Genomic DNA, 69372 nt, shown 5'->3' with positions numbered 1-69372 from the left:
TCATGTTTTCTCTCTCTGCCAACTCACGCCACATCATCTGCTACACCACCTCATCACCTTCTCCAGCAGAGGTCGCCAGATGGCAAAATCCCGGCCGGCGACCTTCAAACTAAAAAAAAAAAATTTCTTTTTTTTTCTCTCTTCCTCTCTCTCTCTATAAAATTACTCCGGCGAAGGTCTCCCTCCGCCGGAGTGGTCTGTTCTTTAATGAACAGACCAAGGTCTGTTCTTCACTGAACAGACCGGGTCTGTTCTTCAAGAACAGACGGAGATCTGTTCTTCACGGACAGACCCGGTCTGTTAAGTGAAGAACATACCGATATCTGTTCTTCACGGACAGACCCGGTCGGAAATTTGGCCGGCCGGCGACCTCTGCAAGAGAAGGTGATGAGGTGGCGTAACAGATGATGTGGCGTGAGTTGGCAGAGAGAGAAAACATGATGGAGGAGAGCGAATGACGGTGTTATAATTGAATGGGGTCATATGGGTATTTCTCGTAAAGTAGGGGGCCAAGCGAGAAGCTGGTCACAAAATTGGGGGCCATTAGGAAAATAACCCTTTTTTTTATTAGTATTAGTTTCCTTTAACTTTTTCTTCAATCCAATGTTGCACTAAAATCTTAGAGATTCATGTCCTAACACGGAGAAGGGCAATCCTAAGGGGCCAGTCCTTTTACTCTTAACCCATCCCTTCTTCTGTCTTCGTAGGCTTCGAAAAAGATCGAATTGGCCTCAGTCCGTATTTTTGAAGCCCAACGCGAATCAAGCCTAGTCCGAATTTCTTGGACTGGGCCAATCCGTGAGGCGCAAAAAATGAGGGAGGTCTAAAAGTAAAAAAAAAATGAAGGGCACATATAAATGCACTCGACAGGAAAAACACAAGTTCTTACCTATGTGGAGGAAAAGAAATAAGGTTATTTTTTGTTCTTTTATCTTTTCTTGACGAGGGTTGACCCGTAGAATCATTTTCTTTAAAAAAGGTAAAAAAAAGAAAATCAAAATATCAACTATGCGAGTGGACTAACAAAAAAAACCATTCTTAAATTAGGAAAATTAGGAAAAAGATCCTGAGCCATGATAGCTTAAATCCGAATTAGGGGAGAATATGTAGATATAGACTAAATCCGAATTATGATAGTTAGAAATTTCCTTTTAGAAATTTGTACTTAAAAATAATTTATTATAATCCTTGAATTATGGTACGTCACCCAAGTCGCGTATGGGTTTAGATCCGTTGTTGCCGGGTAGGCGTTGAGGATCGTTTGATACCCTTTAAACCGTTGACAGACGTGTAATTTAATGATTATATATAAATATTTTTAAGAATATAATTTTAAAGGAAATTACTAAAAATCATAATCTGCTATTTATGCTATGTCTATATGATTTCCTCTAATTTAATTCAATGAATCAATTGGATTCTCGAGACTTAACTGAAAGTTCTATAAAGAACTCCGTAATTGAAGAGTTTGACCAAACTAAACAATTAAATCAATGGACCATACCCGCAATAAAATCAAATAAAATCTATAAAAAAGGATTTTTTGATTTCATTAGTCAAAATAATATCAAGACTCTTGAACAGTCAATCGGACTTGACCAAGAAGTCAAAACCCTTAGACTTTTGAGTCTTAAAGATATTGAAAAGTATTTAAAATCTAAATACAACTACCTGCACGTTGGATGCATTCAAATAGCATTCAAACCTTTGACTTTGGCCGGATTAAATGCCAGTATCTTATCCTATTTGCGAGATGCTAGGTGTTTGGATTTCTTACCATCTTTAATGGGAATAATCCAAACTAGTCTATGCCATGGACCGGTTTATTTTAATGTTTACCCGAATTTGACCTTATCTTTGACAGATAGAAATCTGTTTGAGGCAGTGTCCCTGCATATTCAAACACAGGGATATAATTATCTCCCTGGATCTGAGACAATATCAGTAATATATAGGATTCATTATAAGGTAATGAATACCTTGACTCCTAACGCAATACTGCGTAGTGAACCAGGCAAGACTATAGTAATAGATAGTAATTGCTTGACTACTAATATTGCAATTCCGAAGTTAATTAAATGGGAAGAAATTGACTTTCCACATGAATGGGTTGTACAGGATGCTGTACCACCTGTCAATATTATGAACAGGAATTTAAATCAAATAACCCAAACACCTGAGGGAGATGTTGAAATAACATTTGCCCCTAATAAAATCAGTAAACTAAGCTTAACTAGAAGCTCTTCAGCCAAAAGGATAGAAGACTATAAAGTCTCATATCCTAGTAGTTTATCTAGATACTCTGTATCAAATGATGAACTTAAAGAGCAGATCATCCGAGGATTAAAGATTTCTGATCAACAAATTCCACATGGAGTATATGTTGAACAGACAACTGAACAGGAGAAAGAACAAAGGACTTCTCCGACTCAATCTGAAATGAGTTTCCATTTATAAAATTTTATGGATTATAGTCCAGGATCAATACCCAGACAGTGGCTTAATCAGGAGCTCATGATGACAAAACATGAAGCTTTCCGAAATTGGTTTTTTGCAGCCTTTAATAGTAGGACTCTTGAAAATATTAAAAATATTTATTATCAAGAGTTAGAAAGGGATCAAAAAATGACAACCTTTACTATTTGGTTTCATAATTGGTACCCTAATCAGAAAACTATCCATGTTATAGAAGATTATACAAAAATATGGACTAAGAGTGATGGAACTAAGATTAATTCTATTCATCCTCCACCTGAAGCCTTGACTCTTAAAAATGACAATGAAAGTAAAGCACTAGAAGCAGTTCCATATGCTATACCTAGTGAATCAGTAACTACCGTCATAAAACAGCACAATCATACCAATCTAAGTCTTCAGACTATTGGTAGTCAATTAATCAGAATTGAAAATACTATTCATAATCAATTGAGTAGTATTGAAGAAAAACTTAAGGATACACCTAAAGTTTTATCTACCAAGGTTGAATCCACTTCAAAAAATAAAGACAAAGAAATTGTTGAAGTAGATGTTAAACCTAGTCCAGAAATCAAAGACTTTAAACTGTCTGATAAACAGGATATAGACTTTGCTAATTTAATCATTGAAAGAATGAAAAATTTAAAGATTAATATTATTAGCCAAGATTCTAGTACTGAAAACTCTGATCTTGAGTCTGGACCAGATATCAGTAAAGTTCAAACCATGTTATATAAACTTGGTAATGAACCTAATACAGGTTTTAAGACCTATTATAAAAGACCTACTCCTCAAGATCTCCTCTTTGAGGAAGACTTTTATCAAAATCAGAATTCTTATAATGGTCGTTCCATTTATGAATGGAATATTGATGGTCTTTCAGAATATCAAATTTATGAAGTTGTTCATAAAATGTTAATGTATGCCAGCATTTGCAAAGCTAGTGGTAATGATGATTCGGCTGTGGCTAAATTCATTGTTACTGGTTTTGTTGGTGCCTTAAAAGGATGGTGGGATAATGTTCTCACTGTTGCCCAGCAGACTGAAATTTTCACAGCTACAAAACCTGAACCAAATACTGCACAAGTTAAACCTGATGCAGTTTATACTTTACTTCAGACTATTCTTTTGCATTTTGTGGGGAGTCATCCTCAAAGGCAAGAGAAAAGTCGAGAACTTTTACAGAACCTTAGATGTCCATCTTTAACCCATTTTAGATGGTATAAAGATGTCTTTATCTGTAAAGTTATGCAACGCAATGATGCTAATTCTGAATATTGGAAGGCTAAGTTCATTGATGGACTTCCTCCTCTTTTTGCTGAAAAAGTTAGACAAAGACTAAGAGATCAAAATAATGAAAACATCATCTCTTATAGTTATCTAACTTATGGACATATAATTACTACTTGTGTTCAAACTGGATTAGAAATTTGTAATGATATGAAATTACAATACCAATTGAAAAAACAGAATTTGCATGGGAAAAAAGAAATTGGTGAATTCTGTAGTCAATTTGCATATGATATGAAAATTGATTATCCAAAATCTCATAAAAGGAATTCTAGAGATTCGAAAGAGTATTCTCGAAAATCTTATTATAAGAAAAGAAGAAAATACAAACAGAATAAAGAAATTTATTATCAGAAGCCTCGACATAAGAAAAGATTTAAAGGAAATTATATTCCTAATAAATCTGAAACAAAATCAGGACAAAAAACAAGTAATAAAACTTGTTTTAAATGCGGAAAAATAGGGCATTATGCTAATAAATGTTCTACAAAAAGAAAACTGAATGAATTAAAAATTGATGACAATCTAAAAGCTGAATTAAGCAAAGTTTTCCTGACCTCTAATACTGAAGAAGAATCTTCATCTTCTAGTGACTCTGAGGATGTTAATGAAATTGACTTTCTATCTTCTAGCCAATCAGAAGATATATCTGAAAAGGAACCTTGTGCAGGACAATGTTCTAAAAACCAAGACTATTGGAAAGCCATTGTAGAAATGAATGGCTTGAGTATTAATGCTTTAACGGATACTCAATCAGAAATAATATCTATGATAGATAAAGTAACAGACCCTCTACTAAAAAGTAAAATATTACAATTTTGCTTAGAACAGACAAAAAACTCTCCTAGTTCCTTTGAGAAACCGAATATTACTAAACATTACAGTATGAAAGAAGTACTTCAAAGACTTGAAGGAAAACCAGAAACTTCTTTAAAACCTTCTACTTCTCAAGATTTAAGAAGTGAGGTAAATATAATTAAATCTGAAATAAAACTCATCAGAGAAGAGTTAGATAACCAGAATATCAGACTTATTCAATTAGAAAGTCTAGCTGAAAAACATCAATCAAAAGATAAATCGATTGCTATTCTAAACACAGAACCATCTAGTATTTTAGATAATAATCTTATCTTTTTAAATACTATGCAGAAAATTACCTATCAGAAATGGTATATAAGTATTAATATTGTTATCAACAAAGAATATACCATTACTAATGCAGTAGCATTGGTGGATAGCGGGGCTGACATGAACTGTATTAGAGAAGGTTTAGTTCCGACTAAATACTTCGAAAAAACCGTACAATCTCTACATTCTGCAAGTGGAGATAGAATGCCAATTAATTATAAGCTACCTGAAGCTTATATTTGTAATAAAGGAATCTGTATTCCACAAACCTTTATTTTAATCAGAAATTTATCTCAAGAAGTTATTCTGGGAACTCCATTTATTAATTTATTTTTCCCTTATGACAAGATAGATGAAACAGGATTATATGCTAGTTTTCAGAATCATAAAATACATTTTGAATTTATTACTAGCCCTGAAACCAGAACTTTAAATGAGTTAGAATATTTAATTAATTCTAAAACTGCTCATTTAAACTTCTTACAAGAAGAAATACATAATTTGAATATTTCCGAGAAATTGAACTCCCCAGAAATAAAACTAAAAATCAAAGAAATTGAAAATCAATTTCTAACCGAAGTTTGTAGCAATATTCCCAATGCTTTTTGGGAAAGGAAAAAATATATTGTATCTTTACCTTATAAACCTGAATTTGATGAAAAAACTCAGATTCCGACTAAGGCTCGTCCTAGTCAAATGAATGCTGAATATCTTGAACTTTGTAAGAAAGAAATTCAAGATTTATTAGAAAAGAAGCTTATCAGAAAAAGTTATTCACCATGGAGTTGTACCGCTTTCTATGTGAATAAAGCAGCTGAAAAGGAAAGAGGTGTTCCAAGGCTTGTAGTAAATTACAAACCTTTGAATGATGCTCTGAAATGGATTAGATATCCTATTCCAAACAAAAAAGATCTTTTAGATAGATTGCATTCTGCAAAAATATTTTCTAAATTTGATCTTAAATCTGGATACTATCAGATTCAACTAACTGAAGAAGATAGATATAAAACTGCATTTACTGTACCCTTTGGGCATTATGAATGGAATGTTATGCCATTCGGTTTAAAAAATGCCCCTTCAGAATTTCAAAATATTATGAACGATATTTTTATTCCGTATTCAAATTTTACTATTGTCTATATAGATGATATATTAGTATTTTCATCTAATATAGATCAACATTTTAGACATCTTAGAATTACAAAAGATGTTATCAGAAAAAATGGTTTAGTCATATCTGCACCTAAAATGAAACTCTTTCAAACTGAAGTTAGATTTCTAGGACAGAATATTAGTCAAGGGACAATAATCCCTATTGACAGAAGCATTGAATTTGCCTCTAAATTTCCTGATGAAATTAGAGACAAAAATCAATTGCAAAGATTTTTAGGAAGTCTTAATTATATAGCAGACTACTACCAGAATATAGCAATGGATAGTGCTATTTTATATGATAGGCTTAAAAAGAATCCATTACCTTGGGATGATCAGCATACCCAAGCAGTCCGAAAAATCAAACTTAGAGTAAAACAATTACCATGTCTAGGGTTAGCAAACCCTCAATGGTTCAAAATTGTTGAAACGGATGCCTCTGATATTGGTTATGGAGGTATTCTAAAACAGAAAAACCCTTCTACTAATAAAGAAGAATTACTTAGATTTGCATCTGGAATGTGGAAGAATGCTCAGAAAAACTATTCCACCATAAAAAAAGAAATGTTATCAATAGTCAAATGCATTTCTAAATTTCAAGATGATTTATTAAATCAATCTTTTCTACTCCGTATTGACTGTAGTGCTGCAAAAGATATTTTGCAAAAGGATGTTAAAAATTTAGTTTCTAAACAAATTTTTGCAAGATGGCAATCTGAATTATCTGCATTCGATTTTAAAATTGAATATATTAAAGGAAATCAGAACTCTCTTCCTGATTTTTTAACCCGTGAATTTTTGCAGGATAAAGATGGAACCACCTGATAAAGGAGCAGGAGGATCTAGATATCCGAAGAAAGTAAATCAGAAAAAAGGGAAGTTTTCTTCTCTATCAGAATTCCCTGTAGTAGGATCATCCTCTCAGGATAAACCCAATCCGAAACTAACTGCTAAAGATATCCTAAAAAAGGAAATCATTTATGCTAAAAAGTTAATAACTGAAAAAATTCTATCTGTATCCTTAGAAGATGTCCAGTGGAGACATGATCCATGGCACATCAAAGAACGGTACTTAGGAGTACAAAACTATCCTATCCAAGATGGCAAGCATAGATATATCTATGAAGCCATTCTGAATGAAACAGAATCTGTACAAATGGTACACCACCATTATAATCTGAAAGACAGTAAGTCTCCTATAACACATTCTAAGTGTTATATAGTAAAAGTCTTACATATAACAGAATGGGCTCTTGACCCCTCAAGACCCAGAAGCCTGAAATTGAATGGTCAAAACTATAATTATTGGGATTATGTTTTGGCATGGTCATTCATGTTCTATTATCAGAATCCGATCAGGAAACACTCCTGGTTTATCAGTATTAACCCTGAAATTGTTAAAGGAAAAGGTTTCCCTCTCTGGTTTCTGCATTGGTGGGAGAAATTCGGTCCAGAACTGAGTTTCTTACCAGATACACTGAAAGACCCTTGGCTAAAATGGTATGAGTATCATCCAAAGCTCAAGGGAAAAACTGCAGAAAAAACCCCAAAAGGGTTATCAGCACTCTGTTATATGGCAGAGTTCAAAATACCATGGATATGGAGATGGGATCTAGAATTTCACTTTGATGATCTCTTAATTCCATGTATTAGCAGAACTTTTCATTACAAATGGTGGGATGGATTTCCTATTACAGATACCCATAAACTCATTTGTCAAACTGTAATTCAGTATGAAAATGCCTATAAGGCTACTCAAAAATCCGTATCTATTTCACCTTCTGATAATATTTTCCAATTTTTATTGGATGATATTCAGAAAAAATATCCGAACCTTTCATATGTAGATCAACAGATTAAAGCTATGGAAATAATTAAAAATCAATTCCTAGCTCATCATCAGAAGCAAGATATAGAGACTGAAATTCTAGATCCCTCATCATCTCAAGAAAATCAGTATGCGGTATTGGCTGGAGAAAGCCAAGATCCGAATGAGGATTTCGATGACTCAAAATCAGCAAAATCGGATACCTCAATGGCAGATTACTGGGATGCTATCATCGAAGTGCATTCTCAGAAGTTACTAAAATCTGCAAAAGGCAAACAAAAAGATCAGTAGTTTGCTACAGTTACTGTACAGTAAATCCGTATTTCAGTATTATTCGACAGTATCAGCATCTAGAAGACACTATTCAAAATAGTGATTGTCAGCTTAAATAGTAAAGGTCAAGACTGTTTCGACAGGAAGAGTCAAGAACTATTTTGACAGGAAGAGTCAAGAACTATTCTCAACAGGAAAAGTCAAGAACTATTCTCAACAATAGAGGGCGGCTTACTGTGCCAACAGTAGATGGCGGCTTACTGTGACAAATAGTAAAAGGCAAATAGTAAAAAGTCAATTTTACTATTCACTATTCATCAGAAGACGACGAAGTAGACCTGGAAACCGGAACTGTTCCGGTCATCTAAAAATTTTTATAAATTCCGAATGTTGGTTCATTCTGAACCCAAGTTATTTTCTTCTAAGTTTTTCCTTTTCAAGTTTTTAGTTTCTTCTCTCTTTCTTTGTCAAGCTCTGTAATAGTAGTTTGTAATTAAAGCTACATCTATAATAAAGCCGAAGTATTTTGAAGATTAAGTCTGGTTTCTGCTCTCCCATCTTTGTAAGTTTTTCTCTTTATCTCTTATGTTAAAGGATCCATCTGAAGTTTAAGTCTGGTTTCTGCTCTCCCATCTTTGTAAGTTTTCTCTTGATCTCTTATGTTAAACGATCCTTCTTAAAAATATCGTCATTTTGAAGATTAAGTCTGGTTTCTGCTCATCTTTGTAAGTTTTCTCTTTATCTCTTATGTTAAACGATCCTACTTAAATAATTATTGGTATCAGAGCCATGATAGCTTAAATCCGAATTAGGGGAGAATATGTAGATATAGACTAAATCCGAATTATGATAGTTAGAAATTTCCTTTTAGAAATTTGTACTTAAAAATAATTTATTATAATCCTTGAATTATGGTACGTCACCCAAGTCGCGTATGGGTTTAGATCCGTTGTTGCCGGGTAGGCGTTGAGGATCGTTTGATACCCTTTAAACCGTTGACAGACGTGTAATTTAATGATTATATATAAATATTTTTAAGAATATAATTTTAAAGGAAATTACTAAAAATCATAATCTGCTATTTATGCTATGTCTATATGATTTCCTCTAATTTAATTCAATGAATCAATTGGATTCTCGAGACTTAACTGAAAGTTCTATAAAGAACTCCGTAATTGAAGAGTTTGACCAAACTAAACAATTAAATCAATGGACCATACCCGCAATAAAATCAAATAAAATCTATAAAAAAGGATTTTTTGATTTCATTAGTCAAAATAATATCAAGACTCTTGAACAGTCAATCGGACTTGACCAAGAAGTCAAAACCCTTAGACTTTTGAGTCTTAAAGATATTGAAAAGTATTTAAAAACTAAATACAACTACCTGCACGTTGGATGCATTCAAATAGCATTCAAACCTTTGACTTTAGCCGGATTAAATGCCAGTATCTTATCCTATTTGCGAGATGCTAGGTGTTTGGATTTCTTACCATCTTTAATGGGAATAATCCAAACCAGTTTATGCCATGGACCGGTTTATTTTAATGTTTACCCGAATTTGACCTTATCTTTGACAGATAGAAATCTGTTTGAGGCCGTGTCCCTGCATATTCAAACACAGGGATATAATTATCTCCCTGGATCTGAGACAATATCAGTAATATATAGGATTCATTATAAGGTAATGAATACCTTGACTCCTAACGCAATACTGCGTAGTGAACCAGGCAAGACTATAGTAATAGATAGTAATTGCTTGACTACTAATATTGCAATTCCGAAGTTAATTAAATGGGAAGAAATTGACTTTCCACATGAATGGGTTGTACAGGATGCTGTACCACCTGTCAATATTATGAACAGGAATTTAAATCAAATAACCCAAACACCTGAGGGAGATGTTGAAATAACATTTGCCCCTAATAAAATCAGTAAACTAAGCTTAACTAGAAGCTCTTCAGCCAAAAGGATAGAAGACTATAAAGTCTCATATCCTAGTAGTTTATCTAGATACTCTGTATCAAATGATGAACTTAAAGAGCAGATCATCCGAGGATTAAAGATTTCTGATCAACAAATTCCACATGGAGTATATGTTGAACAGACAACTGAACAGGAGAAAGAACAAAGGACTTCTCCGACTCAATCTGAAATGAGTTTCCATTTATAAAATTTTATGGATTATAGTCTGTTCTAAGTAAAATATTACAATTTTGCTTAGAACAGACAAAAAACTCTCCTAGTTCCTTTGAGAAACCGAATATTACTAAACATTACAGTATGAAAGAAGTACTTCAAAGACTTGAAGGAAAACCAGAAACTTCTTTAAAACCTTCTACTTCTCAAGATTTAAGAAGTGAGGTAAATATAGTTAAATCTGAAATAAAACTCATCAGAGAAGAGTTAGATAACCAGAATATCAGACTTATTCAATTAGAAAGTCTAGCTGAAAAACATCAATCAAAAGATAAATCGATTGCTATTCTAAACACAGAACCATCTAGTATTTTAGATAATAATCTTATCTTTTTAAATACTATGCAGAAAATTACCTATCAGAAATGGTATATAAGTATTAATATTGTTATCAACAAAGAATATACCATTACTAATGCAGTAGCATTGGTGGATAGCGGGGCTGACATGAACTGTATTAGAGAAGGTTTAGTTCCGACTAAATACTTCGAAAAAACCGTACAATCTCTACATTCTGCAAGTGGAGATAGAATGCCAATTAATTATAAGCTACCTGAAGCTTATATTTGTAATAAAGGAATCTGTATTCCACAAACCTTTATTTTAATCCGAAATTTATCTCAAGAAGTTATTCTGGGAACTCCATTTATTAATTTATTTTTCCCTTATGACAAGATAGATGAAACAGGATTATATGCTAGTTTTCAGAATCATAAAATACATTTTGAATTTATTACTAGCCCTGAAACCAGAACTTTAAATGAGTTAGAATATTTAATTAATTCTTGAAGAAATAAAGTGCGTAGGGAGGTATCAGAGCAATAAGAAGAATATCTTGTAAGAACAATAAGAAGAATATTGTTTAAATGAGTTGGAAAAGGATTTTCTTCTTATTGTTCTTACAAGATTACAAGGTTATTTTTCCAGGTTGGTTTACTCCGTCAGAGGTAAATTTTGTTCCAGAAATTTTCTCAAAATTAGTTGTTGGAACTGACGAAGTAGAACTTCTACCTGGAATAACTTTGTTGTTTAGGCTTTCCAACTTTAGCCTTGCAATTCTCTGATTAGAGAAGATAATTTCAACATCACCGTCAGGGAACTCTTTGATTTCTTCGAGTTCACGGTTATCTTTTTTAACAGGCTCATTAGCCTTTTCAAGTATCCAATTTTCAGGTAAATTAACCTGATCCCATGTGATCGTTTTTGGGACTTTTAAATTACTTTTTTCTAAATTGGTTATAAACAAAGTAGTAGACCCCTTTTGATCTTGTAAAATATTTTTCATCTTGGGTACTACGGTGTTCATAACTTTATACTGAATCCTGTAAATAAGGATTATGTTTTCAGCTCCTTGCATCATATTAAATCCATCAGATTTAATGTCTAAGCAAAGAGAGTGCATAATTGTGGGGTCGTTTAACGACAGAGTAAAATTTGGAAAACACGAAAAGAATATGGGTCCGTCACAAAGACTAGACTCCACTATTCCAAGTAATGAATCGTGAAATTTGTTATGCCTCTTATCACGTACACAAATAATTGCGGACGTGTTTAGGCCTAGACGGGTAGCAGGTTTCAAACCTACTTGAATTAACCCAACATGCAAGAATTTGTATTGTTGTTGTCTATGTTTATCAATCAAATTTTTTGACAACAACTGGAATGAGTTGTAACCCTCAGTTAAGGGTATAGCCTCTTCTACAGTCTTTATGATATAATCCGAGGCGAATTCAAAAGTTCCTTTCTGTTTATAAACAGAACTTTGGACTGGTAAATTCCAGTTTTGTAAGGATTTTTCGAAATTGTCTTTTATCAAAATTTCTTTATTATAGCTACTATTAGCCTTATCTTGTCTTTTAGACATAGCTCTAGTTAGCCCAAGCATATTTGCCTGATCACTGTCAACGCTTTAATGCCAATCCCTAAAATGCCCTCACCGGCTACACGGGACTTCCAGGCGACGCGACTTAGGGTGAAAACCCGGGTTTCACAGGACAAAAATGCTTTAGTTCACCAAAGTTAAGCTTCAAGACTTAATAAGTATAGTAGTGTTTAAAGAAATTTAATTTAGATAACAACTTAAACAAAGATTAAAACAAAAACATAAATGAAACTAAAAGAAATTAAAGAACAAAACATAAATGAAAAAGAAACTAAAACTATGATAGATTACATACCTCCCTACGCACTTGGCTCTGATACCATACTACACAGGATCATGGAAGAAAGAAAGTTAATGGAAGAAGAAAGTTAGTGGAAGAAGTGAGTGGAGAAATATGGAAAGAGGAAAAGGATTTTCTTCTTATTGTTCTTACAAGATTACAAGGTTATTTTTCCAAGGTTCTCTTACAAATAAACTAAGTCTCCTTATATAGATGGAGCACTAACAAAACAACAAAACAAAATACATAAGCAATGACGTATTACAATTGCTTTTAGAAAAGTAAAGGAATCGCATCATTGCTGGTAACAGTAATGGAATCGCATTATTGCTGGTAACAGTAACCCCGGGTGCTCATTGGGCCCCATCGCCAAGTTATTAGTACTGCTAAAGCACGATTCCCTACAAAAGATTACTGGCATTTTATGCCGACACTTATTAGTGTGAATATAATAATATTCTTCTTTAGACAAAATGCTTCACTTTAATAAAAGCGATCATGATTGAGATTTAGACTCTTATGCAAATGGGTCCTGAGAATCTTGCATAGAGTCATCGTCTTCAGTTTCTTCATCTTCATCAGATGAGTTGTTTAGAATTTCTTTCAACTGCTTCTTTAGGTCTGACTTTGATGATGAAGCAAGCAGTTCTTTAAGAAGATCCGAGACATCCTTTTTAGGAGCCTTTGGTGGAGGCGCTGGTTCAAATGAAATAATTCCCTTTGCCGAAAATATTGAATCCTTAAAGAATTCAAATTTATCCCACCATTTGATAAGAATTCTTCTTCCCAAATAAGGGACATGAGAGACCGTTATTTCAAATTTTTTGATAGGACAATTTGCAATAACAACGTCCCATCTAACTATCCATGGAACCTGATAATGAGCTGCAAAGATAAGCTCGGGATTTTTTAGTGATGGGTTAGATTTAATAAAATCATCAAATATATTTCGAACTTTGTCCGGGAAAATTATGGGGTGTGATCCCCAAGTGTAAAACCATTTAATAAACCACTGTGGAAGATTAGTGGTGTTGAAATCACGAAATTGGAGGAACCAACTGTGTTTCTTTAGTCTGTTCTCATAACAGAAGGCCCCTTCCCAGGCTTTTATGTAATCAAAGTAGTTAAACCAATATTTGTCCAACTCTCTTTTCCCAGCTCTGGGTATTTCATGATATTTAAATAAATCACCCTGCCAAATTTCAGGGGTAACAACTTTTTTAATAAAGGCTTTAGAATAAGCCCATTCGGCGCCTGACCTTATGACAGAATCAAACTCTACTGATTGAGTCACTTGCAGGATTGCGCAGTAAAAATTGTATTCCTTAGGATAAAGGAATGGGTCCGCTGATTCCCTAAGATAAAAGGATGATGCTTCAGCTGGAGAAAGATGAGCGTATTTTAGCTCAATAGGTGCTATCCATATGGTAGTGTAAGGAATATATGGATAGATATATTCGTTAGTCTGATTAGACTGAATTGCTGCTAAATAAGCATCTTCTCTTAATTTTAACTCCTTAGGAGTCGCCTTTAAGGCTTCAGCTTTAAGCTGTTCCGTTGTTTTAACAATCATAGTCTTATAAGACCGAGAACTTGCGCTTGAGGGAGAAACTGCAAATTTAGCTTTCCCTTTGCCATCATCAGGCTTTTTACTCATGATTCTGCAAAAATTCACGAGTTAAGAAATCAGGTAGTGAATTACTACTTCCTTTGATAAATTCAATGTCAAAATCAAACACAGACAATATGCCTTGCCATCTGGCAAAAATTTGTTTTGATGCTATATTTTTAACATCTTTTTCTAAAACATCTTTGGCTGATTTACAATCAACCCTGACCAAAAATTTTTGGTTTAATAAATCACTTTCGAATTTTTGTATACACAGAACTATAGAAAGGATCTCTTTTTTAATTGTGGAATAATTTTTCCTTGGCCCTTGCCATATCCCAGAAGTAAATCTTACTAGGGTTTCTTTGTTATTAATCCTTTGTTTAAGGATTCCACCATAGCCTAATTCAGAAGCATCAGTTTCAACAATTTTAAAAGCTTCTGGATTAGCAATGGCAAGACAAGGAATTTCCTTAATCTTTAATTTTATCTTCTGGACTGCTTCTGTATGAACATTAGTCCAATCAGGAGGATTTTTCTTAAGCCTGTCAAATAAAGGCTTAGCATCAATTGCTAAGTTTTTATAAAAGTCAGAAATATAATTAAGACTTCCTAAAAACCTTTGCAATTGAGTTTTTTCTTTGATTTCATCTGGAAATTTATCTGCAAAAATAATAGCTCTATCAATGGGGAAAATAGTCCCTTCTTTGATGGTATGGCCAAGAAATCTTATTTCTGTTTGAAATAATTTGATCTTTTTTTCTGACACAACTAAACCAGCATGTTTGACAGCATTAATAAATGCTTGAAGATGTTTAAAGTGTTTATCTATATTTTCAGAAAACACTAGAACATCATCGATATAAACAATACAGAATGACGTATAAGGACTAAAAATGTCATTCATTATATTTTGAAATTCCGAGGGGGCATTCTTAAGCCCAAAAGGCATCACGTTCCACTCATAGTGACCAAAAGGAACTGTGAATGCAGTTTTGTATCTATCTTTTTCATTGATCTGAATTTGCCAAAACCCAGATTTCATATCAAATTTGGACATAACTTTGGCTGAAAACAGCCGATTTAATAAGTCCCTTTTATTAGGGATTGGATACCTTATCCATCTAAGAGCTTTGTTCAAAGGTTTGTAATTAATTACAAGCCTAGGAACACCTCTTTCAAGTTCAGCAGCATTTTCAACATAAAATGCAGGACAACTCCAAGGGCTGTATGATTTTCTAATTAAACCTTTGAGTAATAACTCATCAATCTCTTTTTTGCAAATTTCCAAATGGCGAGGCCCCATAGCAATAGGTCTAGCCTTAGTGGGAATTTGCCTTTCATTGAAGTCTGGCTCATAAGGCAGACTAACAATATGTTTCTTTCTTTCCCAGAAGGCATTGGGGATATCAGAACATATTGTTTTGACAATAAGATCATAAAGATCATTTATTTTCCTTTGAATTAAAGGATGCTTGATTTTTTCAGTAATTTTCATGCAACTGATCTCCTGAGATAAGGAGTTAAGAAAACTTTCTTTTCTTTGAATTTTCTTTTGTATTAAATCAATCTCGTGATAACGAGGTTTAGTAACGAAATTAAATGTAATTTCTTGAGAATTAATGGAACTTGTTATACCTTTCTCATTAATGCTTTTGATGGGATATAACATGTGAAGAAAAGGATTTCCCAAAATAACATCATGAGAAAGATTCTTTACCATTATAAATGGCATCTCTAAACAAATTCCATTATTGCAAACTGCAGTATTTTGTAGCTTGTAATTTACAAGCATTTTTCTACCATCTGCAGCATTTAAAATTTCAGTAGTTTTTGAAAAATATCTGGAGGGTATCAATCCTTCATTGATACAGTTTAAATCTGCTCCAGAGTCTACCATGGCAATTGCAGAAAGAGTATATTCTTTATGAACAATGATTTTAATTTTAATATGCCATTTATGGGTAATAACCCTATCTAACATATTAACATATGTTAAAGATTCATCCTTCAAAGATCCTTCGTCTTTTGAAGATTTATCTTTAACAGATGATAAAGTATTTAATTTTTCCTTTAAGGAATTCCATTCTTCTTCATCTGACTCATGATCAGAACCAGACTCAGAAAGAATAGATTTATCCTTTTTAATTTCAAGAGAAGTTACTCTAGATTTAAGAGTATTAATTTCTCTTTTGAGAACTTTGACTTCATGCAGTAATTCATTAATGCGAGAAGATTCTCCAGGAGTTTCTTCTTTTGATGTTGAAGCCTTAGCTCTTTGTAAAATTTCTTTTAGACTATAAGTCTCTGGTTCTTCAAATTTTAACCTTTTGTCACCTTTCCTTCCATTGTAATCTTCCAAATACTTTTGAAGCATTTGTCTTTTAACAATGGGGTCAGAAAGTTGATCAATAAGGTCAAGGATGAAATTATCCTCTTTTGTTAAAGGAAATAGACCATTTGCCTGACATAAGGCTTTGTAGTAATCACAATTTCCTTCGCAAGAGTCATCCTCAGATTCTTCTGTTTGATCAACAGATCCCTCTGACGATGATTCCTCCTCAGAATTGTCTTCCGCAATAGCGGTTACTTTAAAATTTTTTCCTTCTTCATTAAGAAGTAATTTTTCAAGTGACCTCTTAAGGCCTTCATCAATATTCAGACTATTGATTTTCTTTTTCATTCTACACTTATTAGCGTAGTGGCCAGGTTTCTGGCATTTCCAGCAGACCGGGATAGTCTTTTGCCGAGAATTATTCTCAGGTTCAGACTTTCTTTTCTTTCCTCTAAAAATTTTTTTCTTTCGCTGTTTAGGAAAATACTTCTGCTTGCCATAGACCTTATTGGTCCTTCTCCCTCTATTTTGGATAGAGGTTTCAATAGGTGGTAAGCCAATTTGCTCACAAAAGTCCCCAATAATTCTTTTGCCAAGGACTTTCTCTTTTTGGATTTGTCTATGTAATTTTATTTCATTGCATAAATTAATGCCTTCAGCAACCACTTCTGAGGATAAATCCCCATAAGTGTATTCGGAATAAGGAATAATTCCATTGTGTCTTTGCTTAATACGATTGCGTATTTTTTCCGCAAAGAAATGGGGTAGTCCTGATAAGAACTTCTCTTTCCAAAAATCATTTTGACTATCATGTCTGGTGAAGACTTTTGAAAAGAATACGTCTTTATACCATTTGAACTGAGATAAGTTCTGACATTTTAAATTCATCAGTTGCTCTTGAGATCTATCAATAAGCAACGATGTAGTGCCAATAAAATGTTTTGCTATTGTATACAGAAGTGTATTGACACAATCTGTAACTTGCACAGCCTCATTGCCTCTAACTTCTGTTTTAATGGCCTGTGAAATATGTATTTTGGCTTCTTCAGGAAGGTAGAAATCCCACCATCCTTTCAATTGACCAGTAAAGCCTTGACTTAAGGCTTTGGCAATATTTTGGTCAGAATTACCATGTGCCTTACAAGCAGTTGCATACATAGTCATGTAGTGCAATACCGTTTGTATTTGGTATTCTGACATGCCATCTATATTCCATTCATTAATGGATTTTCCATCAAATTGAACAGTCATGAATTCATCATGTTGTTCTAATTGAAGATCTACAGGTGTAGGCCTATGATAATAGGGCTTAGCAGGAATATTATAAGCCATTTTCTTCTTGTAGGAAGATGCAAGCTTATTTACTTGAAATTCATTATTTTTTTGTTCTGATAAGAACATATTCTCCAGAAGATTAATTTTATCTTCTGTCTTTGAAGAATTTTCTGCTTCATCATAAGAAGCATCAGAATTATAATCTGATTCATGTGTCTCTAGAGGAGCACATTCATTGTCTTTAATTCCAAGATTTTTTAATCTCTTCATGATCTCATCAACCATTTCGGAATTCTGAGGATCCATCTTGAAATCAAAGTTTTCAGAACTCATTGGTTTGAATAAAACCTTTTCTTCAAAAGTAGTTTCTGAAATTTTAGAAACATTTGAAGCCTTTTCTTGTTTTTCAAAATCAATATTTTTCTCAATTCTATTTAATTGATCTCCCATTGTTTTGAGAGTTAAATTTGTAAAATTGTTTTGTTCAACAACAGCCTCAATGTTGTCGCTTTTCCTGTAAGGAGTTGCAACAACTTCTTCGTTGTTGATTCTTATTGCTAATTGGGTTTCCGGAGGATGAACACTTCTAAAAACTTTTCCATTTTTAGCAATAAAATTCTTATAAGAAGCTTCAAGAGAAAATATGAAATCTTGATCCTCGAAGTCAGGAAATTTTTCATAAGCCCGTTCCATAAAAATGAAAAAATCAATAACTTCTCCATTTGCTATTAAAAACCTTTTATAGCGAGAAAACCATTTTTCATGACTCTTAGAGTCTTTAACAAGGAAAAACCATTTTCTCTTCAATTTGTTTTCTTTGGAATAAAATAATTCCTTTGGAAGTCCCCTAAAAGGAAATTTAAATTTGAATTTTTCTTCTTCATGGATCGTTATAGGCGAAAGGCTATAATAACCCATATCAGAAGGAATGGGGGATGTTCTTTCACTATTAATTTCAGAAGTGGGTAAATTAACCCTATATTCAGGTTGGTTTACTCCGTCAGAGGTAAATTTTGTTCCAGAAATTTTCTCAAAATTAGTTGTTGGAACTGACGAAGTAGAACTTCTACCTGGAATAACTTTGTTGTTTAGGCTTTCCAATTTTAGCCTTGCAATTCTCTGATTAGAGAAGATAATTTCAACATCACCGTCAGGGAACTCTTTGATTTCTTCGAGTTCACGGTTATCTTTTTTAACAGGCTCATTAGCCTTTTCAAGTATCCAATTTTCAGGTAAATTAACCTGATCCCATGTGATCGTTTTTGGGACTTTTAAATTACTTTTTTCTAAATTGGTTATAAACAAAGTAGTAGACCCCTTTTGATCTTGTAAAATATTTTTCATCTTGGGTACTACAGTGTTCATAACTTTATACTGAATCCTGTAAATAAGGATTATGTTTTCAGCTCCTTGCATCATATTAAATCCATCAGATTTAATGTCTAAGCAAAGAGAGTGCATAATTGTGGGGTCGTTTAACGACAGAGTAAAATTTGGAAAACACGAAAAGAATATGGGTCCGTCACAAAGACTAGACTCCACTATTCCAAGTAATGAATCGTGAAATTTGTTATGCCTCTTATCACGTACACAAATAATTGCGGACGTGTTTAGGCCTAGACGGGTAGCAGGTTTCAAACCTACTTGAATTAACCCAACATGCAAGAATTTGTATTGTTGTTGTCTATGTTTATCAATCAAATTTTTTGACAACAACTGGAATGAGTTGTAACCCTCAGTTAAGGGTATAGCCTCTTCTACAGTCTTTATGATATAATCCGAGGCGAATTCAAAAGTTCCTTTCTGTTTATAAACAGAACTTTGGACTGGTAAATTCCAGTTTTGTAAGGATTTTTCGAAATTGTCTTTTATCAAAATTTCTTTATTATAGCTACTATTAGCCTTATCTTGTCTTTTAGACATAGCTCTAGTTAGCCCAAGCATATTTGCCTGATCACTGTCAACGCTTTAATGCCAATCCCTAAAATGCCCTCACCGGCTACACGGGACTTCCAGGCGACGCGACTTAGGGTGAAAACCCGGGTTTCACAGGACAAAAATGCTTTAGTTCACCAAAGTTAAGCTTCAAGACTTAATAAGTATAGTAGTGTTTAAAGAAATTTAATTTAGATAACAGCTTAAACAAAGATTAAAACAAAAACATAAATGAAACTAAAAGAAATTAAAGAACAAAACATAAATGAAAAAGAAACTAAATACTATGATAGATTACATACCTCCCTACGCACTTGGCTCTGATACCATTCTTTGCAGGATCATGGAAGAAAGAAAGTTAATGGAAGAAAGAAATAGTTAGTGGAGGAAGTGAGTGGAGAAATATGGAAAGAGTTATGAAATGAGCCAAGTGAGTGGAGAAATATGAAATGAGTTAGAATATTCTAGTTTTCTCCACTCACTTCCTCCACTAACTATTTCTTTCTTCCACTAACTTTCTTTCTTCCATGATCCTGCAAAGAATGGTATCAGAGCCAAGTGCGTAGGGAGGTATGTAATCTATCATAGTATTTTGTTTCTTTTTTATTTATGTTTTGTTCTTTAATTTCTTTTAGTTTCATTTATGTTTTTGTTTTAATCTTTGTTTAAATTGTTATCTAAATTAAATTTCTTTAAACACTACTATACTTATTAAGTCTTGAAGCTTAACTTTGGTGAACTAAAGCATTTTTGTCCTGTGAAACCCGGGTTTTCACCCTAAGTCGCGTCGCCTGGAAGTCCCGTGTAGCCGGTGAGGGCATTTTAGGGATTGGCATTAAAGCGTTGACAGTGATCAGGCAAATATGCTTGGGCTAACTAGAGCTATGTCTAAAAGACAAGATAAGGCTAATAGTAGCTATAATAAAGAAATTTTGATAAAAGACAATTTCGAAAAATCCTTACAAAACTGGAATTTACCAGTCCAAAGTTCTGTTTATAAACAGAAAGGAACTTTTGAATTCGCCTCGGATTATATCATAAAGACTGTAGAAGAGGCTATACCCTTAACTGAGGGTTACAACTCATTCCAGTTGTTGTCAAAAAATTTGATTGATAAACATAGACAACAACAATACAAATTCTTGCATGTTGGGTTAATTCAAGTAGGTTTGAAACCTGCTACCCGTCTAGGCCTAAACACGTCCGCAATTATTTGTGTACGTGATAAGAGGCATAACAAATTTCACGATTCATTACTTGGAATAGTGGAGTCTAGTCTTTGTGACGGACCCATATTCTTTTCGTGTTTTCCAAATTTTACTCTGTCGTTAAACGACCCCACAATTATGCACTCTCTTTGCTTAGACATTAAATCTGATGGATTTAATATGATGCAAGGAGCTGAAAACATAATCCTTATTTACAGGATTCAGTATAAAGTTATGAACACCGTAGTACCCAAGATGAAAAATATTTTACAAGATCAAAAGGGGTCTACTACTTTGTTTATAACCAATTTAGAAAAAAGTAATTTAAAAGTCCCAAAAACGATCACATGGGATCAGGTTAATTTACCTGAAAATTGGATACTTGAAAAGGCTAATGAGCCTGTTAAAAAAGATAACCGTGAACTCGAAGAAATCAAAGAGTTCCCTGACGGTGATGTTGAAATTATCTTCTCTAATCAGAGAATTGCAAGGCTAAAATTGGAAAGCCTAAACAACAAAGTTATTCCAGGTAGAAGTTCTACTTCGTCAGTTCCAACAACTAATTTTGAGAAAATTTCTGGAACAAAATTTACCTCTGACGGAGTAAACCAACCTGAATATAGGGTTAATTTACCCACTTCTGAAATTAATAGTGAAAGAACATCCCCCACTCCTTCTGATATGGGTTATTATAGCCTTTCGCCTATAACGATCCATGAAGAAGAAAAATTCAAATTTAAATTTCCTTTTAGGGGACTTCCAAAGGAATTATTTTATTCCAAAGAAAACAAATTGAAGAGAAAATGGTTTTTCCTTGTTAAAGACTCTAAGAGTCATGAAAAATGGTTTTCTCGCTATAAAAGGTTTTTAATAGCAAATGGAGAAGTTATTGATTTTTTCATTTTTATGGAACGGGCTTATGAAAAATTTCCTGACTTCGAGGATCAAGATTTCATATTTTCTCTTGAAGCTTCTTATAAGAATTTTATTGCTAAAAATGGAAAAGTTTTTAGAAGTGTTCATCCTCCGGAAACCCAATTAGCAATAAGAATCAACAACGAAGAAGTTGTTGCAACTCCTTACAGGAAAAGCGACAACATTGAGGCTGTTGTTGAACAAAACAATTTTACAAATTTAACTCTCAAAACAATGGGAGATCAATTAAATAGAATTGAGAAAAATATTGATTTTGAAAAACAAGAAAAGGCTTCAAATGTTTCTAAAATTTCAGAAACTACTTTTGAAGAAAAGGTTTTATTCAAACCAATGAGTTCTGAAAACTTTGATTTCAAGATGGATCCTCAGAATTCCGAAATGGTTGATGAGATCATGAAGAGATTAAAAAATCTTGGAATTAAAGACAATGAATGTGCTCCTCTAGAGACACATGAATCAGATTATAATTCTGATGCTTCTTATGATGAAGCAGAAAATTCTTCAAAAACAGAAGATAAAATCAATCTTCTGGAGAATATGTTCTTATCAGAACAAAAAAATAATGAAAATCAATTTCAAGTAAATAAGCTTGCATCTTCTTACAAAAAGAAAATGGCTTATAATATTCCTGCAAAACCCTATTATCATAGGCCTACACCTGTTGACCTTCAATTAGAACAACATGATGAATTCATGACTGTTCAATTTGATGGAAAATCCATTAATGAATGGAATATAGATGGCATGTCAGAATACCAAATACAAACGGTATTGCACTACATGACTATGTATGCAACTGCTTGTAAGGCACATGGTAATTCTGACCAAAATATTGCCAAAGCCTTAAGTCAAGGCTTTACTGGTCAATTGAAAGGATGGTGGGATTTCTACCTTCCTGAAGAAGCCAAAATACATATTTCACAGGCTATTAAAACAGAAGTTAGAGGCAATGAGGCTGTACAAGTTACAGATTGTGTCAATACACTTCTGTATACAATAGCAAAACATTTTATTGGCACTACATCGTTGCTTATTGATAGATCTCAAGAGCAACTGATGAATTTAAAATGTCAGAACTTATCTCAGTTCAAATGGTATAAAGACGTATTCTTTTCAAAAGTCTTCACCAGACATGATAGTCAAAATGATTTTTGGAAAGAGAAGTTCTTATCAGGACTACCCCATTTCTTTGCGGAAAAAATACGCAATCGTATTAAGCAAAGACACAATGGAATTATTCCTTATTCCGAATACACTTATGGGGATTTATCCTCAGAAGTGGTTGCTGAAGGCATTAATTTATGCAATGAAATAAAATTACATAGACAAATCCAAAAAGAGAAAGTCCTTGGCAAAAGAATTATTGGGGACTTTTGTGAGCAAATTGGCTTACCACCTATTGAAACCTCTATCCAAAATAGAGGGAGAAGAACCAATAAGGTCTATGGCAAGCAGAAGTATTTTCCTAAACAGCGAAAGAAAAAAATTTTTAGAGGAAAGAAAAGAAAGTCTGAACCTGAGAATAATTCTCGGCAAAAGACTATCCCGGTCTGCTGGAAATGCCAGAAACCTGGTCACTACGCTAATAAGTGTAGAATGAAAAAGAAAATCAATAGTCTGAATATTGATGAAGGCCTTAAGAGGTCACTTGAAAAATTACTTCTTAATGAAGAAGGAAAAAATTTTAAAGTAACCGCTATTGCGGAAGACAATTCTGAGGAGGAATCATCGTCAGAGGGATCTGTTGATCAAACAGAAGAATCTGAAGATGACTCTTGCGAAGGAAATTGTGATTACTACAAAGCCTTATGTCAGGCAAATGGTCTATTTCCTTTAACAAAAGAGGATAATTTCATCCTTGACCTTATTGATCAACTTTCTGATCCCATTGCTAAAAGACAAATGCTTCAAAAGTATTTGGAAGATTACAATGGAAAGAAAAGTGACAAAAGGTTAAAATTTGAAGAGCCAGAGACTTATAGTCTAAAAGAAATTTTACAAAGAGCTAAGGCTTCAACATCAAAAGAAGAAACTCCTGGAGAATCTTCTCGCATTAATGAATTACTGCATGAAGTCAAAGTTCTCAAAAGAGAAATTAATACTCTTAAATCCAGAGTAACTTCTCTTGAAATTAAAAAGGATAAATCTATTCTTTCTGAGTCTGGTTCTGATCATGAGTCAGATGAAGAAGAATGGAATTCCTTAAAGGAAAAATTAAATACTTTATCATCTGTTAAAGATAAATCTTCAAAAGACGAAGGATCTTTGAAGGATGAATCTTTAACATATGTTAATATGTTAGATAGGGTTATTACCCATAAATGGCATATTAAAATTAAAATCATTGTTCATAAAGAATATACTCTTTCTGCAATTGCCATGGTAGACTCTGGAGCAGATTTAAACTGTATCAATGAAGGATTGATACCCTCCAGATATTTTTCAAAAACTACTGAAATTTTAAATGCTGCAGATGGTAGAAAAATGCTTGTAAATTACAAGCTACAAAATACTGCAGTTTGCAATAATGGAATTTGTTTAGAGATGCCATTTATAATGGTAAAGAATCTTTCTCATGATGTTATTTTGGGAAATCCTTTTCTTCACATGTTATATCCCATTAAAAGCATTAGTGAGAAAGGTATAACAAGTTCTATTAATTCTCAAGAAATTACATTTAATTTCGTTACTAAACCTCGTTATCACGAGATTGATTTAATACAAAAGAAAATTCAGAGAAAAGAAAGTTTTCTCAACTCCTTATCTCAGGAGATCAGTTGCATGAAAATTACTGAAAAAATCAAGCATCCTTTAATTCAAAGGAAAATAAATGATCTTTATGATCTTATTGTCAAAACAATATGTTCTGATATCCCCAATGCCTTCTGGGAAAGAAAGAAACATATTGTTAGTCTGCCTTATGAGCCAGACTTCAATGAAAGGCAAATTCCCACTAAGGCTAGACCTATTGCTATGGGGCCTCGCCATTTGGAAATTTGCAAAAAAGAGATTGATGAGTTATTACTCAAAGGTTTAATTAGAAAATCATACAGCCCTTGGAGTTGTCCTGCATTTTATGTTGAAAATGCTGCTGAACTTGAAAGAGGTGTTCCTAGGCTTGTAATTAATTACAAACCTTTGAACAAAGCTCTTAGATGGATAAGGTATCCAATCCCTAATAAAAGGGACTTATTAAATCGGCTGTTTTCAGCCAAAGTTATGTCCAAATTTGATATGAAATCGGGGTTTTGGCAAATTCAGATCAATGAAAAAGATAGATACAAAACTGCATTCACAGTTCCTTTTGGTCACTATGAGTGGAACGTGATGCCTTTTGGGCTTAAGAATGCCCCCTCGGAATTTCAAAACATAATGAATGACATTTTTAGTCCTTATACGTCATTCTGTATTGTTTATATCGATGATGTTCTAGTGTTTTCTGAAAATATAGATAAACACTTTAAACATCTTCAAGCATTTATTAATGCTATCAAACATGCTGGTTTAGTTGTGTCAGAGAAAAAGATCAAATTATTTCAAACAGAAATAAGATTTCTTGGCCATACCATCAAAGAAGGGACTATTTTCCCCATTAATAGAGCTATTATTTTTGCGGATAAATTTCCAGATGAAATCAAAGAAAAAACTCAATTGCAAAGGTTTTTAGGAAGTCTTAATTATATTTCTGACTTTTATAAAAACTTAGCAATTGATGCTAAGCCTTTATTTGACAGGCTGAAGAAAAATCCTTCTGATTGGACTAATGTTCATACAGAAGCAGTCCAGAAGATAAAATTAAAGATTAAGGAAATTCCTTGTCTTGCCATTGCTAATCCAGAAGCTTTTAAAATTGTCGAAACTGATGCTTCTGAATTAGGCTATGGTGGAATCCTTAAACAAAGGATTAATAACAAAGAAACCCTAGTAAGATTTACTTCTGGGATATGGCAAGGGCCAAGGAAAAATTATTCCACAATTAAAAAAGAAATCCTTTCTATAGTTCTGTGTATACAAAAATTCGAAAGTGATTTATTGAACCAAAAATTTTTGGTCAGGGTTGATTGTAAATCAGCCAAAGATGTTTTAGAAAAGGATGTTAAAAATATAGCATCAAAACAAATTTTTGCAAGATGGCAAGGCATATTGTCTGTGTTTGATTTTGACATTGAGTTTATCAAAGGAAGTAGTAATTCACTACCTGATTTCTTGACTCGTGAATTTTTACAGGGTCATGAGCAAAAAGCCTGATAATGGCAAAGGGAAAGCTAAATTTGTAGTTTCTCCCTCAAGTGCGGGTTCTCAGTCTTATAAGACTATGATTGTTAAAACAACGGAACAGCTTAAAGCTGAAGCCTTAAAGGCGACTCCTAAGGAGTTAAAATTAAGAGAAGATGCTTATTTAGCAGCAATTCAGTCTAATCAGACCAATGAATATATCTATCCATATATTCCCTACACTACTATATGGATAGCACCTATTGAGCTAAAATACGCTCATCTTTCTCCAGCTGAAGCTTCATCCTTTTATCTTAGGGAATCAGCGGACCCATTCCTTTATCCTAAGGAATACAATTTTTACTGCGCAATCCTACAAGTGACTCAATCAGTAGAGTTTGATTCTGTCATAAGGTCAGGCGCCGAATGGGCTTATTCTAAAGCCTTTATTAAAAAAGTTGTTACCCCTGAAATTTGGCAGGGTGATTTATTTAAATATCATGAAATACCCAGAGCTGGGAGAAGAGAGTTGGACAAATATTGGTTTAACTACTTTGATTACATAAAAGCCTGGGAAGGGGCCTTCTGTTATGAGAACAGATTAAAGAAACACAGTTGGTTCCTCCAATTTCGTGATTTCAACACCACTAATCTTCCACAGTGGTTTATCAAGTGGTTTTACACTTGGGGATCTCACCCCATAATTTTCCCTGACAAAGTCAGGAGTATATTTGATGATTTTATTAAATCCAACCCATCACTAAAAAATCCAGAGCTTATCTTTGCAGCTCATTATCAGGTGCCGTGGATAGTTAAATGGGACGTTATTATTGCAAATTGTCCTATTAAAAAATTTGAAATAACAGTCTCTCATGTCCCTTATTTGGGAAGAAGAATTCTTATCAAATGGTGGGATAAATTTGAATTCTTTAAGGATTCAATATTTTCTGTAAAGGGAATTATTTCATTTGAACCAGCACCTCCACCAAAGGCTCCTAAAAAGGATGTTTCAGATCTTCTTAAAGAACTGCTCGCTTCTTCTTCAAAGTCAGACCTAAAGAAGCAGTTAAAAGAAATTTTATGCGACTCATCTGATGAAGATGACAACACTGAAGATGATGACTCTATGCAAGATTCCCAGGACCCATTTGCATAAAGTCTTAATCTCAATTATGATCGCTTTTATTAAAGCCAAGAATTTTGTAATGGGAAGGATATTATTATATCCACCACAATTATTCGCACTTTAAGGTGTCGGCATAAAATGCCAGTTATCTTTGAAGCGTGCATTAGCAGTAATTAGGACCTGGCGATGGGGCCCATCGAGCACCCGGGGTTACTTTTACTTGTCGTGATGCGTCGGCGGAAGAGATATTTCAGCAATTATGATTCCTTTACTTTACTTTAATAAAGAGCAATTGTAATACGTCATTGCTTAGGTATTTTGTTTTGTTGTTTTGTAAGTGCTCCATCTATATAAGGAGACTTAGTTCATTTGTAAGAGTACCTTGAAAAATAACCTTGTAATCTTGTAAGAAGAATAAGAAGAAAATCCTTTTCCTCTTTCCATATTTCTCCACTCACTTCCTCCACTAACTATTTCTTTCTTCCACTAACTTTCTTTCTTCCATGATCCTGCAAAGAATGGTATCAGAGCCAAGTGCGTAGGGAGGTATGTAATCTATCATAGTAAATACTCTACGCCTACCCGGCAACAACGGATCTAAACCCATACGCGACTTGGGTGACGTACCATAATTCAAGGATTATAATAAATTATTTTTAAGTACAAATTTCTAAAAGGAAATTTCTAACTATCATAATTCGGATTTAGTCTATATCTACATATTCTCCCCTAATTCGGATTTAAACTATCATGGCTCTGATACCAATTATTAAGAAGGATCGTTTAACATAAGAGATAAGAAGAAAAACTTACAAAGATGGGAGAGCAGAAACCAGACTTAAACTTCAGATGGATCCTTTAACAAAAGAGATAAAGAGAAAAACTTACAAAGATGGGAGAGCAGAAACCAGACTTAATCTTCAAAATACTTCGGCTTTATTATAGATGTAGCTTTAATTACAAACTACTATTACAGAGCTTGACAAAGAAAGAGAGAAGAAACTAAAAACTTGAAAAGGAAAAACTTAGAAGAAAATAACTTAGGTTCAGAATGAACCAACATTCGGAATTTATAAAAATTTTTAGATGACCGGAACAGTTCCGGTTTCCAGGTCTACTTCGTCGTCTTCTGATGAATAGTGAATAGTAAAATTGACTTTTTACTATTTGCCTTTTACTATTTGTCACAGTAAGCCGCCATCTACTGTTGGCACAGTAAGCCGCCTTCTATTGTTGAGAATAGTTCTTGACTCTTCCTGTCGAAATAGTTCTTGACTCTTCCTGTCAAAATAGTTCTTGACTCTTCCTGTCGAAACAGTCTTGACCTTTACTATTTAAGCTGACAATCAATATTTTGAATAGTGTCTTCTAGATGCTGATACTGTCGAATAATACTGAAATACGGATTTACTGTACAATTGTACAGTAACTGTAGCAAACTACTGATCTTTTTGTTTGCCTTTTGCAGATTTTAGTAACTTCTGAGAATGCACTTCGATGATAGCATCCCAGTAATCTGCCATTGAGGTATCCGATTTTGCTGATTTTGAGTCATCGAAATCCTCATTCGGATCTTGGCTTTCTCCAGCCAATACAGCATACTGATTTTCTTGAGATGACGAGTCATCTAGAATTTCAGTCTCTATATCTTGCTTCTGATGATGAGCTAGGAATTGATTTTTAATTATTTCCATAGCTTTAATCTGTTGATCTACCGATGAAAGGTTCGGATATTTTTTCTGAATATCATCCAATAAAAATTGGAAAATATTATCAGAAGGTGAAATAGATACGGATTTTTGAGTAGCCTTATAGGCATTTTCATACTCAATTACAGTTTGACAAATGAGTTTATGGGTATCTGTAATAGGAAATCCATCCCACCATTTGTAATGAAAAGTTCTGCTAATACATGGAATTAATAGATCATCAAAGTGAAATTCTAGATCCCATCTCCATATCCATGGTATTTTGAACTCTGCCATATAACAGAGTGCTGATAACCCTTTTGGGGTTTTTTCTGCAGTTTTTCCCTTGAGCTTTGGATGATACTCATACCATTTTAGCCAAGGGTCTTTCAGTGTATCTGGTAAGAAACTCAGTTCTGGACCGAATTTCTCCCACCAATGCAGAAACCAGAGAGGGAAACCTTTTCCTTTAACAATTTCAGGGTTAATACTGATAAACCAGGAGTGTTTCCTGATCGGATTCTGATAATAGAACATGAATGACCATGCCAAAACATAATCCCAATAATTATAGTTTTGACCATTCAATTTCAGGCTTCTGGGTCTTGAGGGGTCAAGAGCCCATTCTGTTATATGTAAGACTTTTACTATATAACACTTAGAATGTGTTATAGGAGACTTACTGTCTTTCAGATTATAATGGTGGTGTACCATTTGTACAGATTCTGTTTCATTCAGAATGGCTTCATAGATATATCTATGCTTGCCATCTTGGATAGGATAGTTTTGTACTCCTAAGTACCGTTCTTTGATGTGCCATGGATCATGTCTCCACTGGACATCTTCTAAGGATACAGATAGAATTTTTTCAGTTATTAACTTTTTAGCATAAATGATTTCCTTTTTTAGGATATCTTTAGCAGTTAGTTTCGGATTGGGTTTATCCTGAGAGGATGATCCTACTACAGGGAATTCTGATAGAGAAGAAAACTTCCCTTTTTTCTGATTTACTTTCTTCGGATATCTAGATCCTCCTGCTCCTTTATCAGGTGGTTCCATCTTTATCCTGCAAAAATTCACGGGTTAAAAAATCAGGAAGAGAGTTCTGATTTCCTTTAATATATTCAATTTTAAAATCGAATGCAGATAATTCAGATTGCCATCTTGCAAAAATTTGTTTAGAAACTAAATTTTTAACATCCTTTTGCAAAATATCTTTTGCAGCACTACAGTCAATACGGAGTAGAAAAGATTGATTTAATAAATCATCTTGAAATTTAGAAATGCATTTGACTATTGATAACATTTCTTTTTTGATGGTGGAATAGTTTTTCTGAGCATTCTTCCACATTCCAGATGCAAATCTAAGTAATTCTTCTTTATTAGTAGAAGGGTTTTTCTGTTTTAGAATACCTCCATAACCAATATCAGAGGCATCCGTTTCAACAATTTTGAACCATTGAGGGTTTGCTAACCCTAGACATGGTAATTGTTTTACTCTAAGTTTGATTTTTCGGACTGCTTGGGTATGCTGATCATCCCAAGGTAATGGATTCTTTTTAAGCCTATCATATAAAATAGCACTATCCATTGCTATATTCTGGTAGTAGTCTGCTATATAATTAAGACTTCCTAAAAATCTTTGCAATTGATTTTTGTCTCTAATTTCATCAGGAAATTTAGAGGCAAATTCAATGCTTCTGTCAATAGGGATTATTGTCCCTTGACTAATATTCTGTCCTAGAAATCTAACTTCAGTTTGAAAGAGTTTCATTTTAGGTGCAGATATGACTAAACCATTTTTTCTGATAACATCTTTTGTAATTCTAAGATGTCTAAAATGTTGATCTATATTAGATGAAAATACTAATATATCATCTATATAGACAATAGTAAAATTTGAATACGGAATAAAAATATCGTTCATAATATTTTGAAATTCTGAAGGGGCATTTTTTAAACCGAATGGCATAACATTCCATTCATAATGCCCAAAGGGTACAGTAAATGCAGTTTTATATCTATCTTCTTCAGTTAGTTGAATCTGATAGTATCCAGATTTAAGATCAAATTTAGAAAATATTTTTGCAGAATGCAATCTATCTAAAAGATCTTTTTTGTTTGGAATAGGATATCTAATCCATTTCAGAGCATCATTCAAAGGTTTGTAATTTACTACAAGCCTTGGAACACCTCTTTCCTTTTCAGCTGCTTTATTCACATAGAAAGCGGTACAACTCCATGGTGAATAACTTTTTCTGATAAGCTTCTTTTCTAATAAATCTTGAATTTCTCTCTTACAAAGTTCAAGATATTCAGCATTCATTTGACTAGGACGAGCCTTAGTCGGAATCTGAGTTTTTTCATCAAATTCAGGTTTATAAGGTAAAGATACAATATATTTTTTCCTTTCCCAAAAAGCATTGGGAATATTGCTACAAACTTCGGTTAGAAATTGATTTTCAATTTCTTTGATTTTTAGTTTTATTTCTGGGGAGTTCAATTTCTCGGAAATATTCAAATTATGTATTTCTTCTTGTAAGAAGTTTAAATGAGCAGTTTTAGAATTAATTAAATATTCTAACTCATTTAAAGTCCTGGTTTCAGGGCTAGTAATAAATTCAAAATGTATTTTATGATTTTGAAAACTAGCATATAATCCGGTTTCATCTATCTTGTCATAAGGGAAAAATAAATTAATAAATGGAGTTCCCAGAATAACTTCTTGAGATAAATTTCGGATTAAAATAAAGGTTTGTGGAATACAGATTCCTTTATTACAAATATAAGCTTCAGGTAGCTTATAATTAATTGGCATTCTATCTCCACTTGCAGAATGTAGAGATTGTACGGTTTTTTCGAAGTATTTAGTCGGAACTAAACCTTCTCTAATACAGTTCATGTCAGCTCCGCTATCCACCAATGCTACTGCATTAGTAATGGTATATTCTTTGTTGATAACAATATTAATACTTATATACCATTTCTGATAGGTAATTTTCTGCATAGTATTTAAAAAGATAAGATTATTATCTAAAATACTAGATGGTTCTGTGTTTAGAATAGCAATCGATTTATCTTTTGATTGATGTTTTTCAGCTAGACTTTCTAATTGAATAAGTCTGATATTCTGGTTATCTAACTCTTCTCTGATGAGTTTTATTTCAGATTTAACTATATTTACCTCACTTCTTAAATCTTGAGAAGTAGAAGGTTTTAAAGAAGTTTCTGGTTTTCCTTCAAGTCTTTGAAGTACTTCTTTCATACTGTAATGTTTAGTAATATTCGGTTTCTCAAAGGAACTAGGAGAGTTTTTTGTCTGTTCTAAGCAAAATTGTAATATTTTACTTTTTAGCAGAGGGTCTGTTACTTTATCTATCATAGATATTATTTCTGATTGAGTATCCGTTAAAACATTAATACTCAAGCCATTCATTTCTACAATGGCTTTCCAATAGTCTTGGTTTTTAGAACATTGTCCTGCACAAGGTTCCTTTTCAGATATATCTTCTGATTGGCTAGAAGATAGAAAATCAATTTCATTAACATCCTCAGAGTCACTAGAAGATGAAGATTCTTCTTCAGTATTAGAGGTCAGGAAAACTTTGCTTAATTCAGCTTTTAGATTGTCATCAATTTTTAATTCATTCAGTTTTCTTTTTGTAGAACATTTATTAGCATAATGCCCTATTTTTCCGCATTTGAAACAAGTTTTATTACTTGTTTTTTGTCCTGATTTTGTTTCAGATTTATTAGGAATATAATTTCCTTTAAATCTTTTCTTATGTCGAGGCTTCTGATAATAAATTTCTTTATTCTGTTTGTATTTTCTTCTTTTCTTATAATAAGATTTTCGAGAATACTCTTTCGAATCTCTAGAATTCCTTTTATGAGATTTTGGATAATCAATTTTCATATCATATGCAAATTGACTACAGAATTCACCAATTTCTTTTTTCCCATGCAAATTCTGTTTTTTCAATTGGTATTGTAATTTCATATCATTACAAATTTCTAATCCAGTTTGAACACAAGTAGTAATTATATGTCCATAAGTTAGATAACTATAAGAGATGATGTTTTCATTATTTTGATCTCTTAGTCTTTGTCTAACTTTTTCAGCAAAAAGAGGAGGAAGTCCATCAATGAACTTAGCCTTCCAATATTCAGAATTAGCATCATTGCGTTGCATAATGGTGTGGCTGCTGGGATACGAGCTGTGTTTGACACCAACTACAAAGGATGGTACCATTACTCATATTGATTTCTTCATTTTTTTATGTTGCTTGTTGTTGACCTAGGGGCTGTCTATTCATTCAAAGAAGAAACATGACCTTGCATGGAGAAAAAAAAAAAAGAGTAGGACACGACCATTCGCCCTAGTAAATGAATGGTTCATCATTCTCATTAATTACACTATTTAAGATTTTTAACTAAAATAAAAAGAATGTGTCTTACACCTTGTGCCATTTTTTTTTTGGATTCAAATACAAGGCGAGATCGGATGATTTTAACACAACAATTAGATAATTTAGACATCATAGGAAACGATGCGGAAGTGATAAGATCATGCCTTAACAACAAATTCTTTTGGCTTTTAAACTTATCATCCAATGATGATGAACGCAAAATCGCAAAAGATCTCAGCAGAGCCTTCTCTTTTGACACAAAAGATATGTTACATCCATACAGAGAAAAAATTTACATAAATTTATAGAAAAATGCGTCCGAATATTTGTAGAGAAAATTTACACATTTATAGAACAAAAGTAAAGATAGACCCACTTACTCTCTATAAAAGTCATCAGACATTATAAATACTAGTAGAACACTAGAGAATGGTGATGATGCCCAAAATTAAGGTATTTCAATGGAATGGGGCTCCACATCTCTTCTAGGTTATTTTACTTTTCGAAGAACAAAGTTTAAAAGAAGTCCAGGCGTGGACTTTCAGTTTAGCATAGAGTGAAATCCACCTCAGAATCAAATTTAGAAGAAGAATAAAGAGAGGAAGTTGCGAAAAATGACAAGTTAGTCCAATATCTAAAACGAAAACTACAACACTAGACAGTCTAGACTCAAACCCGAACGAAATCCATCCGACTTAATTAGGGATACACAACCATAAGATTACCAACTGGAAGATGCTAAGTAACATTTAGGTGAAAAGATTAAACTCTAAAACAAGTTAAGAAAGAGCCTTAACTACAAGACTGGTAGGTGATAGGGCACACAAACTTCCTTCTTCTTCTCCCCATAAGTGGGGAACAATGAAAAGTGAGGGTCCACAAACCACAATCATCCATTTCATGTCATTTTCTTCTTTTTTTTCTTCAAATAAAAGTCATCTGATGACCAGTATGGAGATGGTTCCAAGTCTTTTCAGAATTCATTATACTCTGACCCAAATTTCACTGCAAACCCATTTAAAGGGCAGTTGTAATAGTTTCAACAAGGACAAGATTGATCAATTTACTTTCAAAGTCCACTTTTTTGAAATTTGATCAATCTTGACTTCTTTGAAACTTTACCCCCCTTTGTGTACTTTTTTTGAGTTCTTCAGCAAAACTAGTACTCTTACAGTTGACATACCAATTGCTGAAGTGCCCAAAGTTAATAGTTAAAATGTTTAACTCACTTTCGTTGAGTCGTAAAATGTATGTCTCTTTACTGGAGAATTACTTGATGTATTTAAATTATTCCTTAATATTGTCATTCAGTCGGCACATTACTGCACATGTCGGACCCCAACCCCCGTACAAGATAACGGTTTGAGGATCTTTTTCAACTTTTTGATTCACCAAGTTGCAAATCAACATATCAAAAATACATGTTCAACCACTCAAGTATCAACATAACACAAACTTAAACAACAAATTCATGATAAATTATGTTTTTTCTGTACCTTAAAGAGTCAAATATCAAAGACAGAACTTCAAAATTTCTCCTCGTTACGCGTCACATCTTTAGGAATAGCAGATTCGTAAACGTGTCTTTCAAGTATACATAGGCAACATCCCTTCCACCGTCGTCATAGCAGAAACTCTGGGTAGTTTGGTGCTCTTGTTCAGTATTTGAGATGATTGATCATCATTGTTTTGTCCGCTCCAGAATCTTAAGGATTAGTTTCGTTATTATCAACCTGGAGGAATGATTTAGATATGAGTCGTACGATAAACCCGTTACCTTAAATTAAAGCATTTCAATATAAATGCATCACCATCTCCAACTTAAACCAGGATGATGTGTACGAACCACGGCGTACAAACCTTGTAAAGCTTGTATACATCAAGGGCAACCTGGCCACTTTGAATGCATAATATCTTGGTCGTTCACATTTCCATGGATATATACTTTGGGTTCCTTCATCTGCAGAAGTTTAGTCATGAAAAATGAATAAAAAGACGGTTAGTTACATCACCACCAGACCTTGGGAACAAGACAATGCCTGGAACATATACCAGAAAAATAGCTGGAAATGTTTTTTGGAGCAGGATCCTTGAGAAGCCATTCACGGCATGTAAGCATCTAAACCCATCAACGGCGGAATGCTCGCTGTCACAGAGGCACACAAAAAGTATAGTAATCAGAGACGACTCTCTTTCGGTTGATTGGCTGACAGTATATCACCTATGTGTATATATAAAGAAAATGGAGAACAGGGATATACGTGCAGAAATGAAAAATTTAGAACAAAAAAAAAATAGTAAAACGAAATCCAATTTCACTTTCTATTTAGCATTAAGAATCATGTTACTGGTAGAAGAGAAATTTCACATACTTCCAGATTGTTGAGGTCCAATATTATACATGTTCAGAGCTCACACGATACTGGCGAAAGTGCTGATATTAGATTTTATGTGTACCTCCCCTCATCTACGTAAAAATCAGATATTCTGAAACTTATGAACCTACATTAACTGGAATAGCTAGTTAGCAATGGACTGTGCAATTCCTCACAAACAGCTAGTTTAGCATCGGGTACGATTGTAAGCATTAGAATTACCTAATCTTTCATGATAACGACCTTAGATTAATCATGACCTAACAGGTACCATTTGGTAGGATCATAAGATTTAACTTGGCTGATCTCCCGTGATCATGATCTCTTATTTGTTATTAACTTTGAGTAAATATTTGATAGGATTTCACAAAAGCGAACTCCTACAAGTTAATTGAGGGATCACTAACACTTGTTTTGATGCTAACTGTGCATCTCCCTTTGCTTACAAAGTTAAATTAAAAGTAGCATTAGTTTCATCGCCTCCCAAAATGATTTTAATATATCTGCCTCCTTTTTCATTTATTTATTTACGTATTTAACTTCACTCCAATCAAACCTTCTTATAGAATCTTAATGTCCGTTTTTTTTTTTGCCAATGATCCCTAGCCTATACATCACTGTTAGCAAACATGACACCTCTCTATACTTCGGTTTCTAATATTAATATTCGTGTAAGTTTGTAATGGCGCAAGAAGCATGAATATTGGTTCTCAATCTCAAATCGGTATTCTTCTTTATTTACTATGATGGGTTATCAGCATTTCCACGACTATGTTGAAAAAGTCGGGACTAGTCCCCTGCTAGTCCCCGACTACTCCTCAGTCCCCACTTTGCCGACTCGCCTAGGGTTGAAAACCCTAGTCGGGCCTAATTTCGCGTAAAGCCCCGACTCGGCCCGACTAGGTCGAGTTGACTAGTCCGACTAGTCGGGACTCATAAGGGACAGCATGTATTTTTTATTTTTTTTCTATTTTCCAACGAGAAGACTGCTCTAGGGTTTGAAGCTTTGCCTTCTTCACTCATCTTCTCATCTCCAAACATCAATCAACAAGATTCAAGTAGATTTTGAAGCTATCCTCCTCTTCAAACAAGATTTGAAGCTAGTTTCTCTCTTTATTTTCTTCTAACTACTCTTTCGCTCTCTAGAGACCATACGTTGTTGCTTTTTTGACTGATTTCTTAGTCTTTTAAAGTTGAAAGCATGATTATAATTGGAAATTTGGAATGTAGTTATTAGGGTTTGAATATATCCGTGATTGTTGAATGATTTCATAGCGTTTCATCTAGTATGATGCTAGAATACTTTGGTTGGTTTGAATTTGTCTCAAATGTTTATATATTTATGTTATACGACTAGTCCCGTGTAAATACGACTATTAGCGACTAAGCCCAGTCCCGGGTCAGCCGACTAGTCCCCGTTGCCGACTTTTTCAACATAGTTCCACGATGACTAGAAGTTTCGGGTTTCAATACAGCAACTCGACAACACATTGAAACATCACCACATTTAAGGAAATGTCTTCAGTAGTTCATTTTTAGTCTGACCCGCTATATAATATGAAAATAAAAAGATTTTAGTTTATGGTTAGTTCAATTGCACTTCACTACAGTCAAGTTCAGCATGTAACTCAGACTCCTTCACGCGAAAAATAACCAACAACAGATACAAGTCATTACAAAGAAAATAGAAGGATTTAAGAATTAGCGGGTAAAGAAAACTCACTTCACAAGATAGGTGAAATTTCTATGGCGAAACTCTGTTATGGCTATTCCTTCTTCTTTGGAGTACCTAATCTCATGGGGAAAATTCAAACATGCCATTTTTGAGAGAAGAAGATGCCTCTAATAAGTTATAACTGCTAAAGTAAGAAATATTAATTCTGCTGAAGTAGGGGGATGGAGCTTTTAAGACAATCCAAAACCAGGTAAATCAACTGTAGTTGAATCATCAACTCGTGATCATTTGATATGGTTAAAATATTTAAACGTGCACGAGGTACTAGAAGCTAACATAAGAATACATTCTTCCTCCTATCTCTGATTATCCTGTTAGAAGTACTAAAGAGTGGTTGATATGGGTAGACACTGCAATACAGAGTTGGTGGCTCGGTGCTTACTGACACCCTTGTAACAAGGATCTGAAATTATCAACTTGATGATTCTATCCTAGTTTCCCTAAAATGTATATAGTAGTTGCATTTAAACAGGGTAATGAGCATACCTCCATGGTAAACTGTTCTCACAAAAACGAGAGATTCCATTCATTGCTGAGTACGTATCAATGTGAACCCATTGATCTTTTCTACTGTTGTTGTCAAGAGCTGTTTAAACAAATATCAATATGTTACTTACATGTCAAATCCCATCTAACAGGATAGAATAACAGATTCCTTGGGCCATCTCGAGTTCAATCCGTTGCTCAAAGCACGAGTAAGAACTACGGAGCTCCATCTGAATTCAAGTTAAAACTAACTCAAGTGGTCAGAGTGCAAACTGGTCGTCCAAGTCTCCAACCCTATCTTGCCTGAATTTTACAGTTTACACCGTTGACTCCTAAATCTATGATATTTGTCCATCCTCAAGTTACATGTCAAAGATGAGCAACCCTCGATACTACTGATTTGGCGTATCATGGACTCAACTTATGGCTTAAAGGAGAAATATTTCCATCCAAAATGAGATATGATCTGGATGAAAAGCTTAAATGTAAACCTCAACTTATATTCTTCCACTTCAAAATGTATCAGATGATCAGATCTCAAAGAGATCTTACCTTTCTGGTGTAAAGCTTTTAAAGCATAACCACTTGGATAGTTCTCGTAAGATGCCATGAACATTAGGATAGAGCACCCGATACTGAAAAAGCACAACATGAGAGCATTGATATAGTAGATATTATATATATATATATATATATATATATATATATATATAGATTATTAGCAACAACAACAATTAGTCATTCGACCTGACTAGAAGAGACCCAAGCATAGTGAAATAAAGCCACTTCCAAACACCTTTCTTCCTATTGTTGTATCTGGAAAGAATTATAGATGAGAAAGTCAATCAATTCAATAGTCTCCATTTGTCAAAACCGTACTATTAGATGGTCCTTAGCCGCTTAGCGAGAAAAATTATTGTACTGCACCATATTTCCAAAGATAAACTACGGAACTATTTATTGCACAACATGAAAAAAAACTTGTACACAAATTGACACGAAAGGAAGGAAAACCCGAAAAAGATCTACAGAAACTGAGAAACATGAAACTTACGCCAAGGAGTACATAAAAAATTACTGACTCCGATAGTCTATACAAGACATGGCACGCCAAGAAAATTGGTAAGAAGACAAAATGTCACTACAAATACCCAAACTAGAAGAACTTGTTTGTCGACTTGTTATTCGGAATCAGTGACTCCTTAACCCTCTGTCCTTTAAGAATGTTGAAAAGGGAGAAGATGATTTTGCTTTGTTCTAAAGGAAGATTGTTCACTAATCTAAACAGATATATGAAAAAACACTTCAGAAATAATCAAATCGTCGTGGGTCTTAAACCTCAAGCAGTCGATCATTAAGCAAAAGAATCTCTGAATAATTAAACCTTAGATATAATGATCGGGATTAGCTGATTTCTAATTTGAAACACAGACTGGTGCATGACAGTCTCGCCCCATCCTATTATCATGACTACAATATTCTATTATCAGGATTAGCTGATTTTTTTATTCGCGACACAGTGACTGATCAGATCCATTCTTAGAGAAGCAGAGAACTATCCTCAGTCTATATAATCTACTCTATTAAAGAAACTAAACCAAATATGAACATCAATTATGACACATACAGTCTGCTAGCAGCAACAGCTGCTGATAAGTTGAACAAAGGAACAGCGCCAATGATGAATCGGAGCTCCTGGTGCACAAAAAATGTAGTAACAAATTAAGTAGATTTAGAAAGTGTGGAAATACAACAGAGTAACAAACTAACTGAAATGGAAGTCAAATCCCAGGAGCACAACCTTGTGGGGAAGCTTTGAGTAAAGTACAATAAATGTGAAAACTGGAACAATGTACCGCAATATCCTCCTCTCAAGTAGCAGACCCAGCTGCAGAATGAGAATAAGAATGTCATGTGACATATCATTCTAGTTCTCCCAAAGTTCCAGGAATACTTAAATTGCATCACCACTTACTTCAACTCACCACACAAAGAGGATATGCTGTAAGCAGCGAGCGAGGAAGAGCTGAAGTGAAGTACCAATGGAAAGCATGTGTCTAGGAAGATATTGTCAAGAGCATCAAAAGTACAAGCATTTACATGTAAAATAACTCCAACAAAGAAAAGCTAAGTGGATTATGATAACGTCAGTGAAGTCAAGTTCACGCTGTGTGAAAATAGGATCTGTTCAGGGAATATTGGGTTACTCAGACGCTGGCCTTGATATGAATATTGGTTTGTTTGGAAACTCAAATATTTCGGTGAGCGTGGAAACAATCAAAAGTTCATCGAAATATTTTGTAATGATGGAATTTTGGAACATTGAAGAAATCGCACATAGAAAATTACCAAATCATTAAAAAATCATAAAAACTGAAAACATGTATCAAATCACCAATATCAAGTTAGCAAACAATGACAGAAGCATGATGACGTAAACCAATTTCAAGCAACGATCTATAAATGAAAACCAATGCATTTTCTTGGATGCTCGTATAAGAATGCATTTTCTTAATCCCATAATAAAATTATAAAATCAACCCAGTAAGGTAAAGCAATTTTTCTAGTCCTTGAGATCAAAATATGCAGCTTAAATGAACATTGATTTCCACATAAATAATAAAAACCGCTTATGTCTTTTTGCAATTTCAGTAGAAATCAACTATTCATGTCAAAATGAACAATAATTTCCACTGACAGGATTCCAAAAAAAATATAATAATTTGAATTTGGTTTCCATTGGGATGGAAACCAAATACTAAAAAAAAAGTGATAAGTGATAACATGGAAATTCATTTTTATTGACCTTAACTACTGAAATGAACAGAAGAATCTGTAGCACATCAATGTATCATGTCTAAAAGAACAAGTTATAACCCTCGTTAAGGATACACCCCACTCAGAACTCCGGTTCAAAACGGAATTAAACCAAAAAACTTCAAATTCGGGCCATAAAAATCTTTGCCACACAAGTGAATCAATTAATATAGTTAATCCTGCATCAAGAAGAAAATTATTGGTACCAGCTTGAGAAAGCATTAGTATCAGAAAATATCCAATGAACAGATGTTCAGATATTCATTTGTATGTTCGTATCTTGGATTTATAGGTAAAGTTCAACATGGTTAATCAATTCACATGACAAAGATACAAAAAAAAACTGCTAACCCACCTATGCATAATATAGTTGTACAGATACAGCATTTTAATGCTTCCCAAAGTGATATTGATTTCGACTGCATGGAAGAAGCAAACAGTCAGAAAGATGGATGTTTCTCTTCAGAAATCACAAAACTTCCGAAATTTTACTCCATTCATCTAAATCGGCCAGAGAAAGATTATTCTAGGATCAGATCTTTTGGATTTTATCCCTTCCTGCAGAGGAGCTTATTTACAGGCAAAGGCCTGACCATTGTCGAGCCCTAGAACGTTATCTATTATTATTGTTTTTTTCTACTGTATTTTGTAACTCTTTCCATGAAAAGTTCTCTAGGTTACAGATGTCTTTGGAAGTTGGCTTGATAAGAAGCGCTTCTTTCCAATATCAAATATTCAGTAGAGGACCATCTAATAGAGAACTTGTCTCTGTAAGTTTGATGGCAGTATCTCCCAAATTATGTCACTAAAAATATAAAAATCTACTTCCACAATTACTTCTCAGAGGAGCTTGATAGAAACCTACAAAACTACTACCGGACAGCACCCAAGCAAGGTTGGGAAAATAATGAAATTACATGACACTCCGTAGTAACTAGGAGAAACTAATACATAGGCGAGAGTTCTACCCCCCAGAATTAGTGAGTTTCACAATTTTGCTAAAAAGTAAGAATTGAACTAGAAACAAGAAGGTTCTATTTATCATTCTTTTCTGAATAAATGTTGCACGGATTGAGAGCATAGATTAAACTACTTTGCTTCACAGATCTACTACATTTTACTCTTTAACAGAAGCAATACAAGATTACACTTGTGAATGAAAGACACGGTAAGATTGGTAACTGACTAACTGATAAACTTACAAGCCAATGTCCAGAAAAACAATGTTAAGGTGGTTCGGCCCCAAAAGCGAGTCATTTCCTCGAGGCATATGCCTCGAAGCATAAAAGGCGTATATCGATTTCAAAACACAGAAGATGCTACATTATAAGAAAGAAAAAGCTTTTGCTACAATATAAAGTCAGAAAAAAAAATTTACAAATTTATGGCACATAAACTCCAAGGGGTAAAAGATTAAAACATAAACACACAGGAAGCAAACTTAAAAGATTCAGAAAGAGCTCAATCTCACGATTGTTATCAATCAATGTAACTTTCACTATTCATTCCGGATTTTGAAAATCACGAGGATATTCGTAGCCCTATCATTCTCATCATCACTAGTTTCATTGTCATCACACCGTATAGCTTGCCATCTTCTTCATCTAATTGAGCCATTCATGACTCATCTAACTGCTATACTGTCACCTCCTTTTAATCTTTTAAACATTTTTCTGTTCTTAATCTTTTTTAAGTTTTGAACCATTTTTATTTTTCAGAGTTACATCCCAAACTGTGAAGCGTACGCCTCAAGGTGTACCATTACGAGGCATATGCCTCGCAGATAAGATGGCGCGCCTTATTTGGCCCTTCAAGTGTGTAAGCCTCGAAGAGAAAACTACCGAATCACCTCAATGCATAAGCATCTTTGGATTTTTTAAACATTGCCTTTGAGAGTAGATTGCTTATTAAGTATCTCAAAATGTTGCGAGAAAAGGAAACAGGGGACTGGTCAACATACCAGCAAGAGCTCTAGCCCAATAGGCCCAAGAAGTAACACCATATCACATCTGAAGACAATTGCAGCAAAAATCTGAAATATGAAAATGAGAAAAGAAAAAAAAAACACATCAAATTAAGGTAAAAAAACAATATTAATTTCATGGTACATCAGACACATAAGTTATTAGCTGTGTAACATAAACACCGTTATGGATATTGTTATCAGGAACCAACACCGAGAGTCGATATTTAGAAACTCTTGTTAAACGAGAAGTGGTCTGAAGCGGCAACTTAAGTTTAATATCCAAATGAGGAACTAATGGAGCTCTCTAAGCAAAAGAATACATTTAAGGAAATTATTAACATCTAAATCATCCCATTCTATGAATGAGAATGCTGAGGAATAATTCTAAAATAATCAATAATCATCCCTCAACTGGGAGATCAGCTTACCAAACACCTTAAAGTTTGATGAGGGTGCCCCTTCAACCAAAATCCATATGCCAAGTTAACTACAAACAAATACCAGGCGGGTTAGTGGCAGTTTGCAAGTACACTTCGCCTCAACTGAAATCCTTCTGAACATAAAAAGGAACAACTTCATGCAATACGAACTTTTAAATCCCACAATAGACTCATTGAAGTGAAGTGACAAGACTTCCTGATAAAAGATTATCAAAGTTCCTGTACGAGTATCCGGATACAGCAAAGTACTCTAAAAAGGAGTGTCCATACTACACAAAAATTATATTTAGACGTGATGGATAGTGGAAGGCGAAGTTGGTGCCTTTAGAAAGTAAGTGGCGTTCAATACCTTCTAACTTCAAACAACTGACGAAACAAATAAAATTTTGTTTCCACTCCTTTAAATATGATGTTTGCTATATATATAACATCAATAATCAAACGACATAATTGCTGCTGTTTCAAGGTTGAAAGTTTGCATCATTTCGAGTTATGATAGTCACACATTTTTATTAACTGAGAGTTTGCATAACTGAATACTCTTTACTAATGATAGAAAAAGTAAAAAAAATTCATAATGAAGTATTAACATGGAACTACATTTATTACTGATTTACAAGATAGCACAAAAACATGAAGTAAGTTTCAGCTCAGAAAATCACCTAAACCAGTAGCTAGTATATTAGGAAGAGGGCGTGTGCAGTAGAACAACATATGAAACTGACAAGCTGTTAATATAACAAAGAAAACTTCAACTTGGGAACCAAAGTTCTTTCTAACCTGCACAAACACAAGTAGGCCAAATAAAATTTCTGCATGAGTAAAGCAAATAAACTTTCTGTTTTGATAGGTAGGCATAGTCTGTCACTCAATTAAAATTTACACATACGGGAATTTGATAAACAAAGGTGACAATATACTTCGACTTACAGCCTTACAGGTCCGCTGAATCTTGTGTTCACAAGATAGTCTTAATTGCAGACAATAGGACAAAGAGTTAAATGAGCAAACAAAACCAAAGGTAAGGGATATCCCAGTAACTATACTAATATTGATTTAATGTAGAACAATTCAAGTTTGATGTAATATCTGCTTCTGTTCCAAAGCCATTCAAGTAACACAAAATGCTATTAACAGCCACTTACTCTAACAGTTAGAACCTTTAGAAGGTTATGCAGTAAGATTTACGAGTTGGGACGCGATCAGGACAAGGCTAAGGCTGAACCTGGAGTCGGTTGACTTACTCTCAACTAGCTAGTTAATTGGGACTTGAGAGAAATCAGGCGCACACACACACAGAGATGTATTACAAGAAGGAACTTTCCATCCTCTCCTCCTTTCTCAAAAGGTAAAAGTAAGAAACCAACCCCAAAACCGATTGATTATAATTCAGACGAGTCAACTGACCTCCGACCCCTATCTTTTTTCTTGCTTGTTTATATCTTCCTTTTCCTTATTCTACAGTAAAAATAATATACATTTTCTATCATCCATATAAGATACAATATATTGTTTTTTTTCAAACAGCCAAACGAAATATTACAGACAAACTCATTTGTATGTACTTTCTAGCAAACTCAAGCTTTACAAACCATTAAAATCAAGCTAACTACTAATAATTAGGAATCGCAAAACCATGGTAAAGTACTCTTTGTCCAATGAATATCAATCATATGCACATGTAAAAAATGGGCAAATTGCAATAAGTCATACCTGAAGCCGAAAGAACCGTAATGTAGACAATATAATAGAACCCAAGACCATGCGAACTAGACAAATCAAAAAGAAATACATAAACTTTAATTGAAGAGAACTGATATTACAAAATTAATGAGCTAAACATAAGCATATGAATGATAAAAGAGAAACGATACTCAAGATTAAGTGATAGGAGATAGCTTCCAATGAAACAACAGAGAGAGATAGAATTGTTCCAATAACTCCCAAATTCCCAATTACAATGAAAAATAGAAAACCGTAACCAGAAGAACTCTGTAAGAATTTAGGAAACACGTCACATGTACTTTGGTGGCCAAAGACAAGATCTAGTGAACCACCATCTTGTTCCACCCATAACTTCAATGTTTAGCAAAAGATGCAAATAAAGTTTCGGAATATAACAAACATCTAGGACTCTGAGCACCAGTCATTTACTGATGAAGATATCTAACAGAGGTTCTAATGCAATTCATTTATTGATGAAGATATCTTAATAGATATTTAGATTACTAACTTGAAGTATGTTTCTTCTGATCTGCTAAAACTAAAATATCCCAACATTGTTAAGAAAAGATATATCATGTCAAAGAAAAGGGGCTAACCTGCAAAAAGGCCGTAGAGCTTTGGCAAGTTTAATAAGCTCATTGCTAAAATGACTGGAGATGTTAAAAGTGATACAAGCAAGGCACCTGCATCACATTAATAAATATAATCTAAGGTAAAAACGCTTAGAGAGTTCAAAACACTAAAATAGAATGAAAAGAAAAAGACTGTCACAAAAGCAGGTGGCATATAAGATATGAAGAAAACAAGCATACATGGGAGTTGATAATATGATTTATAAATATGTATCTATTCAATAGTGAAAAAATTAAAATGCTCCCTAGGAGTATACACCACTACCTCCTAAATATATTTAAATGTATTTCTTTCTTTTCTTTTCTTTTTTTATGAAGAAAAGGCCTTTTACCACTCTGCGTTATAAACGTGAATCATAACTATCAGATTTCCTTTGCTATAATATGCTTCCAAATGGTGACTGTTTCTAGCTCAACTGGAACATATACATTTTTTGGAAACTTTGAATCAATATACTGAAAGAAAATTACAAAAGGGAAATGCACATTGAGTTACAAGTTATGACACTAGGGCCTCCCAATTGTACTGGAAAGTAGACAATTGGTATTTCCATACGATGTGCTTATTAGCACAAGGATCAAAGATATATTACTTGAAATAATTAATATGGGCACCCTGAATAACTCTTCCTTCTTTTTTCATTGCGCTTTGGCTATGAGGTGAATTTTGGAATTCCTTCGCTATAGCCCATAATATATGGTGATTGTTACTATAGGCCCAATTCCCAAGTAATATGAATAGAAAATATTCTTCATTTGATGTGTTTAATATCACAAGGAAAGAAGGTACTTCTAATAATTCACTTGTAATGACATCTTAGCCCCTAAGCTTCTCTCAGCTACAAATCATGCTAAATGTGTGGCAACCTAATGTTTGACATAATCAACAATCTTAATTTATTTATCCTCTAAATGACTTTTTCTTGGTTGATCAATAGCATGAAATACTTAACCAATACGAAAAACCAAAGCGATCTTTCATGAAAAATCACAAGCATGTGCATCCTTTTGGCATTGTGCAGTATAGACAAGTATACATAAGCTTAATATAAAGCAGCATACTTTGCGTTAAATCTCTTTGGTGTTGGAAGAGTTGGAATTTCCTCAAGCCATGGATTTATTTACTAAGGAAATGTTCTAGTTTTCGTTTTTGTGGAAAAAATCGGCTCAATGTAGTTTGAAGAATATTCACCATTCAAAAAGAAAAACTAGCTCGACCTCAATCTAGACAAGAAAAAGTAAAATGATTTTTTTATTAATTTGATATTAGGAGTATATCCCTCAATGTAGATACAAGCACCTGCACAAACTCGAACTTACCTATGAAGGTACGAGGAACAACCCCTGGGAACTCCAAATGATCATACTGTTATACAGCGAACAGGTTAAGTGAATCCATACATAGATTGAACATAAAACAATACAATGAACAGATGAAGGTGTATACGAATAAGCATACCCTGTCAATATGGAGCCGATGATAAAGTATGTCATGCATCGCCTTTCTCAGTGACAATAGAAACAGAAAAAGAACATTAAGTACATGAAAGATTGCTGAAGTATGATTTTTGACCAAACACAAAAAACTAAAACTAGAACAAATGTAAACGTCAAATACACTGCCAAAGTATTACTTGTCATAAGAAAATGAATTGTTGCTTATTGTCTTTATTGTACAGTTGTACTGCAAATACAGAAGTTCAAGAGGTTGCAGAAGGAGGACATGCTATGCTTAAATATTATTTAACAACAAGAACTCATTAGTGCTTGAATATAACTTAACATGATATACTCATATAAATGCATAGCCTGGTTGGCGGATGATTACCCCCTGGACTAAACAAACCCAAGACAAGTATGTATGTTAAGGTGCACCTAAGAGGGTGTTTGATTTTTTAGCACTTGTAAGTGCTACCACTTACTAAGTGATAATCACTTAGTAAGTGATATCACTTGTAAGTGCTGTGGCGTTTGTTTTCCGTCACTTCTAAGTGCTTGATTTTTGTTTTTATATTAATTCTATATGTCATAAAAATGAGAAATTGTCTATTTTGACCTTAAAGTATTTACATATTAGTATTTCATACTAATTCATTGTGCTCGCGAGTTTAGATACAAGAGAATTACGGTTTATGAATACTTTATGTTGAAAATATTAACCTCAAATAATTAAAAAGTATGAAGGAGAAAGAACTTACGTTGCATCATGGAGTTTGGGTGGTTCCGTGACTAATGAAGGAAGAGATGTGAAAAAAATTTAAGGGAAAAGCTTAGGTGAAGGATGAGTGAGAAGGAAAAGTGTCATCGCTAAAGTCATAAAAAAATTTTTTTTACTTATCAATTGTTTAAGAATTTTTTTTAGGTTATAATTATATTGGTAATTATTATATTCGGAGAAGGATAAAAATGTCTTTTTTAGCACTTAGAAAGTAAGTGCAAAAAAATAAGTTCCAAGTTGGAGCTTACTTTTTTGCACTTACTTTGACCCCACTTACAAGTGATATTCACTTATTAAGTGAAAAAACAAACGGCCTAAAATTGTCGGCCCACACTTATTAAGTGAAAATCACTTAATAAGTGCAAAAATCAAACACCCTCTAAGTTATTAGATTTACATGGCTAAGTGTTCTAAATTATTTGTATTTTTTCAAATCTTTTGCATTTATCGATAAATGATGATCAAATGCGTTTGTGCTTCTATATTGAGATAAGTACAAAATTACAGTTTTTAGAAACTTCACATTGCAACAGAATCTCTGACCAATTTGATGATCATTCATAGTTGCACACAAGAAGACTCGTCTTTCGTATTTGCAAGCAGTTCTAGAGTAAAAATTCGAGAATACATTGCAGTAATTTGTGGAATTAATAATGCATTTTCAGAAGAACACATTTATCAAGGAAATTTGTTCTTAGTATATTAAAATAACCTGGGAACTTGGTACCAAGCCAATAGATATCTCCACAGATAATGGAAATGAATTTGAACTTGAGATATTTGAAATTAGGTGATTCAGACATTCTCCCGATTTATCTCACCAAGCTATGGTAAACATTACTTCAGTAGTCATGGTCTCCAACCTGTTTTCAACTACTCATAGTAATGGTAATTGAGCACAGATGATAAACTATTTCAGTATAAAACTGGCTATTTTGTGTGTCATTTGTGGAAGCTTTTCAAAAGAGCTGAAATATTATTTAGATTATATTAGGAATGCCATAACAAAGATGCATAATAAAGGGATAAAAGGTTTAAGCAAGAAAAGCTGCATTTTCGATCTACTTTCATCTTCACTTTTCTAAAAACAAAATGTACATATATATGTATATAAACTCCCGGTTTTATTGAATATTTTCAATAAACTAGGCCTATTTTTATACCGTATGTTAAAAGTTACGATGACAAAAGTATTTCTTTACAAGAGTTTGTGTTCGACCAGATTCAAATTTCAAACTTCGAAGTTACACTATCCGATTCTGCTCGATTGTTGTCTTCATACCCAACCTGCGAGTGCCAAAACAGATGAGAGGATATACAATCTTCTCACTAGTAATACCTAGAGTTGTTCCCTTCGTCCTTTCTTCCTCAGTGTATCCTCTCTATATTTTCATAATTATGAACCTATGGACGAAAACTCCCTTCTATATCTTCCCCGTGCATATCCTTCCCTTCACTAAGCATGAAGCGCACAAAAGTAGTATCTATTCAAGCCTTGAGGTATAGCTTGAGGAATATTGTGGCCGAAATTATGCTAAAACCCACATGCAAAATAATGGTTCTAGTGTTTCAAATCTTCAATTTACTTTTTTTTTTTCCTTCTTCTTTTCATTTTTTTCACTTTCCTACTAAAAAAAGTAGTTACGAGAAACGAATTAAATCCCAATTATTTTTTTGTTCTCACATTTAACATGCCAACCCTTTCACAAATTGCAAAATTAATCCCTAAATCACCATTATAGCATTATAAGTTAAAGAATTGAACTTTTACTTGTTCATTATATAAGGGTTTTCTTTAAATTCTTCTTAAGATCACAAAAAAGTAACCTAAAAGTACAATGAGAGAGACACAATTTCTTCATGTACAAAGATAGAAATGGTAAAGTAATAGTACCTGAACATTGAAGCTTTCTTCAACTTTTGTATAAGGAACCATAATTACATAAAATGCAGCGATAAATCCCAATAGTAAATCAAAACCTAATTTTTAGATAGAGAGAAAATTAAAGACTTGATTGAGTGGTATATGAACTATAATGAAATTGATTAGTGGGAAAGAATAGAGAGAGAGAGAAAGAAATAAATTTACCGTAAAGATGGAGAAATTTATTAGATGATGGTTTAGGGTTGATAGCTTCTGGGTTTCTCGTCGCCATTGTTACAAGCTAAGCCGGAGAAGCGACTGAGGGATGCTTTTGTGCGGACAGTGGTGGCGGGTTGAACTTGTAACTGGCCACTAAGAGCTGGTTAGAGACTCAGGGGTGATCAATAATGGGTCGGCTCGACCCTAGTCCAATCAATTTGGCTCTATTTCTACATTGTGGAAGTTCAAAGCCAACCGCCAACAACTGGTAGCCTAGTTTGTAAGTGTATCTGCTCTGCTATGCGGAAGTCCCAGGTTCAAACCTTCGATCCCATTGAAGTGAAAATTCAAGAATATTGAATTTGGATAAGATAGTTTCTGTGGGCTTTAGTTCATTTAATTTCGTCAAGTTTTAGGTCATTCATTTCGACTGCCGTTAGGCAAGTAGCAATTTGACAGTTATCGTGTTTATACAATTTTATGTCATATATTCGTACCAAGGTATAACCCGTGTCTGGTGGGGCATGAACAGTTCTATAATCTCAACCTTTTGAAATAAGTTTTGAGAAGTGTAATTTTAGTCATTGGAATGATAGTAACTAAGGGCCTAAAGTGCCTAACTAAACTACTTGCCTAAAATTCGTCTAACTACTTTATTTATATCCAAGTTCAATAATCCTAAAATTTGCACTTCCATAAGAGCGAACGCGGGGCCTTCGTATTGCGGAGTAGATGGATGCACTACCAACTACTAGTTGGTCATGCTTTCTCCTAGTCTGGAATGCTATTGATTTGATCCAGTCCTTTCATTCGTTATTGTTTTGAATAAAAAATAATAGAGAAGTGAACTACAGGCGACTTGATCCCTTAACATAATAAAGGGTACGTAGCTTGGAAAAAGAGACCAAGTTAAGTTCCATTTGTTCCTATTGTTTAGAAATGTGGAAAGGGAAGGTCAGAGGGTGGAGAATAGCGAGGGAGAGTGCAGCGCCCCTTGCTAGATAGAATGTCGAGAAGCACATGGGATTGGGGTGCTCTCTAAATGAGCAATTGATCCACCATGTTTTGAACAATATAATTATTTGAGTACAATAAACAATTCTATATCATACATGCATCAATTGACTTGGATACGTCTTCAAGATGAATTTTCACTTCTACCGAATTTCAATCTTGTAATTTCTAAATTTTAGAATTGTTGCACAACCAACTGAACAAACAATTGTTTGTAACATTAATGCTAGAAGTGAATCTTAATGTCAACAACAAGAGAGTTAGGGTCGGGCTAAGATGATAAGTGGACTTTGGAGACTGTCCTTGACATGGTTCAATACCTCAGTGTAGAGAAAAACTTAGGGTTTATACATGACCATAGGCAGCTCAGACAGGTGAGGGTATTAGGCCAATTAGCTAGAAAGTGTTCAAATTCTACTCAATTGATTCTTAGACAAAGTTGTCACAGTGCTAGCATCCCTCTTCCATACCCTCCAACAATATATATATATATATGTATACAAAAAAGCTTTGAAGGAGATTTCAAATGGCCAATATCATATTTAGGGAAGTGTTGAAATAAAAACAAGATAGGACACAAAAATATAGTAATATCCATTAAAAAATTTATTCAATTAAAAAAGAAAATACACTATTATTAATCAAAATGTATCCATTAGACCCATTTACAAAAACAATGGGTTTCCGTCTATAATAAGAATATTATCCATGTAATTGTCATTTAGCTAGGGCAATGAAATATGACATACAAACACTACAAATATATAATTGACCGAAAACTACTTGAAATGTGATCAATGACTTAGTTTTATTTCATTAATCAAGCGACATACGTATGTAATGATCACTAGAAGACATTGAAACAACATTGATGTTCAGAAGAATTTGAATCATCGCAAGGAGAGTGGGTATGTCTGCCTTCATAAGTTGTAATCACCATTCGACAATCCTCGGATAATCTTTCCACCCTCTTCTTCACTCTACAATTATTATGGGTACATCTATAATAATTTCTGCGAAATAATCATAATAAACATCAATTAGATTTACAGGTAGCTCTAAGTATTCATAATAAACATGAGTTAGAATTAGGTTTAGTTATGTTTACATTAGTATAATACGAATAAACTTGTGTGTGATTTAAATATTCAATATGAATTCTGGAGTATATTTGCATGTAATTTTATTTTGAGTATTTAAATCTGACTCGTCTCGGTATCCACTAATCAATACAAATTGAGTTATCAACATCATATCAATGTGAGGATAAAATAAGAGTTAAGATATTTGATGGAAAATGGTAGAAAATAGCTATAAACCAGACATTTTCAGCTGAAAGGTTTTTAACGAAAAACTTATTTCACTATTAATTGAATTAACTTAGGAAAACTTCAAACCCACTTCATATTCGAATTAAGAAAAGAAAATGAAAATAATTACGATGCTCTGTCCTACACCTATCTCGGTCTAGATATGTGTCTGGACATAATTTAGAGAGAAAAAGTAAAACATCTCTCTAAAACATGTCCAAAACATTCAATGCATCTATGTCAACCACTGGTTGTTATAATTAGCCATCCACAATTAGCAGTGTAGTTTAAAATACCCAAAAAGCCCTGGCCTAACTTAGCCAATAACTTTCAACAAAAAAATAAAGAACTAGTTCAACAAAAAAATAAAGAACTTAGCCAATAATATATATATTTGGCATTGTGTACTCATTATTCTCACATGCAAAACACAAAAGAAAGAACATATTTTCAAGAACCTTATGATACATTGCAAGACCACTATTGATTATAATCATCTTATCATACTAGATATATTAAAATTACAAGGAAATAATACTGCTCCAACTCTTGTCATTTAGGGCAACCACATAAACAAATACTCTAGTAGTTTTGATGGATCAAATCACGATCAGGGCGAAATAAGCTAATTTAGTTATTATTAGATCGATTTGTTATAAATATTTGCACATTTGGATGACCCATGAACTAGCTAGTGATAATATGTTTCGGATTTTAAGTAGGAAATTCTGACGGACTTAACTCCCGATTTAGATGGTGTTTCAACATTTCGATAGGTGCATTGGACCTAAATATCGGGAAGAATTGGTTTTACATACTCGCCAACAACCCTCAGCTCGAGTGATTTATATAGGTGGTTTTCACCTTCTAGGTATAACATTCGAGACACAGATTAATACTCCTTCACCTAATAGAAAGAAGAATGGGTTTTACTTTTAACTAATTTCCGTTTCAATTAACTCAAACTTCACCACATTAAGATTTTTTTTGCTTGATGAATCATTATGTTTAATTTTGTTATGATGAAGTAATCATCATTTGTTAATGTGTTTGTTAAATAATAGTTAAAATGGAAATAAAATATCTATACTAATTGATCAATAATTAATAATGAGGTTAATTAATTACCTTGGATGGAGACTGTTCTTGACAACCTTCTGACCATATTTCCTCCATTTATAACCATCATCTAGTACATCAATATCACTCCTTGTTTGGAAACAAAACCTTGGTTCTCTTAGCTTTCTCCTTACCTTATTCATAATCACCTTATTGTTGCTATCCGAAGTTGATGGTGCCGACGAATTCCTCCACCTTATTCAATTGAAAAAGCTCAACCGATAAGTACATATATAGTGTATATATTGCCTTATTATAAAACAGAACGGTACGTGTTATAATATCAAAACCGAACTATACCATGAATGTCCACCTTCGTTGTCATTACCGCTACGGGTACACTTCTCATTGTTATTAGAAGCTTTAGGATCCAAAGTTCCAACCTACAATTTTTTATTTCATTAAAATTCAAGCCCTAGTAACACAAAGATGAGAATGCAGATAGGAACAATTTTTTATTTCATAAAAAATCAAGCCCTAAATTAATAGAAAATTATATACTGATCAGGACATGCAAGAGTGAAGGCTATGTACATAATATGTTCTAAAACCCTAATAGAATAAATATGTAACACTTTGATCAGCTAAGTATAAAAGAGAAAGAGCTAGTATAACCAAATTAGGAAAGTGAAAATAAAAATTCAAAACCCTAAAGAACCTCATACCCAAGACTCACTAAGCAAATGTAAACTTAGCTAGCTAGCTACCTTCACAATGAAAGTGATTTAGCTTATCACAGTACTCATGTTAAAATACTAAAAGAAAAGTACCCAAGGTTTTCAATGAAATCATGGCAGTAAATCAGTGGTTACCCACTTTAATTAATTGGGTGATAACATGTATGTCTCTCCCGTCGATCTCCACCGGAAGAACAGGATTTAGTAGTCCAAAAATAAACATAATCACAAACTAGTCCATAGATACCTACCTGGTCGTTATTCCAACCGGAAGACCTAGTAACAAAGCGATTATCGTTGTTACTAAACCTAATATTAGAGTTGTTGTTATCGTCGATGGCGGTGTTAGCAGACTTTTCGGTGTTACCGATAGTAAAGTTGTTGAAAGCAGTAGAAGAATGTACTAATGGAGTTTCTTGTTGATGAGTAGAATGATGGTGAGAATTAGGAACCAAGAAACTAAGTCTTGCTGCTTGTTGATATTCTTCTTCAAATTGATGATGATGAACAAACCCCATTATTTCATGGTGGATTTGTTGTTGTTGGGTTGGAGGAGTAGGGAAAGAGATTCCAAGGTCATAACAAGTATGACTATGGGTTCTTTGTGAATGGTCTTCTTCCATTTGAGTAAGTGATGACTTGATATTGATGAATATGTACTAGTAGTAATAATAGTAATAATAGAATGTTCAGAAGGTAACTCCACTACCTATATATTTTTATTCTAATATTCTTCTTCTTTGAAAGAGAGAGAGAGAGAGAGGGTAAAGGGTTCATAGTTCATATATTGTGAGTGCTTGTTGTTGACTGGAGGATGCAGGTGGGGGCAAATGAGAGTGATAGTCAATATGAAATTATTATTCCTTCTCATCTCTCTCTCTCTTGTCTTTCATACCTCTCTCATATTAGGTTATGGTTAGTAATTAGAAAAATAGAACCAAATAAAAGACAATTGACAAGTGATATTGATTTAGACTCCTCTCTATCTCTAAGCCTAGGGTTGCCAGAGTTACCATTGGTATGTTATTTGTCAATCGAGTCATTGTCTATTATAACCAAGATTTAAAGAAAAGCTTTTCCAAAATTATATGTAGAAGTAGTGAAAAATTCCAAACGGACAATAACATGAAAATGAAGTGAAAAACTCGCTATTATAAGCACATGGGAATATGGGATTATCCGAATCCTACGAGACGGTGAACAATTTGCTCTCGCAGGAATTTGTTTAAGTCGGTAAAGTCGATGCACACTCGGACTTTACCACTCTTCTTCGGTACGGCAACAATGAAGTGATCCTCTCTTGTAACTTTATTTAACTGGAGCCGTCAACCAACCATGGATAAACTCAAAACGAAATTCTCGGATTTTTTTTATCATGTAATTAATTTTGTGCCAATGTTTGTTGGCTTTCTATTTGATTTTGTAGCTATGATTGTCTTGCAACCTCCTCGGTTGCTTCCCATTTCTTAAATTCCTCACTGATGTAGACGCAGCGGAAATATAAAAACGATAAATAAAGTAAACGAAGAACGGTAAAATAACTGAATAAACTAAATAACTATAAACTTTGATTTGGTTTTCTCTTCAATCTCCATAATAAAATAGACTAGACCTCCTTTTATAGGATAACAAACTTTCCTAGATAGACTCAAACTAGGATTCCTAAAATAATAACATACTTAAAACATAGAAACTTCAAAAAAAAGAAATATCAATTTAAAGTAACTTCCTAATCCTATACTAATTAAAACTACTATTATGGCCGAATAGGATGTGGGCACGCGTGGACGTGGGCCCACATGTTTATGCGCCTGCATCAGCACCCTGTTCCCCAGAAGGTTCGTCCCGAACCGAATGTTGGATGGAGGTAAGTTCAGCAGATCCTTCCGCAATCGGCAACAAAGTGATAATCTTCTTCTTCCATGGAAACTCATAAACATTCAAACGACCCTTGTAAATAGCATCCACATCTGACTGCCAAGGGCGTCCCAAAATAATATGACAACGATCCATATCGGTAACATCACAAGTAATGTCAGACAAATAGAAAGAGCCAATAGAGAGGAAAAAGGTACACATGCGATCAACACGTGTAGCAGTACCGGATTGAATCCAAGCAGTATGATAAGGATGTGGTTTTGGAATAGTAGGAATACCCAAGTAAGCTATAAGTCTAGAAGAAATCAAATTCTCCACACACCCATTATCAATAACAATCGTACAAACTTTGTTCAAAACTGTTCCTCGTGTAACAAATAAATTTTTTCGTTGAGAATGGTCGGGTTCAAGATAAGTGGGACGTGGTGGATGAGCAATACGGTTACGTTGCATGGACCTATTATGGTTCGGTTCTTGATAGTTGGGACGGTTTTTGGGTTTATCCGGTTCATAAGGGTGGGTTCGGTTTGGAGGACGGGTTTCATGACGGTAAGGTGGATAGTCGGGTTCAACGAGGGGTTGTCGGGTTTGTTCACGAAGGTCCTCTCGGTTATGGTGATGGGTCAAGGGGAAATCTGAGTCTCGGTTAGGAGGAGTAGACGGGAAATCGGTGGGTCGGTTGATGATGGATTCGGTTAGTCGGGTTCGGGAAGGTGGATAGTTGTCGGAAAATTGTTGGACGTGGTGAGTGAGGGGTTCCGGTTCTTGGTGATGAAAGGGGTGGTGGCTATCGGTTCGGTGGTTCGAAGAAGAGGTACCTCGGTTTGGCGTGAGGTGGGGAGATACGGCATGAGAGTGTTGGCGAGTGGGTGTTTCCATGTTGGTTCTTGAGAATTCGAGGTTGCGATTTGGGTGGTGGGTCTCGAGTGGAAGGGTGTTTGGTGAATAGTATTGCCGAGGGGTATGGAAGGGGTATGGTTGGGTTATACTCGGGTTGGTAATAGATTGGTGAGAGAACGATTCGGGTCGGTTTGATGTTTGTTGATCGGTGAAGGAGAAAGGTGGTGTGGTTGGAACGGTTGTAGAGTTTATGTATGTTAATGGGAAAACCGGTGAGAGTGGTGGTGTAGTGTTGATGTGAATCGGTGGTAGGATTGTAGTCGGGCATGGGTTGGTGATAGGGTGACCGAATAGGGGTATTGGAATCGGTGTGGTGGTGTCAACGGTTGTGTTTGTGGTGGTTGGAGGTGGTTGTTGTGATGATGTTTGAATTGAAGTAGAAGATGAAGGAGTGGTGATAGAAGAGGGAGACTTACATATGCCTTCGAGTTGTTTAGATAACTTCATGATGGAATCATTGACTTGATCGAATCGATGATTGATATTGTCGAATTTTTCCATATTTTCCTTCTTGTAATTTTCGAAAGCTTCTTCCAATTTTGTAACCGAGGATAACTTCTTGTTGATGTTGTCCCATTCGGAGGCAAAAGTTGGTGTCTTCTCTTTGATTGTTGTAGCAGGAACGGTAGTATTAACCATTGTGATTGGTTAAAAAAAATGGCTCTGAATACCACTTGATGTAGACGCAGCGGAAATATAAAAACGATAAATAAAGTAAACGAAGAACGGTAAAATAACTGAATAAACTAAATAACTATAAACTTTGATTTGGTTTTCTCTTCAATCTCCATAATAAAATAGACTAGACCTCCTTTTATAGGATAACAAACTTTCCTAGATAGACTCAAACTAGGATTCCTAAAATAATAACATACTCAAAACATAGAAACTTCAAAATAAAGAAATATCAATTTAAAGTAACTTCCTAATCCTATACTAATTAAAACTACTATTATGGCCGAATAGGATGTGGGCACGCGTGGACGTGGGCCCACATGTTTATGCGCCTGCATCACTCACCTTCTTCCATCTATTAATGGATGTGAGAATAGTCGGGGGAAAAGTGTATATAGCAACCAAGAATATAATGTTTAGGTCATCTCCGTTCATTGTCAATTGGCTTGAGTTGGGTGACCACAAACTTAACATGCATGGTACCAGAACTAGGCCTATACGTGATATACTTAAAAGTCCCACATATACAAAGACTTTTTAAATTTAGGTTACACACCTTATCTTACATACTGATCACGAGGCCTTGTAGGTGATTTTACGCCTAGATTGGTCAGAGAAACATGAAGTGGTCTACGAGTGTTATACTATCTGCAACTAGACCACACTGGACATAGGTGGTTCTTAAGTCAAGAACAACATGACTGGTGTAACATAAAAAGTAGCAACCCAGAGTATTACGTGTTCCGAGTAAGTACACGGATAAGTAAAATGTTAGTGGGTTCTTTTAGTTTTAAAACTATCTTGTAAGGGATAGGAAAACCACATATTTTTCTAGAGTCAAATGATGTGGCTCATGCGAGAATATAGGTTTACCATATGATTATGCAAAACATTACATAGTTAAATGATGTGGCTGGTGCGAGATATAGATCCATATTTTGCCGTCTATACCTAAGTCTAACAAACCCCAAGCTAGAGAAGGCACTAGAATTCGTCGGGAACTTCTTAATAAACTTAATATCCCATACTTCAGATATTCCTCAATACAACCGATCGACGTAGAACTATCATGTCTTTTGATCTCTATCCTTCGAGACTAACAACAGTCGACTCTAATAAAGATTAGGAGTATAAGACGGCTCCAACCTCCATTAGGTCATAGTATTTTTCGAAACAACATAATATATTGTTTGGTACTCTAATAAGGGTTCTCTTGCAAGAGGTTCTAGTTGGGAAAGCCAGACAAGTTTACAACTAGGTTTGCTGACACAGACCACTATGACCCGCCTAGCTAAAGGATAGATTGATAGGAGATGAAAATCAGTTTAACAGGTCATATTCAAAATTAAGCATCCAAACTCATTAGGGACCGTCCAAATGGGGAGACCAAATTTAAGGGTTAAATCTGTACCCCTATATACAACATGTAGGTATGATCCATTTTTATTCACATATTGCATCTTATAAGTTGTAGTGGTTATGAGGTTGTTGTTATGATTTCATCAATTCTTAATCTAATTGCAATATATATTTGAAATAACATGATATATGAGTTCCATATACAATATATATTATCTGACTTGTCTTGGATAAAGAGATCGCAATCATCATCGTCTACCATTAAAAAAAATGTTAGGAAATAAGAAAAACCAATAGATTCTAAGCAGAAACCCTATATGGATTGTCGTGATTCGTGTTTTTGATGATTCTGATCCACTAAACAACGAATCACAACAAGTCGTACAAATTTTATGCCTAGAAGCTGCACAATTTTGTTTTGTTCTCTAACATTACTCCAATTTAAATACTCGCAAGTAGTCGAAGTCACTTTAATAGTCGTTGAAGTGAAACCTTCTTAAGCTTGTCAAGCTAATCCACACTATTTTGACTATTAACATGCTAAAAAATTTATTTTCCTCTTCAGCTAAAAATGACTCTTTGTCTGGTCGCAATCTCAGCTGAATTTTGACCGGAGTATGTGGTCAGATAAGATTTATGAACATTTTTATAACTTTCTTTATTTAAATCTTGTCCGACCACGTATACTGGCTAGGAGCCTAGGACTCGAGAGGAATGTGGCCAAGGACATCTCTGTTTTGTCTAATGATCCCATCCTAAGAGACTCCCACATCTGCCCGACATAGCACACTATCTGACGAGGTCCATGATGAGAGAGAGAGAGAGACCACACTAGTCTTGTCTAGATGAAATCCTGAAATTCATGGCAACAATAATGGCATCTCAACTCAAACATCCAATTCTAATCAAACCTGAAATAATTCAACATCTCATGATGGATTGGTGTCATCTTTATAAGCATCAAATATTTAGTTGGCCCATCTTGTCCTATCTTTTCTCTTTTTCTTCCCTCTTGACAACTCTTTACTGGGTTGTGTTTAAATCTAAATAAACTTCTAGTTAAGGAATTATTATATACTAATTTATAGTTGAGACTTCATAATCCCTCACCAACTTTATTCCTCAAATTAACTCCTACTACCAACTTTGTGTAATTCATTATAATAACTTGAAAAGGTGAAAAACTCAAATGAAGATGTTCTTAATCCTAATTACCTTCATCTTCTTAATTATAGATATAAATCTCAATGTGGATTATATTTATGCTGGGATTTATTGTTATTAAAATAGTATTAAAAAACCGAATAGTAAAAAGAAAATTTCAATGAACAATAAACAGTAAATTAAATAAGTGACTTATCTTTTTGCAGAGCTGAAATCAAGTATTAATCGAACCAACTAGAAAGAATGAGCCTGCAAATAGACCGTAGTATAATAATGGTGGAACAGAAGCACAAGTTTAACTCGCTTTCCTGAAGACTTTAAACGCCCCTGCTATCGTAGAATTAAGTATTGTTTTGCAGTATGTGAACGTAGTCCCATAGGATTCAACTATTCCTTATCAAAAATGAAGAAGCAAACTTCAATTTTGATCTCCTGATCTTGACAGAATTTAAAGGCAGAGAGAAGTAAACAGATAACTGAGAGAGAGAGATAGAAGACGAAATATTTTCTGTGTGTTTTTCCTTCTGGGAGTTTATCCCTATTTATAGAGTACGAAACCAGATCATAAGACCTTGGGTTGTTTTCATCCAACGGTGGAGAAAAAGTAGCCAGTAGTGGAAGAAGAGGTCTGAGAAACTTAAGTGATGTAGATTGTTGTGGAAGCGTAAAAGTAATGGAATCCACCATTATAACAATGACAAAATACGTAAATAAACTGATAAAGTAAAGAACAAAACGATAAACTTGATTAACAATAAACTTGATTCATAATATTCTCTGATCTGAATAACAAGGACAGACCTGACTCCCTTTTATAGGAACTTAGAAACTTCTAGATAGACTCAAATTAGGATTCCTAAATATCAAAGATACTCAAATATAGAAACTTCTAAACCTAGACTTAGTAGGAAATACTAAAACATGGAAACTCCTAAACTCTAACCCTAATGGACTCGGCCATGAGGCCCTCTAACTAGTTCGGCCGTGAGGCCCATCTTGATGGTCTCCATCATACTCCCCGACCGAGAACGAACTTGCCCTCAAGTGAGACTCAACAATGCAATCCTTAATTCCCACTTCGAGCGAACGGTGCATTGGGGTGGAAGGACACCCACTTGGACGAAATCACTATCTTCAATCTCATAGTGAAAAGAATCTTGCAAAAATAAATGTAGGAAAAAAACTTCCAACAAATTGCAACATCTCCCGTCATCTTTTAATTTGATGAAGAAGACCACAAACACCACATAATATTTTATGGAAAAATCAACCTTGAATTTCTTCACTTGAACGATCTTCCCACGTTCATCTTCGTGTTGCTTATAAACCAAACTCGAATATGGCTTAATCAAATCTAAACTAGAATGAACTGACCTTTTCAAGCTAAAAGAGGATAATTCACTTTGTTCTTCTTGTTCCTCCGTCATTGAGAAAATTTTATTTTTTTCGTCAAGAAATTCTTCAATACCATCGAACACGGCGACCGAAGTAACATTCGAGAACTGTCTACTGGATTCAATCTTTGTCTCCACATATAAAAAATATTCATCTAAAGGAAGAAAAATATACCTAAAGATGCTTTTCAATGTAGTCCAATCGTCGACGAATTTTTTTTCTTGATCAATGAGTCTCCATTGCATCTCGTTGAATTTTTCATAGACTCTTTTAGACAAGTGTTGTTCGATGACAAAAACCTTATCTTCGTCATGGACTTCTTGGTTTATAAACCAATCTTCCATCTGTTGAATCCAAAAATCTATATGATATTGATAATTAAACATAGGAATTTTGGAATCGACATTAATTTTGTTTTGATCTTTTCGATCAACATAGAGTTGTTGTGCATCTCTTAAAGGATCCCAACCTAAACGCGGAAGATTATTCCAACATTCAAGATGAGAAGTATTTAAAAAAAAAAATATCTGTTCCCAGATTCTTAAAGCTCTGAATACCAGCTGATGTAGATTGTTGCGGAAGCGTAAAAGTAATGGAATCCACCATTATAACAATGACAAAATACGTAAATAAACTGATAAAGTAAAGAACAAAACGATAAACTTGATTAACAATAAACTTGATTCATAATATTCTCTGATCTGAATAACAAGGACAGACCTGACTCCCTTTTATAGGAACTTAGAAACTTCTAGATAGACTCAAATTAGGATTCCTAAATATCAAAGATACTCAAATATAGAAACTTCTAAACCTAGACTTAGTAGGAAATACTAAAACATGGAAACTCCTAAACTCTAACCCTAATGGACTCGGCCATGAGGCCCTCTAACTAGTTCGGCCATGAGGCCCATCTTGATGGTCTCCATCATACTCCCCGACCGAGAACGAACCTGCCCTCAAGTGAGACTCAACAATGCAATCCTTAATTCCCACTTCGAGCGAACGGTGCATTGGGGTGGAAGGACACCCACTTGGACGAAATCACTATCTTCAATCTCATAGTGAAAAGAATCTTGCAAAAATAAATGTAGGAAAGAAACTTCCAACAAATTGCAACATCTCCCGTCATCTTTTAATTTGATGAAGAAGACCACAAACACCACATAATATTTTATGGAAAAATCAACCTTAAATTTCTTCACTTGAACGATCTTCCCACGTTCATCTTCGTGTTGCTTATAAACCAAACTCGAATATGGCTTAATCAAATCTAAACTAGAATGAACTGACCTTTTCAAGCTAAAAGAGGATAATTCACTTTGTTCTTCTTGTTCCTCCGTCATTGAGAAAATTTTATTTTTTTCGTCAAGAACTTCTTCAATACCATCGAACACGGCGACCGAAGTAACATTCGAGAACTGTCTACTGGATTCAATCTTTGTCTCCACATATAAAAAATATTCATCTAAAGGAAGAAAAACATACCTAAAGATGCTTTTCAATGTAGTCCAATCGTCGACGAATTTTTTTCCTTGATCAATGAGTCTCCATTGCATCTCGTTGAATTTTTCATAGACTCTTTTAGACAAGTGTTGTTCGATGACAAAAACCTTATCTTCGTCATGGACTTCTTGGTTTATAAACCAATCTTCCATCTGTTGAATCCAAAAATCTATATGATATTGATAATTAAACATAGGAATTTTGGAATCGACATTAATTTTGTTTTGATCTTTTCGATCAACATAGAGTTGTTGTGCATCTCTTAAAGGATCCCAACCTAAACGCGGAAGATTATTCCAACATTCAAGATGAGAAGTATTTAAAAAAAAAAATATCTGTTCCCAGATTCTTAAAGCTCTGAATACCAGCTGATGTAGATTGTTGCGGAAGCGTAAAAGTAATGGAATCCACCATTATAACAATGACAAAATACGTAAATAAACTGATAAAGTAAAGAACAAAACGATAAACTTGATTAACAATAAACTTGATTCATAATATTCTCTGATCTGAATAACAAGGACAGACCTGACTCCCTTTTATAGGAACTTAGAAACTTCTAGATAGACTCAAATTAGGATTCCTAAATATCAAAGATACTCAAATATAGAAACTTCTAAACCTAGACTTAGTAGGAAATACTAAAACATGGAAACTCCTAAACTCTAACCCTAATGGACTCGGCCATGAGGCCCTCTAACTAGTTCGGCCGTGAGGCCTATCTTGATGGTCTCCATCATTAAGGCAGTGGACTCTTTCCACTAGCCAGTAGTGGAAGAAAATGTCTGAGAAACTTAAGGCAGTGGACTCTTTCCACTAGCCAGTAGGGGAGGAAAAGGTCAGAGAAAAATTAGGGCATTTCTCTGGTAGACCGAGACCGAGACCGAGATCGGGTCCGGGTGAGTTCGGGTTCCGGGTCGGTGACCCGACCCGCGAGGGTGTGAAAGATATAAATCTGAGTGTGCCTAAGGAAAGGGTGCCTCTAAAACTTGATGGGTTTCTCCTCCGGAGAGCACTATTGTAACCCCAAGGGCCACACCCCTTTACACCCAGCTTTATCCTTATAAACACAAGCTTGTTTTTCTCTTTGAGAGATGTGAGACTAAAGTAATTTGTGTGTGAAAGTCTCCTTAGCTCAATAGAAGTAGTTATTAGATTTTATTCAAACCCTACCACTAACATTTATGTCCTATACAAGTACACTATGCGTAGATCGATTAGAAACATGTTAATTTAATTTGTTTTTTTACTCGTATCTAGCATTAAACGAGTTTCAGGTAAAAAGAACTTTTGAGTCCGGAGTCTGTCTAAAATGGGGAAGTAGACGACCATGAGGAAGAGTCGCTATAACCAATGGACAATTGGATCCCGAGATTCATTCAAGAAAATCCAACATGTAGTAAGTTTTGCGGATACTAAACAGACAACCAACACTTACAATAGTACGACGAATACCAATAGTATTGATCAAGCAGAAATGCAGAAGAGATAGCTTTACAATACGTTTACTAGTAAAAATCTGATTTTCGTAGGGAAGCTCATACCTTTTTTTTTGAATTGTTAAGCGTGTGCTTCGAACCCTTGACCTCTAGGGTGGGAGATAATACCTCTTACCATTCCAATCGACGGTTGTCGGCGGAAGCTCATATTTTAGGTGCATTGAGATATTACAGAATTGAAAATTCTATAAGCACCCCCCTAATATGATTCCATCCTCACCTCTCACCCAGGGAACAAAATCCTGTAACTCATCCCCAAGGAGTTGGGCTTCAATTGAACAATTCTAAAAATAGGATCAGGAATCATTCAAACTAGGATAATAGGTCTATAATTAATCTCATAAATAAAGCCCCTTCTTGTTCATAATTCACAAAAACAAATTTTAATTCTTGAGGATTTGAGGAAGAAAATGGAGCAAAGTTTTATCATGATCAAGCCTGATGGTGTCCAAAGAGGACTTGTAGGTGAAATCATAAGTAGATTTGAGAAGAAAGGTTTCTCATTAAGAGGTACTAATAGTATCTAATTAAACTTCATTTTGATCTAATTATTGTAATTCAATCATGATTTAATAATGGGTTTTTTATTTTCTTTTCTAATGGGGAATTGAAATTTTAGGGTTGAAGTTGATAAATGTAGATCGTGGGTTGGCTGAGAAACATTATGAAGAACATAATTCAAAACCATTTTTTAATAAATTGGTTGAGTATATAATTTCTGGACCAGTTGTTGCCATGGTTTGGGAGGGTAAGAATGTGGTTGCTACAGGGAGAAAGATCATAGGTGCCACCAATCCATCTGATTCTGCCCCTGGTACTATCCGTGGAGATTATGCTGTTGAGATGGGCAGGTAAATTTACCCTAACTCCTTTGACCAATTTTTAGTAAATCTGTTTTTTCATAAGTTCAAGCATACTATTATATAAATAGTTTGCAATCCGAACTTTGGAAATGACGCAGCTGAAAACTCAAAAAATGTTTAGATACGTGTCCAAAACTTAGAAAAATCGATAACTTAGAAAGAGTGGAGAATTGGATAAACGTCGATGTTCGAACCAAATCACACAATAAAAAACATATCTCTTTTGATTTAACAATCAGAGGGAAAAACAAAAAAGAAATATCCAAGGAGGATAAAGAAAAATAATTTTTAGAGGCAAGGATCCCTATTGCTCAAAGACAATGTTAAAAGTCTTGTATAGTACAGCACAATTATGAGAGTTATCTCCCTATTGCTCAAAGACAATGTTAAAAGTCTTCTAGTAGAACCTTCGTTTCGGACCTCATGAATACCGTAACTTCTAATACTTGAAAATGAATCATATTCTACGAAATTCGTTGATTTTGGCCCGTACAATGTTTTTTGACATCTTCTGGAGGTTTTGGTCGAAGTTGGAATGAATTGAGATGTAGAATGAATTGTATTCAGAGGGAATGAATGGTTTTCGGTCAAAAGTGAGGCTTCCTGTAGGTGATTGTTTGTTGGAGCCTCACAAAAGGAGAAGCAACGGTTCAATGGTGAAGGCTACAGTTCAAGTGACAACACATGTGCCACAGATTTGAAGCAAAGGAGCGCGTACAAAGCGATCCATGCGACAAGGCACTTGACATGCACTTTGACCACTGCCTAATTCTGTCAGTTTTTATTCTCAAGACCTTCAATCATTGATATCTAGTTTGTCTCAAATTGGATTTGAACAAATTTTAGGTCTAAAATTCAAGAGATTGTCGAGAAGAAAGCAATGGTGCATAGAGATACTGATGAAGTATCAAAACTATTAGAAATTGGCAAGAATTCCAACACAAATAATACTCAGTAGAGACAAACTTGTTTATATATCCCTATGTAACTTGAATTTTAAGGCTATTTCATAAAAAGAAAAACTTAAATTTTAACGCATACTCAACTTAACCATATCTTCACATTCAGTTTGGTAGTCCGAGCGTCACTATGGCTTTCGCCAATTTCACATTTGAGTAATCTTTAGCTTTAAACTATAGACTCAGTGTAACGAATGCGTAGTTACATAAAGCTAGCCCATTATTGAATCGGGTGGAGCGCACTCAAAATTTTAAACAAACCCATAGAAAATATCAGCTATATGTAGAATGTGGTATAGTTGGGCATGATTCTAATTTAATCACTCCACTACTCAAGTTAACCATATTACATACTTCTTTTTTATCAATCAATTGTACATGCCTTATAGGTTTTTATCCGAGTGAATTAGATCATCTTTTGTTGTTGCAGGAACATAATTCATGGTAGTGATGCGGTTGAAAGTGCAAGAAAGGAGATAGCATTGTGGTTCCCTGATGGAACAGTGAACTGGCAGAGCTGTCTTCACTCATGGATCTATGAGTAAATGTATTTGCTCTTTTTTTTTGGATCTTTTTTACAGAACGTCTTATTGTTTTGTTGTTTCTAATCAAAGGATTGACTTGTGTTCTATATTTCTATGCTTCGTGAATCGTGAGAAACATGTTTGATCCTTTGAGTTATGTTACCTTTGTTGTTTTACTGGGGAAGATTACGTACAATAATGTTGTGTAATTGTTGTATATGAAACATGGAACAAGGAAATGCTAATGTATTGGTAGGGTTTATTATTTTTCAGCTTATCATGTTTGTTTTGTCAAAAAGTTAAAGAGTTGACATTATTACTGTAATTACTCATAATTCAATAAAGCTAGGTCGATCTGTTGACATCCTAACACTCAAGAATTTTCACTTTCTGAAACTTATATCTTGAATTTGGATATATACTTGCAATTGTAGGTACCCTCGTAGTACAAAAAGTGGTTTTTTTTCAAATTCATTTTGTAAGAAATTCATTAACTCATAAAGCTACCCAAGTGCACCATTTTTGACAATCTCTTACGGAGACCTCTGCCCAAAGGATACAATATACCCTGTTGACATTACATATATAGTTTTCTCTAACATCTCATATGTCTACCACCAATATAATCACATTAAAGTTCACATTTACTTTCAAATCCATTTTGCATGAAATCTAGAAATGCAATTATATGTATATATACAATTGGAAGGACTATGAAACTGAATTTGTTACATAAAGGCAACATACCAAATGTTATAGCCACAAAAATCATGTGAAGTTTGTGATTGCTCATGCAAAAAATTGTGGAAAGGAATAATTTTTATGAATTTTACAGTGTCTAGTAGCTGACTTCAACCTCTAACTACAACATTTCAAGCTCCACCTAATAGTGGTAAACCTTTGTATGATGTTCAAACTTTGTGCGTATTAAAAAATATCACATACAAATGGACATGAAACTAATACATCTCAAGCTAACTTGTGAGAGCTCTAGCTCTCTAAATCACGACTCGTCTTTGTTTATGACCGATCGTACACCCTTATCATGAAGTAAACAAAATAAAACATTAAGTGTTGTTTGTTTTTTTCTCAAGTCTGAATCTGAAATTGAACTAAATCTATGTGTAACTTACATGTATAGTTTGAGTATTTGCATGTATTTATTTTGCTGATACATTCAGACTCTAAAACAATTTTCTTTATCAAATTCAAACTTGTGTTATCAATTGAAAAACGTGCATTTGATACAAATACTTGTTTTAAGATCTTAAGACAAGAACATATAAAACAACTAAAATTATACATAAAACTGGTTCAGAAAGAAACAAACAACGCCTTATTATTACTTCCATTGAAGTAAAAAAAGAGTATATCTTTTTGTTTTCTATATATTTGTTTTATTTGAGTTGTGAGACCAACAGTTTGCCGTCAAAACTAACCAGTAAACAATCTTTTCTACTGAAATAGTTTCATTATTATGTAATACATATCAGGCAAAATAATTTATTTTCAACACCAACATGTTTTCTTAACTTGTTTACACTTTTGAGGCACCTATTTTTTTTTCAATCCAAGTGAAAAAATTTCATTTTATAAGTGATAAAATCACAATGTTACATGAAATAATTCTTATTTCTCTCCTCTGGAAACTTCATGAGAGTTACATACCTTTAAATGTAAAGTACCCATGAAGAGAAAGAAATTGACTCGATACTGACTCAAAAAAGACCCTAAAGGCCGACAAAAGATCCTTAAGATCGAGAATGAAAAGACTCTGAAGGTCGAGAATGAAAAGACCCTAAAGGTCGACAAAATAACGAAAAAAATCTAAAAAGAGCCATCGTCGATGTCACCGGAAAACCGCCACCGTCACCGGAAAACCGTCGTTGTCACCGAAAAACCGCCGCCGTCACCGAAAAATCGTCGTCGGAAAACCGTGGCCACCATGGAGAAACCATCGACCATCCCAGATCTTCAATTACATCTCCAATCTCTTATCATCACGGAGACTTCCATTACATCTTGAGGATCATATAATGTTGGAAGCACCCATACAATCACTGAAACAAAAAGATGGCTACTAAATCGCCGTTTCTTTTCTTTAAGTATAAAACACTGGAAGCAAAAAGATGGCTACAAAATCGATCTGAAGAAATAGGAATGCAACGAGTAACTAAGAACAAACTTGATCTTCAACCATTAAGAACAAATCTGAATAACCCGAGTACGTCCTACAAATGAACAGTTCTCAAGATCTGTTTTTGTAAAGAAAATCGAGCCACTAGATCTAATACTGTAAACCTTTCCGTCTATATGAAGTGGGTGATTAGATGAGAGGTATTGGATCTCCGAAGTTAAGATTTGATGAGTGAAGATGGTACAGTTGTAGAATCCCTAGATTTGAATAATATACAAAGGGAAAGAGATAATTTCGGCTTCTTACGGAATGATTTTCAGCAAGGATAGAAGACAACAATGGAAGATGACGATGAGAGAGAGAGGGAGAAAGGGACGAAACCCTCGTCGGATCTGGCGAGGGTTTTTGAAAAAAAAAATGGTTTTTTTGTGGCACCTATTAGTGAAATGTGAGTTTTAAAGGCGTCCACCGCAGAGTTAAAAGCGTCTTCTTCACTCAAATTCTATCTCAAATTTGCCTTGAGAGAAGTGCTTTTACCATTTAGGGAATTTTGAAAGAATTTTCGCAAACACCTCGTAGTTGTTTTGCGGTTTGGTTGTAAAAGTTGAAAAGTGACAATGTCTTTTTAGATAATAACGATTTTCAATTTTTCATTTTCTTTAAATAAAAAAAA

At 34.2% G+C, this 69372-nt stretch overlaps 3 protein-coding genes across 4 annotated transcripts; 1 reads left to right on the top strand and 2 right to left on the bottom strand.

Annotated features, from left to right (window-relative positions):
- Window positions 1–34500: 34500 nt before the first annotated feature.
- Window positions 34501–49967, bottom strand: ALG12 (homolog of asparagine-linked glycosylation 12). Of its 2 annotated transcripts, XM_086656274.1 has the most exons (22): window positions 49727–49857; window positions 49532–49617; window positions 48350–48510; window positions 46879–46920; window positions 46740–46785; window positions 45384–45470; window positions 44776–44831; window positions 43725–43842; window positions 43051–43109; window positions 42617–42688; window positions 41012–41075; window positions 40732–40835; window positions 39825–39896; window positions 39641–39727; window positions 39467–39534; window positions 38587–38655; window positions 38392–38474; window positions 37840–37939; window positions 37342–37407; window positions 35296–35389; window positions 35100–35203; window positions 34501–34976 (listed from the first exon to the last, which is right to left on the bottom strand). In XM_086656274.1, exons 4-21 carry the CDS (start codon window positions 46915–46917, stop codon window positions 35123–35125), a joined length of 1365 nt encoding a protein of 454 aa, XP_086512400.1. In that variant the 5' UTR covers window positions 46918–46920; window positions 48350–48510; window positions 49532–49617; window positions 49727–49857; the 3' UTR covers window positions 34501–34976; window positions 35100–35122. The 2 variants fall into 2 exon arrangements, with proteins under 2 accessions (XP_086512400.1, XP_086512399.1); XM_086656273.1 differs by lacking the exon at window positions 48350–48510 and having other exon boundaries at window positions 49727–49967.
- Window positions 49968–51306: 1339 nt separating this feature from the next.
- WRKY12 (WRKY family transcription factor) lies at window positions 51307–54584 on the bottom strand. The gene is made up of 4 exons (XM_086672278.1): window positions 54092–54584; window positions 53464–53546; window positions 53173–53358; window positions 51307–51747 (listed from the first exon to the last, which is right to left on the bottom strand). The coding sequence occupies exons 1-4, from the start codon at window positions 54461–54463 to the stop codon at window positions 51582–51584; spliced, it is 807 nt and encodes a 268-aa protein (XP_086528404.1). The 5' UTR covers window positions 54464–54584; the 3' UTR covers window positions 51307–51581.
- A 5191-nt stretch (window positions 54585–59775) lies between these two features.
- Window positions 59776–66834, top strand: LOC147569753 (nucleoside diphosphate kinase 1-like). The gene is made up of 5 exons (XM_086656272.1): window positions 59776–59828; window positions 63978–64253; window positions 64360–64726; window positions 64836–65067; window positions 66469–66834. Exons 3-5 carry the CDS (start codon window positions 64627–64629, stop codon window positions 66581–66583), a joined length of 447 nt encoding a protein of 148 aa, XP_086512398.1. The 5' UTR covers window positions 59776–59828; window positions 63978–64253; window positions 64360–64626; the 3' UTR covers window positions 66584–66834.
- The last annotated feature ends 2538 nt before the right edge of the window (window positions 66835–69372 follow it).

The sequence above is a fragment of the Eschscholzia californica genome, unplaced genomic scaffold (assembly GCF_041429995.1).
Source record: "Eschscholzia californica isolate CP2 unplaced genomic scaffold, dmEscCali1.0.p SCAF_1, whole genome shotgun sequence".
NCBI lineage: Eukaryota > Viridiplantae > Streptophyta > Magnoliopsida > Ranunculales > Papaveraceae > Eschscholzia > Eschscholzia californica.
This window is presented reverse-complemented; position numbering and strand designations above follow the sequence as displayed.

What these genes read in the sequence shown, in the direction of transcription:
- ALG12 (XM_086656273.1), bottom strand. Translation starts at nt 49,793, where the DNA reads ATGGCGACGAGAAACCCAGAAGCTATCAACCCTAAACCATCATCTAAT. An exon ending in GCTCTACGGCCTTTTTGCAG is followed by an intron (nt 44,832 to 45,383) that starts GTTAGCCCCTTT and finishes TGATTTGTCTAG; the next exon opens with TTCGCATGGTCTTGGGTTCT. An exon ending in CTTGGGTCTCTTCTAGTCAG is followed by an intron (nt 38,475 to 38,586) that starts GTCGAATGACTA and finishes GTGCTTTTTCAG; the next exon opens with TATCGGGTGCTCTATCCTAA.
- WRKY12 (XM_086672278.1), bottom strand. Translation starts at nt 54,463, where the DNA reads ATGGAAGAAGACCATTCACAAAGAACCCATAGTCATACTTGTTATGAC. An exon ending in CCGGTTGGAATAACGACCAG is followed by an intron (nt 53,547 to 54,091) that starts GTAGGTATCTAT and finishes AAAAAATTGTAG; the next exon opens with GTTGGAACTTTGGATCCTAA. An exon ending in AAGAACAGTCTCCATCCAAG is followed by an intron (nt 51,748 to 53,172) that starts GTAATTAATTAA and finishes ATTATTTCGCAG; the next exon opens with AAATTATTATAGATGTACCC.
- LOC147569753 (XM_086656272.1), top strand. Translation starts at nt 64,627, where the DNA reads ATGGAGCAAAGTTTTATCATGATCAAGCCTGATGGTGTCCAAAGAGGA. An exon ending in GAAAGGTTTCTCATTAAGAG is followed by an intron (nt 64,727 to 64,835) that starts GTACTAATAGTA and finishes TTGAAATTTTAG; the next exon opens with GGTTGAAGTTGATAAATGTA. An exon ending in TATGCTGTTGAGATGGGCAG is followed by an intron (nt 65,068 to 66,468) that starts GTAAATTTACCC and finishes TTGTTGTTGCAG; the next exon opens with GAACATAATTCATGGTAGTG.